Source organism: Stenella coeruleoalba (assembly GCF_951394435.1).
Source record: "Stenella coeruleoalba genome assembly, chromosome: 1".
In the NCBI taxonomy this organism is placed as follows: domain Eukaryota; kingdom Metazoa; phylum Chordata; class Mammalia; order Artiodactyla; family Delphinidae; genus Stenella; species Stenella coeruleoalba.
The window spans coordinates 8394742-8464206 of NC_137169.1; the positions used below are offsets into that span (position 1 = coordinate 8394742).

Below are 69465 nucleotides of genomic sequence, written 5' to 3' on the forward strand. Positions count from 1 at the left end.
CTAATCCAGGATGACCTCATTTTACATTGATTACATCTGCCAAGGCTGTATTTCCAAATAAGGTCCCATTCACAAGTACCGGGGGTTTGTACACATCTTTTGGGGGCACACAAGTCAGCTCACAAAAGCCATCATCTTGCTTTGCCCGCTCAGAGTGAGCGAGATTGCAGCAGAACTTAACCGTCAGGAATCTACCTCTCCATTTCATTCTTAGAATCCGATTAACTCTTTTTTTTTTATTGGAGTATAGTTGATTTACAATGTTGTGTTAGTTTCAGGTATACAGCAAAGTGATTCAGTTATACATACACATATATTCATTCTTTTTCAGATTCTTTTCTCTTATAGGTTATCACAGAGTATTGAGCAGAGTTTCCTGTGCTATATACAGTAGGTCCTTGTTGGTTATCCATCTTACATATAGTAGTGTGTATATGTTCATCCTAAGCTCCTGATTTATCCCTGCCCCCCATGTTTCCCTTCAGTAACCATAAGTTTGTTTTCGATATCTGTAGGAATCCAATTAATTCTGTCAATCTTTTTAAGATTCTTTTTTTTTTAACTGAGCTGGAAGAAAATTATCCCATCTACATAAAAATTAAAAATTTGGGGATCTGGGGATAACAAGACCTTTTCTTTTTCAGTTGGACTCTCTCTTTACACAGCATTTTATTATGATAATTTTCAAACATACAGAGAAGTCGGAAGTGTACAACAAACACTTATGTAACCACCGCAGAGATTCTACTTAGATTGTTGACCTATTGCTCCATCTATTTTGGATTATTTCTTTTTGACTCATCGCTCCGTTGATCAACTTTTCCTTAATCCCACGTTGCTCTGGACTTATCGTGAGCCACCTGAGAAAACATGGGGTTGGACATCAGGACCCAGTGCGGTACCCGAAGGCTGCTTGTCACCAGAGTCTGTTCATGCATGGATGGGAGGCCCTTACAACACCCAGCAGAAGCAAACAAGAGCGGAACACACAGCTGGTTGAACCTTCACAGGGATTCTCTGGAGGCCCTGGACTCTTCAGAAGGCCTCACCCAGGAATGCCAAGGCCAGTGTCCCCGAACACAGCTCATTCATCTCACTCAAGAGAACCTACGAGGACCACCCCCGAGCTCTTGTTTATATCTTTTTTTTAACTGAAGTATGGTTGTTTGTTTTTGGCGGGGGTTTTTTGGCCATGCTGCCTGGCATAGGGGATCTTAGTTCCCCGACCAGGGATTGAACCCGTGCCCCGTGCAGTGGAAGCACGGAGTCCTAACCACTGGACCGCCAGGGAAGTCCCTGTTGAAGTATAATTGATTTACAATGTTTCAGGTGTACAGCAAAGTGATTCAATTCCATATTTTTTTTCCAGATTCTTTTCCATGATAGGTTATTACTAGATATTGAATATAGTTCCCTGTGCTATACAGTGGGTTCTTTTTTATTTTATATATAGTATACAGTAGGTCCATTGTGTATCTATTAATCCCAAATTCCCAATCTATCCCTCCCCCCTTTCCCCTTTGGTAGCCACAAGTTTGTTTTCTATGTCTTTGTTTAAACCTGAAAAAGAGAAGAGGAAACAGTAATTGAAAAGCAAATTTCTTCCCTATTTGACAATCCAAAGTCCATTCCTCGTACACACATACCCCTACACACATAGCTACACACACCCCTATTCAAGTCCTTACACATATGCCCTTCACACACACACACACACACACACACACACACACACACACACACACTGCTCCTGTGTTGGACATTCTTAGAGAAAGCAGTTTCATTGGGATCTTTTCACTCGTGTTCAAATTTCATTTCTCCATTTGGGAAAAATCACATTTTCAAAATTGCTTTTACTCAATAGATTGGATGCCTTGGGAAATGGCCGAATCACAACCCCCGCACAGTTTCACCACAGTTTTATTTATTAACACCCTCCCTCTCTTGCAAATGAGAAATTGTGAAATCCTTTTTAAACGAAGGGCTCTTACACCTACTAAGCCGGCTTTTCAAAAGCAGAAACCACTGACCCACTCACTAGTTTCCTTTGATACTTAGAGGTCAAATGGTAACGAAATATATTAACTCCAATTGCCAAGATTCCAAAACCTTTTAAGTTCGCCCATCTCAGATCTGGCACCATCATTACCACTTTATAAATGAGGAAACCAACATTTAACCAAATGATTACCAGCCTTGTTAAAAAGCTACTGATTAGTCAGTTACAAAACACACAGGGCGCCCTGGGAACCAGGAAGTGAATGGTCAATGACTGTGATAAGGAAACCCAACTTTCTTCTTTGCTCTATTAGAAGCAGCAATTTAATCCATTATCAGGGGGAGTTCCCTCTCCTCCTGGAACCGAATTCAAATCTTTGATTATCCTTCCCTCCAAAAGGGGAGCCAGTTTTTCTGCTGCTAAGAACTGCCATTCATCAAGTGATTCCAGAATTAGGCATGGTTCTAAGACACAGAGCATCTAATTCGGGGACCTTTACCCAGGGTCCACCCCAAGGGTACATGTATAGAATCTGGAGGGCCCTTCAATTTGGGTGAGGGGAAAATATCACATCTTTATTCCCACTAACTTCTAAATGGGATTTAGCATTTGTTTCTGTTATGAAAGTAGGGAACAAGCCTCATCATTACCGTGACCCCGTCCTCAGTGGAAATCCCAGGTGTTTTTGTACACTGTGACAGCTGTTACAGATAGCTCCAGAGATCTTTTACAGGTATCACTACTTTTTTTATGATAGTGAATTGATCTGCTGCCATTTAAATCCTAATAAAGCTGTGCTTATTATGTCATACGTCACACATTAGCTTAGCATTTTGATAACTGAATTTTGATATACTATTTTTGTAAAACACCTTTATTATTTTCATTTGTGGTAAAAACCACGTAGTGTATAAAATTCACCATCTTAACCATTTTTAAGTATACAGTTCCATAGCATTAATTACGTTCACAATATCGTGCAACCATCGTCACCATTCTTCTCCAGAACTCTTTCTGTCTTACGAAACTGAAACTCTACACCCATGAAACAATAACTCCCATTCTCCTCTCCCTCAGCCTCTGGCAATCGCCATTCTACTTTCTGTCTCTATGAATTTGACTACTCTAGGGGACCTCATATAGGTGGGATCATACAGTATCTGTCCTTTTGTTTTTGTTTTGTTTTTGTTTTGGCCATGCTACATGCCACGCGGGATCTTAGTTTCCCAACCAGGGATGGAACCTGCGGCCCCTGCGTTAGAAGCATGGAGTCTTATCTTAACCACTGGCCTGCCAGGGAAGTCCCAAGTACCTGTCCTTTTGGGGATTTTTTAAAATTTATTTATTTATTTTTGGCTGTGTTGGGTCTTTGTTGCTGCGCCCTGGCTTCCTCTAGCTGTGGCGAGTGGGGGCTACTCTTCATTGCGGTGCGTGGGCTTCTCATTGTGGTGGCTTCTCTTTGCTGCAGAGCATGGGCTCTAGGCACGCGGGCTTCAGTAGTTGCAGCACGCGGGCTCAGTAGTTGCGGCTCACGGGCTCTAGAGCGCAGGCTCAGTGGTTGTGGCACATGGGCTTAGTTGCTCCGCTGCATCTGGGATCTTCCTGGACCAGAGCTCGAACCTGTGTCCCCTGCACTGGCAGCGGATTCTTAACCACTGTGCCACCAGGGAAGCCCTAAGTCCCTGTCCTTTTGTGATTGGCTTATTTCACTTAGCATAACATCCTAAGCATAACATCACGTTGTAGCATGTGTCAGAATTCCCGTCTTTTTTAAGGCTGAATATTCCACTGTATGTATGTACCACATTTTGCTCACTCATTCATCCATCGATGGACACTTGTGTTGGACATAATTATTTCGTTGTTATACCATATATTGTATTACATGCACTTAAAAACGTTATTTTGAGGAGTCCATTGCCTTCACCAACCATCCAAGGGATCCGTGTGTAATACACAAAAGGTGAAGAAGCTCAGTGAGACAGACATTAGGAAATGGGCTCAGAGAAGTTAAAACATTTGCCCAAGGTCACCCAGCAGGGAGTCCAGCCCAGCTCAGTCAGAATCCAAAGCCCACCTGTACGGTATGACTTCCCTTTCACTGCGAATGACTTAGACTCTGGTTTCAATGGACATTTGGTGTTTTTCCAGAGAGACCCTCCAGGAGCACCGTGAAGGGAACGGAGACAGTTTACATCCCAGCACTGAAGTTCAGGGCATGGCTCACCGTTTGTAGGAGGAAAGTCCAGCACTTTCTCCACTCCCTTTTCTCAGGCAGTGCCCCCTGTGTCTGGGTCTTCACTCAACTCTGTCCGACTCCCTAGTGAGGACCCCAGGACATCTGAGACACAAAGGGACCCCTGGACGTCACCTAAGTTACCTAAACCCTGAGATCTGGGACAGTGGGGAGTGCGCACCCCATTATACCCCCAAGTCTGTGAGCAGACAACTAGAATACCCTCATCCTCACCTAATAGCTGGAAGAGGGCAGTGATTCCCGAACCTTCTCTGAAGTCATATTGACAAACAATCACATGCTTTAACTCCCGATATAAAATTTGGGCCTTGTAATTGCTCTAGTCTAGCAAAATTTCCCCCTGAGAAAACTAAGAACTGAGATTATTCACACTGGTGTCATGGGAGACCCTCTGGAAAATGCTAAACTCTCCGACATCACCACATAACGATTCTTTTTCCCTTTCTTATGAGCACTGATGGGGTTAGTATTAGGAGCTAATAGCAGAGGTGAAGCGGAGGGAGGGATAAACTGGGAGATTGGGATTGACATATATATACTACTATATATAAAATAGATAACTAATAAAAGGGAACTCTACTCAATTTCCTGTAATGACCTACATAGGAAAAGAATTTTTAAAAGAGTAGATATATGTATATGTATAACTGATTCACTTTGCTGTACAGCAGAAACTAACACAACATTGTAAATCACCTATACTCCAATAAAAATTAATTAAAAAAATAAATGACAGTACCTAATACTTATTGGCACCTTCTTTGCACCAAACATGTTAATTCTCCAGGAATCATATGCAGCAGGGGCTACTACTGCCCCTCATTTTACAGAAGAGGAAACAGGCCCAGAGTGGTTAGTAATTTGCAAGAAGTCACACAGCTGGTGAGTAGCTTGAACTCTGACCCCAGGTGGTCTGCATGGAGGACATCATGGCCAAGTTCTGTGAGTCCTCTTTCTAGGACACAAGCCTCAAGTTGCAACAAGGGAGGAAGGCCCGTAAATGTCTGTGAATTTCCTTGTGAAAACTTTTTCTTCACCTTGTGTAGAAGATAAACTAGTTTGCTTTCGAGAAGCAAATTAACCATTAGGAGCCCAGATTCTAGAAACATTCAAATTCACTAGACGTCAGAGAAGTGTAAATTAAAACAACATTATGAGAGAGGATTTACACTCATCAGAATAGCAAAAATCAGGGAGGTGGAAATGAGAGAGGAGGGGTGTCTGCAGAACCATGCAGAGAGGCAGGAGGACATAGAGCTAAGAGCCCGGGTGCCACAACCAGTCTGGGGGGGAGTCACACCCACCCAGGCACCTCTGCGCTGATTTCCTTATCTGGAAATGGAGGTGATTTTATCTATTTCATAGAATTGTTGCAAGGATTCCAACAGCTAATGACACCAAGGGCTGGCAAGGGCACCTGTGCCCGTAAGGGCTCCGTGAAAACAGCACAGGCAAGCCTGAGCTCCCGGAAGACAAGGCCTTTTCTCTGTTCGTTGGCTGTATCTCCAGTGCCTAGAATAAGTGGGAACTTAGTAAGTGAAGTGCTCAATCAATATTTGTTGAATAAATGAATGCATTTACGAATGATGTGGGGAGAAGGCGATATCTCAACACCACTTGATGGAACGTCAAATAGTGAAAAATTAAAAATCTTGGAAATTGGGACAATACGGAAAGAAGGAAAATCAAGTAGTTTGTCCAGTCCTTGAGCCAGCCGTCTCACTTCGATGTATCTCAGAGACTTCCTCCTCTGGTTCATGATGGGTAACAAACCAGGGGACAATCCAGGGACATTCACAGGGAGCAAGCGAGTCGATGTGGGAGAGCCACACGACAGAACACGCTGCAATAGTTAGAAGTGATCATCCAGAGCAGGGCTTGGCAAACCTTCCTGTAAAAGGCCAGATAATAAACACTGTAGGCTTTTCAGACCGTAGGGTCTCGGACGCAGCCTTAGATGGTCTGTGAATGAATGGGCGTGGCTGTCCTAACAGAACCATTTATGGACACTCAAATGTGAATTTCATATAATTCCTACGTGTCCCAAAATATTCTTCTTCTTTTGGGTATTTTCCCCCCAGCCATTTAAAAATCCTAGCTTGTTGGGCTTCCCTGGTGACACAGTGGTTAAGAATCCGCCTGCCAATGCAGGGGACATGGGTTCGAGCCCTGGTCCGGGAAGATCACACATGCTGCGGAGCAACTAAGCCTGAGAGCTGCAACTACTGAGCCTGTGCTCTAGAGCCTGTGGGCCACAACTACTGAGCCCATGTGCCACAACTACTGAAGCCTGCACGCCTAGAGCCCACACTCTGCAACAAGAGAAGTCACCGTGATGAGAAGCCCATGCACCGCAACGAAGACCCAACACAGCCATAAATATAATTAATTAATTAACTAAAAAATTAATTAAAAAATAAATAAATAAAAATCTTAGCTTGCAGGCTGCACAAAAAACTTCAGGGGCCCAGATTTCACTCGGGGGCCATAATTTGCTGTTCTACGTGTATGTCGGCAACATGGATGAATTCCAAAAACACAATCAACAAACCTGGTGATCTTGGGCAGGGTAAGGGTTAAAGAAAAATGACCATACATCCTAATTTTCCAGGGACAGACTAGTTTACCCCACATTGTCCCGGTAATTAATAGCCTGTCTTTCACTCTGAAAAATCCCGGACTGGATGATGAATTACATGTCACCTTCCCCAGTTAAACCATCATCCTAGTTATATAAATTACAAACATACGTTCATTTGTGTATCCCCCAACGTGTAGAGCAGGGGTCGGCAATTTTTTCCCCATAAAGGACCGGAAAGTAGATATTTTAGGCCTTGTGCCATGTGATCTGTTGATGCAGCATGAAAACAGTCGGAGATAACACAGCAATGAAGGAGTGAGACTGGGTACCACTAAAACTCACTGATGAACACTGAAATTTGAAGGTCATGTAATTTTCACATATCACAAAATATTATCCTTCTTTGGATTTTTTCCAACCATTTAAATATGTAAAAAGAGTTTCAGCTTGCGGGTCATATAAAATCTGGCAATGGGCTAGATTTGGCCCAGAGGCTGTAGTTTGTTGACTGCTAGTCTGGAATAACACCTAGCCCCGTGGTAGGTGCTGCAGAAATGTCTGGTTTTTGCTGAGTACACTCACTGTGAAAAACCGTGCCTGTTTTACAAGGACACATGCAGATTTAAGGACAGATAAACACCTGAGTGAGGGTCTAGGAGGGGGATGGGAGGAAATAGGGACTGGGAATAAATAGGGAAAATAATGAAATAAGGGAAACTTCGTCCAGACTGAGGAGGATGGTGGATCATGAACTGAAGAGGGTAATAAACGCTACTCCACTTCTGAGGCCCAAAAAGAAAAAGAAAAAACAAAGTGAGGGCTCTGGAGCCAGAGAGCCCTACATTTGAAATTCTGAAGCTGCCCACCCTATCTGGTGACCTTGAGCAAGTCTAACCTCTCAAAGGTTCTTTGGAAAATAGAACTAAGTATAGTACCTACTTCCTAGGACTGCTGTGAGGATTGAATGAATCCATACAGGTAAGGGCTTGGCACCGTGTCTGGTCAATGAATGTTATACTGTAGTGGTCGTTTTCCATAAAGAATAGAGAGAAAACTTGTGCCCCAGGGGTCCAAATAAGGTGATTGACTAGAGGTGATTAAGAGGACAGGCTCAGGAGCCAAGAACCCCAGCTTTGCCGTTACTGGCTGTGTGACCTTGGCCAAGTCTTGTGTCCTTCCTGTGCCTCAATTTCCTCAGCTGGGCAACGCTAATAATAGTAGTACTTGCCTCGTAGGATTAATGTAAAAATTAAATTACTCAAAACATAGCCTAGGGACCTCCTTAGTGGCACATTCATTAAGAATCCGCCTGCCAATGCAGGGGACATGGGTTTGAGCCCTGGTCCGGGAGGATCCCACGTGCCGCAGCGCAACTAAGCCCGTGAGCCACAACTACTAAGCCTGCGCTCTAGAGCCCACGAGCCACAACTACTGAGCCCACGTGCTGCAACTACTGAAACCCGGGTGCCTAGAGCCTGTGCTCTGCAACAAAGAGAAGCCACCGCAATGAGAAGCCCGTGCACCACAATGAAGAGTAGCCCCCAACTGCCGCAACTAGAGAAGACCCACGCGCAGCAACGAAGACCCAACATAGCCAAAAATAAATAAATAAATAAAATTAAAAAAAAAAAAAAGAACCCCAGGTCAGTTGACGTCCCTCCTCCGTCACGATTTTTCTCACCTGGGCTGGTTTATTCATAAAGTCTCCACTCATCCTCTCAGACTCCCTCCAAGCTTCGCCGGCTGGTGCAACTGTTCTCAGCTGCACTTGAACTCTGCTGGGGTGGGGGTGGGACCCCTGGGTAGGTTTCTGGGAAGTCGGGTCAAGAGAACGTGGCTGTTCCTCAGGTTAAACTTGACTTCTCAGCTTCTTTCCTTCACTTGGCCTGGAGAGAGCTGACAGGTTCAGGACACGTTACGCCAAATATGGCATGTTGGTGTATTGGACATTTTAAGCTGAAGGAGCTGGAGAAAAACAGCAGAAGCAGAAGGACTCTGTGACTCTCCTTGGAAGCAGGCCATATACCCTCAGGTGAGAGGTGCCCTCCCTGTACCCAGAGGAAGAGAGCATCCTTTTCTCTAAGACGGAGCAACACTGAGAGGAATCTCAGCGAACAGGCCTTGCTTTGTCTCCCCCAGTTGACTACACTCACCTCACACCCTTTGTCCTTGCTTTCCACGACTTCTCACTCTTCCTCAAACCTAGCATAGAAACATTCAGTTTGGACCATTTCTTAGGGTCTTCATTTTCTTATGAAGGCTCCCGTGTCCGGTAAAATTTATGTGAAATAGGGACTACCCTGGTGGTGCAGGGGTTAAGAATCCTTCTGCCAATGCAGGGGACATGGGTTCGAGCCCTGGTTGGGGAAGATCCCACATTGCCACGGAGCAACTAAGCCCGCGCGCCACAACTACTGAGCCTGTGCTCCTAGACCCCGTGCTCCACAAGAGCAGCCACCGCAATGAAGAGTAGCCCCCGCTCTCCACAACTAGAGAAAGCCCGCATGCAACAACGAAGACCCAACACAGCCAAAAATAAATAAATAAATTTATTTTTTAAAAAAACACACATAGCCTAGCAAATCTGACATATGCTGCAACATGGATGAACCTTGAGAACATTATGCTAAATGGAATAAGCCAGTCATAAAAAGACAAATACCCATGATTCCACTTACACGAGGTATTTAGAGTAGCCAAAATCATACAGACAGAAAGCAGAATGGGGGTTGCTGGGGTGATAGGGAGGGGAGAATGGGAAGTTATTGTTTATAGAGTTTCAGTTTTACAAGATGAAAAAGTTATGGGGCTGGATGGTGGTGATGGCTGCCCATAATGTGAATGAATATATGTAATACCAATCAAGTGTGCACTTAAAAATGGCTAAGATAGTAAACTTTATGTTATGTGTATTTAACACCATAAAAAACATTTGCTTACAAAAAACAATGAAACAAACACACCATAGCCTAGCATATAAGTGCTCAAATATTATACATTAGTATGTTGTCACTCTGGACCCACAATTTCTGCCCCAGGGGAAATTTAAAAAGGAATCAGAACAACAATCCCCTGTGAAATACTCCAAAAGATCCAAGGAGTTGGGCTGTGGGCTTTGAGGAAAGATTGCGTTGAGGAAACATCTAACATGAAAGACAAGATCAAAACAAACAAACAGACAATAATTATTCTGATGAAACAGACATAATGTTGTGCACAAGAAAACATCAAAGAAACTAACATTAATATCCTCAGAGAATTAAATTAAAAATATTACCTCCATGAAACAAGAACAGTTGCTATAATCAAGGAAAAAATCGGAGAATAGGAAAGATCTTTTGGAAAATAAAAACATAGATGCCAAAATAAAAAAAAAAATACAATAGAAAGACTGAAGGTAATGTCGGTGGATAAATTTCACAGAAAGTAGAAAAAAATTTGCAAAACAGAAGAAAAAATATTTTTTAAATGGTGAGTCATTGCAGGAGATTCAGTAGCTAACTAAAGACTTTTAGAAAGTGGGGGAGAACTTGTCATAGTAATAATACAACAAACTTTTCCAGAATTAAAGGAGAAGAATATTCAGAATGAAAAGATCACCATATGCCCAGAACAATGAATGAAAAAAAATCTCCAGGAAGACAAAGTAAGACATCATCTTCAATTTCAGAATACAAGTGGTACGAAGATTATGCAAGACTGTAGAGAAAACGCAGATTACGTGAATGACCAAGAATACAATGGACTTCTCAAAAACAAGAGAAGCCAGAGGGCAGTGGAAAAATATCTCCCAAGGGCTGAGAAAAAAATAACTTTCAACCTGAAATTCTGTCTACAACCAGACTATCAGTCAACTGTGAAAGTGGAATAAAGCCATTTTCAGACATGTAAGGACGTCCCAGGATGACAGCTGATACAAGTCCCAGAAAGCAACCAGGAAAGGGGGTCTGAAACCTCCAAGAAATTTAAAAATGGAAATGATAATTTTCTGATAGATTTGACTATAAGGAAAAACTTAAGAGCTTTCTATACCTTTTGGAGGGTATAGGGAGATGTAGCTGTTCAAAGAGAACAGAACAAATGAAAAAACAAGGGGGGAGGGAAATAAAAAAATACAAAGGAATTAATAACTCCAAGAAAAACAAAAAGTTGCACAAGAAGAGATACACCTTGGTTCAGCATTGAATAAAATTTATGTAGTCATAATAATGAAAACATTGAATGTGTATTTAACCAAAATTTGTGATATAAGTATATTAAGAGGATGGAGGAAATGATAATGGAGTGTGTGAGTTAAAAATCCTCACTGATCATAGAGGAAATCAACAGATAATTTCTAAAACAGGTGAATCAAAATATTGCAGAATAGCTTTATTATTTAAAAAATACGTAAGTAAATCCATAAGAAGCAACTAAAAGAATGGTTGGTTACCTCTGAAAGGGATAGGAGGGTTTTGGGGAGAGCATGGGATGGCAGTCTTTTGCTATTGGTGTTTTTACACTGATTGGATTTTTACAAAAATAATTTTAAAAATCTAAGACCTAGGCTAAATAGGGGAGGCAGATCTTAATTCTGGAATGTTCTAAGACACTTCAATGAAAAGGAAAGTAAGTCATGATGAAATAAAAATGGCTTGCCTTGGTATTATATTATTTTACCTTTCAAAAATGCTTCTGACAACCAAGGCAGCAATGAGTACACCTAATGACCAGATTCTAGTTTCTAAATGTCTTTCCTGACTAAAATGACCCAGGGCTCTTTAGAGGAATGGCTGATTCCAGGGCTGGCACAGGGAAAGTATACGGTGAGACTGGAACACTTTCTTGCGCCAGAAAGCAAGAACGTACTCAAAGACTGAAGGGAACACATCAAAAGAACACAAAGCCAGTTTAAAGGGTTTCCCCAGGCCATAATTAGGACAATTTGATCATTAAAAACACTAATGACTGTAATTATTGCAAAACATTGAATAAATAAATTCCAAGAGTTCATAGTGACTAAAAAAAAACAGGAAAAAATTAAAATTAATTTGTTACCATTTGAGATGACTATTAGGTCAACCTACTCTGAAACTTGATAAAAAGTTAAGCATTTAGGGGGAACTGCAGTTCATCTCCAGTTAATGAAGGAAAATTCTTCTTTACAAAGGAATGTCGAAGAAATGATGTATTTAAAATTTTGTCTTTTTGCAACCCCCAGTGAAGTAACTGAAACAGGCAGGGATCGTTAGTGGATGCTAAAACCATTAAGTAAAAGGTTGTAGGGAAATGGCATATTTCCTTGTGCCCAAGTATCCAGAGATTACTTGCAAACTGCAAAGAGGGAAAATATACTTTTTCTGTGGAGGGATCCAGTGGTCACAATATTAACCGAAAGACCAGATTTAGCATTGCTGAAAGTGAGACAACCAGTCATTGTGTTCCCGATGGAGTGCAATGGGATGTACACGTCTTTACCCACAAAGTGTTCTGGCCATTGTCTAACCTGAATGTGACCATGGGTTTAGACCTAACTTCCACTGTGCAGGAAAATAGAGGAGAGAGGAATGAGCTAAATAATGCCATGAGGAGCCAGTCAGATGAATCCAGAATGTAGAGTTGACCCTTGAACAACACAGGGGTTGGGAGTGCCGACCCTCCAGAAAGTCGAAAATCCGAGTATAATTTATAATCTGTACCCGTGGTTCCTCTGTATTCGTGGTTCCCCTGTATCTGTGGTTCCCCAGCCTCGGATTCAACCAACCAAGGATCATGTAGAAGTGTAATATTTATTACTGAAAAAAAATCCATGTATAAGTGGACCCATGCAGTTCAAACCTGTGTTGTTCAAGGGTCAGCTGTACACATCCCACAAACTATCTGGCCAGATCTCTTTAAAAAGTCAGTGCCTTAGGTGGGGAGATTATTTTAGATTTAAAAAGACTAAAGGATATAATAACCAAATGTAATGTGTTCATTGGATCCTGGCTCAATAAACCAAATGTAAAAGACACTGTGTTGTGAAAATTTTGAATATGGACTAGATATCAGATAATATCATGAAATAACTGTTAATTTTCTCTGGTGTAAAAGTGGAATTATGGTTATGTATGAGAATGTCTTTGTTCTTTTTTTATCTTTTACTATTTATTTATTTATTTAGGCTGCACCGGGTCTTAGTTGCGACATGTAGACTCTTAGTTGTGGCGTGTGGACTTCTTAGTTGCAAACTCTTAGTTACATCATGCATGTGGGATCTAGTTTCCCTACCAGGGATCGAACTCAGGTCCCCTGCATTGGGAGTGTGGAGTCTTACCCACTGGACCACCAGGGAAGTCCCAAGGATGACCTTGTTCTTGGGAGATACAGGTTGAAGTATTTCCTGACTGCAGCTTAGTTTGAAATGGTCCAGCAAAAGTAGAGAGTTAGCCATATACACAGATAGATGAAGCAAATAGGGCAAAAGAGTCACAGTTGTTGCATCTAAGTTGTGGCCATGCTGTTGTTCTTGAATTGGACTGTCGCTTCAATTTTTCCATACTTTGACATTTTTCAGAATAAAAAGTTTAAAAACTGTTGAAGAAATAATGGGGGGAAAAAAAGAAATAATGGAGCTAGAATATCATAATTTTGCAACCATTTGAGTGGTAACTAATTAGGCAAGAGTCATCGATGGATCCTAAAGCCAGTAGGTGAAAATTTGAAAACAAACAGGACATTTGGGGTCATCTCAGTGTATCTACCCATAGGTTTGGTTTTTTTTCCACACGGCTTGCAGGATCTTAGTTCCCCAACCAGAGACTGAACCTGGGCCCTCAGCAGTGAAAGCGCAGAGTCCTAACCGCTGGACCACCAGGGAATTCCCTCCCATAGATTTATTAGTTCCAAAAGGGGGAAAATGGTATTTTTACAGTGGAGAATAGCAGTACAAGAAGGGCACAACGCTGCTTCTGTGGTATTCTTGCCAAAATTTTATATAATATTAATGTTAAAATTCCTGAATTTGATAATAGCACAGTACTGGGTTATACATATTATTATTATTTTATATATCTCTAGAGAGAGAGGGAGTGATAAAGCAAATGAGACAAAATTTTATCAGTTGGTGAATCTGGACAAAGGGTACACAGGAGTTCTGTCTACTATTCTTGCAACTCTGTCATGTTTTAAATTATTTCAGAGTAAAAAATTTTTAGGAAGGGCTTCCCTGGTGGCGCAGTGGTTGGGAGTCCACCTGCCGATGCAGGGGACACGGGTTCGTGCCCCGGTCCGGGAAGATTCCACATAACGCAGAGCGGCTAGGCCCGTGAGTCATGGCCGCTGAGCCTGCGCGTCCGCAGCCAGTGCTCCACAACGGGAGAGGCCACAACAGTGAGACGTCCGTGTACCACAAAAAAAAAAAAAAAAAAAAAAAAATTTTAGGAAAACCTAAGTTAGACCTAGACTAGTTGGGGAGGCAGCTCCTAAAAATGTAGGGGTTAACAGAAAATTAAAATCTTTTTTTTAACTTTTTTTTTTTTTTTTGGTTGTGCCGGGTCTTAGTTGCAGCCTGCGGGCTCCTTAGTTGAGGCACATGAACTCTTAGTAGAGGCGTGCATGTGGGATTGAACCCAGGCCCCCTGCATTGGGAGCTCAGAGTCTTAACCATTGCACCACCAGGGAAGTCCCAAAAATTTAAATCTTGATAAAATAAAATTACTTTTATTTAAATACCTTTATTACCTTGGCATTTCTTTTCGCTTTCAGGAATACTTGACTTCATGGAGCTGGCAGAACTGGGACTCCAAGGGAGGGGGTGGAATGTGAGAAGGCATGCATGCCCAAGTGACTGGGTTGCAAACTGAAGTCTGTTCCCACTCTGGTTCTCTGGCCAGTAGCCTTTCTTTCCAGTTGAGACTCCTCATTCTTATATGGAAGCCAGTTCCCCAAAGAGCTGTTGGGGAACCCATCAGACCCTCAGCATCTGCCCAGCACTGGCACCCACATGCTTTATATCTCTTGGGATTGTTTTCCAATTATTCTGTCACCACCCTCACCTGGATTAGACCACTCCGTCCAGGCCACGACTGGCTCCCAGTTTGCTTGCGTGTCTTTACAGTATGGTTTTAACACAGCGCTGAATAAGGCATAAAAGCTCAATATATCATTTCTGATCCATTATTTTCAGAAAGCAATTAATAAGCAGATACTTTTTGGCCTTCTAACAATCTTTGGGCTTAATGTGTAAGGGATATGAACAAACAAGCAAACAAACCAAGATAATTTATAAAGCAGATTTCAAACAAGTAGAAGTTTTGTGTTTTTTTTGAAGTATAGTCGATTTACAATGTTGTGTTAGTCTCAGGTGTAAACAAGTACAAGTTTTGACGACCAGTACTATCAAGCTGAAACCCAGAGATGAATTCCACCAGGAGTGGGAGAACTCCAGGGTCCAGCCTCCCTCTGGCCTTATCAATACTCTTCCTGAAGGAGTTATTTACCTTCTTCAAGACTGTGTTTGCTGGTCTTCCCAAGTGGCCTGAAAACTTCTGGGAGAAGGGACAGACTTTGTGGTTTTGTCCCTGTGTGACCTCTCTCCAGTTTCTGCACACTCAGCTCTGCCCACTTGCTGCAGGCATCCCAGGCCCCACGGAGTCGCCCACACTAAATGCCTCAGCCTCAATCTTGTCAGAGAGAATGGTCCAGGGAGGTGGACAGAGCACAGCTTCAGGATCTGACAAACCTTGGACAGTAATTTATGGACAGTGTGACATGCTCAGGCAATTTACACAGCCTCTGAGCCTCAGTTCCTTCTTCTGCAAAATGGGGGTAGTGGGAATTCCCTGGCAGTCCAGTGGTTAGGACTCCATGCTTCCACTGCAGGGGGCACGGGTTCAATCCCTGCTCTGGGAGTAGTAAAACTGACTTCTCCCCCAAAATGAATGGGTAGACTGTGATGACAGGCCTCTGTACTTCATCCAGTGTTTAGAAACCTTAGTGACTGTCAGGGGCCATCTGTCCAGCTTCATCCCCTGTGTGTTGAGCTACCCCTGGGGGTGGGTAGGGGTAGCTCATTCTGACTGCCTCCACTCCCTCCTTTCTATCTCCCCAAGTTGGTTCAGGTATAATCTGCTCAATATGAACAGCAGGTATCAGAGATGGATGTGCAGGACTCAATATTTATTCCCTAGGAGGCTATAAGAAGCAGGAGGCACCAACTCCAGAGCCAGACTGCCTGGGTTCAAATCCCAGCTCCACCATCTACAGCCCTGTGAGCTTGGGCAAGGTTACTTAACCTCTGTGCCTCAGTTTCCTCATCTATAAAACAGGAATGATAACAATGACACCTACCCTATAGGGTTCTTCTGAGGATTAAATGAGTTAATGCATAAGTATAGAGTGCTTTGCTAGTACTGCATTTCATTGAATCTGATACCCTGGTACACTAGGAAATTAAGATTGTTGCCAATTAAACTAGGACATATCATCAGTGGAACTGGAACTGAAATCACATATTGATTTCAGAAATGTGAAACATAACATGTGTCAAAATAGATGACGTACACTATTATTATTAGCATACTTAGCTGGAATACATTAGCATTAGAGTTAGGGGTCAAATCCCAGATTCACCATTTACTACCTGGGTGACCTTATTTATGCAAGATCCTGAGCCTCTCTGTGCCTCAGTTTCCTCCTCACCTGTATGTGCGGATAACATCAATAGCACCTACCATACATGACTGTTGGGGTAATTAAATATGTGAGGACTTAGGAAGTACCTGGTACACAGTAGGCACTATGATTGGTATTATTTAGAACAACGTTATTCTCTCCAGGTGTGGAGGTTGGCTGGGGAGAGAAGGGAGGACGAACCTGACTGGCTTTTTAGATAAAAAGGTCTTGGCCTCCGTTGCCCTCCCCAGTCTCAAAACGGTCAGGAGGGCCCAGGTGCCCCGCCCCAACCCGGCGCCCCGCCCCCGCCTCGCCCCGCCCGGCCCGGCCCCTGAGCTAGTCTCGCGCACTTTAAAAGTGCGCGAGCTCCGGCCGAGACCCAGGGCCGGCGGTTGGTCGGGCGAAGCCATCTATTATGCTACGTGGGGGGAGCTAAAAGCCTAAGCCTCCACATTTTTTTCCATTTTTAGCTTTTCAGGCCCAGGTTCGGTCCCCTTTAGCCTTCAAGCCCGCCCCGTATACTCAGACTACGAGAAGGGCGTTCTGACTCTCTGGGGAAAGGGTCGTTGTGTCTCTGTGCGGCGGCCTCCCCCTCTGGACGGGGAACCGGTGGGAGAGGACGACGGCCGGAGGGGGGAGGAGGCGGCCCTAGCGCCATTTTGTGGGAGCGAAGTGGTCGCTGGGCTGCTGTTGGATTCGTCGCTGCTTCAGTTTCTCTGTCGGGCTTCCTAGCAGCGGCCTAGCGGGTGAGTCGCGGACGCTTCTCACTGAGGACGCCCTGTGTGCTTCGGCTCCCGCAGTGGGGCGGCCCCCGCCCCGGGAAAGGAGCCGTGGGGCCGGGCCTGCTTCATTCTGCCCGAGCGGGCTCGCGTGGGAGCGACGTTAGGGCCAGGCGCGGGGTGGCAGCCGGCGCCGAAGCAGGGACGCCGGGCCCGCGGAACCGTGCAGCCCGAGGCAGAGGTTTGGCCTGGCTTCCGAGCCCGGGCACTGCTTTGTGCCTTCGTACTTTGCGCCAGGACAGCGTTTAGGCCTGGTGCCCCAGCGGTCCCCCCCCGGCCGCGCTTAAAAACTCCTCCCACGGTTGTCACGCACTGGCTTCTGGGAGGTGGCGGTCCGCGTCGCGAAGGACCTGTCGCCGCTGTCATTGCGGCTCAAGTTTGGAGAGTCCCCACATTTGGAACAGGGAGGCACTTTTCCCTTGTTCTCTTCATCTCGTTCACTGCTTCTATTTAGTTCTCAGAAGACTTAGTTTCTGCATCGCTTACTTAGGGAAATCCACTTTGACGTTCCCCTCACACACATCTCAACCAGTTTAGTTTCTTCCCAGTCCCCAAGACTACTTTCCAGTAGCATAATCACGATTGTAATAAAATAATTACTTGTTTGCTTTCTTTCTCCTGCTTATCTCCCCCTTTGCAACCAGCATGCCAGCTGGGACTGTGGTTTCACCCAGTGAATAGTTGCAGCACCTGATGGATAGTAGGCACTCATCAAATAATGAATGAATGAACTAGCAAGGCATTGCATTTTAATAGGAATAGCTGTCCTTGCCTGTACCTCCTCATTTTTCAGGGATAACCAACACCTATAAAAATCCAAACACCGAGAATTTTTCTGGCAGTCAGAACAATGACATGGTAGTGGTGGTATTAGTCAGCTGGGATAATTACTTTGACACAATTACTTTGACACAAGTGTTGGTCATTCGTATCTCTTTTCCATTTAAGCAAGACAAGCAAAGATGTCCGAATATATTCGGGTAACCGAAGATGAGAATGACGAGCCCATTGAAATACCATCAGAAGACGATGGGACAGTGCTGCTGTCCACAGTTACAGCCCAGTTTCCAGGGGCATGTGGGCTTCGCTACAGGAATCCAGTGTCTCAATGTATGAGAGGTGTCCGTCTGGTAGAAGGAATTCTGCACGCCCCTGATGCTGGCTGGGGGAACCTGGTGTATGTTGTCAACTATCCCAAAGGTTTGTTGTCATTTGGTTTTGCAGTGATGCTAAAGTATAAAGTATAGGTTTGTGTCTCGTTCTAAGTCATAGGTCATGGTCTCTTCATGGTGAACCGTCTCCTGTAGCCCAAGTATTTCTTTAAACGTTACCGTCAGACAAGTTTGAAAGACCACTAGTTTACATTAGTGAAAATTGGAAATTACAGGACATTTTTTAAAGACTGTGTGTTTAAACAATTATCTGGACTAACGTTGCTGAGCTAATGTGAAATTTAAGGAATTAAGAATGCTTTGCAGTTGCACCAGTCTGTTGTAAACAGATTTTTCTGAAGTGCCTCAGTATTTTGGTTTGGTCTTTGTCCTTGCAGGCTTACATCACTCATCCAGCTAATCTTTTTTTTTTCCTCCTTAAATGAACATCAGTCGCAGTAGCCCAAATCTTGAATTAGTGCAGTCGTAATTATAATTTTGGGTTCTGGTTTTATTCTCACTGCCCCTTATCAATGATGTTTTTAATCTAAAAGGAAGCATGAAGATGTAGAAGTGAGCGAAGGAAATGAGTACGTTTTAGCAGTAGGAGTGTGCTAGTTGGTAGATCTGTTACTTTTTTTTTTTTTTTTTTTTTTGCGGTACGCGGGCCTCTCACTGCTGTGGCCTCCCCCGTTGCGGAGCACAGGCCCAGCCGCCATGACTCATGGGCCCAGCCACTCCGCGGCATGTGGGATCTTCTGGGACCGGGGCACAAGCTCGTGTCCCCTGCATCGGCAGGCGGACTCTCAACCACTGCGCCACCAGGGAAGCCCGTGTCTGTTACTTTTATTGTAACGTAATATTGCAACAAAGTCATATTATTTGGTCAGTATTTAAGACGTTGCATCAAGATATTTTTTTATATATCAAGAAAATTCTTAATAGCATCAACTTGATTTTTTTTTTTTAGTATGTAGTTTCTTGATCCATTGGCTGTAGATTAATATTTACCCAAACTTAAAATGTCATTTATATAGTAATGTGTCGATGTAGGTTCATGCTTGTGACAAACATACCACCCTGGTGGGGGATATTGATGCTGGGAGGACTCTGCAGGTGTGGGGAGCGGGGGTATATGGGAAGTTTCTACCTTCCTCAGTTTTGCTGTGAACCTGACAGTACTCCAAAAAATGGTCTGTATGTCTGAATGTCATTTAGTTCCTCTTCCAAATAATGATTTTTTAAAATAACCTTAGGTTTCCTTTTTTTTTTTTAATATTTATTTATTTTTGGCTGCATTGGGTCTTCGTTGCTGCGCGCGAGCTTTCTCTGGTTATGGTGAGCGGGGGCTACTCTTCGTTGCGGTGCGCGGACTTCTCATTGTGTTGGCTTCTCGTGGAGCACGGGCTGGAGGCGCATGGGCTTTAGTAGTTGTGGCTCGCAGGCTCTAGAGCACAGGCTCAGTAGTTGTGGTGCATGGGCTTAGTTGCTCTACGGCATGTGGGATCTTCCTGGACCAGGGCTTGAACCCATGTCCCCTGCATTGGCAGGCAGATTCTTAACCACTGTGCCACCAGGGAAGTCCAGGTTTCTTTTTTATTACAAAAGTAACGTGAATTAACGTGAAGTAACGTTCATTGCTGAAAGTTTAGAAACGAAACAGAAAGAAAATTGAAATCACCCTTAGATCCACAGCTGGAGATAAAAGTTGCTAATTTTTTAGTAGTCTTCAAGTTATAGGCCTTAAAATAATCACACAGATATATTTAATAGGCACAAAGATAGTATCACAGTTATTCAACCTGTTTTTTTTCCTTCCTTAATGTATTTTAAAGTGAAAGTGAAGTAACTTGTTTTGATATACCTTTTTAGAGGGGAGAACATAACAATTGTAATCTTGAGACATTATGGAACCAGAGGTTGGAATCCCTAGATTGGCTCCAGAAAAGCACCTTAGCCACTTATTCAATTCTTATTCTGTCTGTGAGAGCTAACATCACTCTTTGGCAAAAGTTTCCAGCGTCTTAACTGTTCTGAGAATGTTTTTGCTTCTCATTTCTAGAAGAAGAGGGTGTGTGTTTTACGAAGTGTTTAATGAAAGTTCTGAAAGGTTTCTGCTCATTTTGTTTAGATAACAAAAGGAAAATGGATGAAACAGATGCTTCATCAGCAGTGAAAGTGAAAAGAGCAGTCCAGAAAACATCTGATTTAATAGTGTTGGGCCTCCCATGGAAAACAACTGAACAGGATCTAAAAGAGTATTTTAGTACCTTTGGAGAAGTTCTTATGGTTCAGGTAAACTTTGATTTCATTCAACAGTTTTTCAGTGAATGAGCACCCAGAATTCTTGTTGTTTTAGTGACGCTGCCTTTCATGTTCAACAGATGATATATTTTTTTTATAAGTTTTCTTTCTTTTTTTTTCTCCAAAGAAATTTATTTATTTTTGGCTGCATTGGGTCTTCTTTGCTGCATGTGGGCTTTCTCTAGTTGCGGCGAGCAGGGCCTACTCTTCGTTGCGGGGCGCAGGCTTCTCACTGCGGTAGCTTCTCTTGTTGCGGAGCATGGGCTCTGGGCGCACTGGCTTCAGTAGTTGTGGCACATGGGCTCAGTAGTTGTGGCTCACGGGCTCTAGAATGCAGGCTCAGTAGTTGTGGCACACGGGCTTAGTTGCTCTGCGGCATGTGGGATGTTCCTGGAGCAGGTCTCGAACCCATGTCCCCTGCATTGGCAGGCAGATTCTTAACCACTGCGCCACCAGGGAAGTCCCGATGATACTTTTAACATTTGTTATGTGTATACGTAAGGGGCGCTGAAAAGAAATATGGTTTATACTATTTCCCTTCACGTATGTACTCTGAGTTGGTTATGTGTGTGTGTGGTTTTAGTAAATTTAAATGATTTTTTTCTAGGTCAAGAAAGATATTAAAACTGGTCATTCAAAAGGGTTTGGCTTTGTTCGTTTTACGGAATATGAAACCCAGGTGAAAGTAATGTCACAGCGACATATGATAGATGGACGATGGTGTGACTGTAAACTTCCAAATTCTAAGGTACTTTGCTCATTTTTTTTCTCTGCTTTGGCCATTTTTGCTGACAGACTTACTTAGAAGACACTGTAAAATAAAACGTTACAGTTGGAAAATGTAGTGGCAGGGTGTGTTCTTGAAATCTTTTGCCTTGTTAAAGTCTCAGGACCTTAATGCATGCTGAATATTTTATATGTTTGTTTGAAATATTTAGTTCATTGCTCCTCCAAACTAAAACGTTTTTCGTTTTGTTCTTCCTTTTCTCTTGTTATTTTTAGTGATTTAACAATTTCTTACATAGTTACATGTTAATACAGACAATTAGAATATGTTAATCTTTTTAAAAAGCCTAACTTATTCCAAGCAAGCAAGACTTGCTTATTTGGAACATTATCATCTTTGCCAAGACATTTCTTAATCATCAACTTTCCTTAATCCAAATATACTTTCATCAAAGTATAAGACACTGATGAAAGAAATTAAAGATGATACACACAGATGGAGAGATATACCATGTTCTTGGATTGGAACAGTCAACACTGTGAAAATGACTATACTACCCAAGGCAATCTACAGATTCAATGCAATCCCTATCAAACTGCCAGTGGCATGTTTCACAGAACTAGAACAAAAAAGTTTACAATTTGAATGGAAATACAAAAGACCCCAAATAACCAAAGCAATCCTGAGAAAGAAAAACGGAGCTGGAGGAGTCAGGCTCCCGGACTTCAGACTATACTACAAAGCTACAGTAATCAAGACAGTGTGGTACTGGCACAAAAACAGAAATATAGATCAGTGGAACAGGATAGAAGGCCCAGAGTTAAACCCACGCACCTGTGGTCACCTTATCTTTGACAAAGGAGGCAAGAATATACAGTGGAGAAAAGACAGCCTCTTCAGTGAGTGGTGCTGGGAAAACTGGACAGCTACATGTAAAAGAACTAAATTAGAACACTCCCTAATACCATACACAAAAATAAACTCAGAATGGATTAAAGACCTAAATGTAAGGCAAGAAACTATAAAACTCTTAGAGGAAAACATAGGGAGAACGCTCTGTGACATAAATCACAGCAAGATCCTTTTTGACCCACCTCCTAGAGAAATGGAAATAAAAACAAAAATGAACAAATGGGACCTAATGAAACTTAAAAGCTTTTGCACAGCAAAGGAAACCATAAACAAGATGAAAAGACAACCCTCAGATGGGAGAAAATATTTTCAAATGAAGCAACTGACAAAGGATTAATCTCCAAAATTTACAAGCAGCTCATGCAGCTCAATATCAAAAAAACAACCCAATCCAAAAATGGGCAGAAGACCTAAATAGACACATCTCCGAAGAAGATGTACAGATTGCCAACAAACACACGAAAGGATGCTCAACATCCCTAATTGTTAGAGAAATGCAAATCAAAACTACAATGAGGTATCATCACCTCACATCAGTCAGAGTGGCCATCATCAAAAAATCTACAAACAATAAATGCTGGAGAGGGTGTGTAGAAAAGGGAACCCTCTTGCACTGTTGGTGGGAATGTAAATTGATACAGCCACTGTGGAGAACAGTATAGAGGTTCCTTAAAAAACTAAAAATAAAACTACCATACCACCCAGCAATCCCACTACTGGGCATATACCCTGAGAAAACCATAATTCAAAAAGAGTCATGTACCACAATGTTCATCGCATTTACAATAGCCAGGACATGGAAGCAACCTAAGTGTCCATCAACAGATGAATGGATAAAGAAGATGTGGCACATATATACATTGGAATATTACTCAGCCATAAAAAGAAACGAAATTGAGTTATTTGTAGTGAGGTGGATGGACCTAGAGTCTGTCATACAGAGAGAAGTAAGTCAGAAAGAGAAAAACAAATAACCGTATGCTAACACATATATATGGAATCTAAAAAAGGTTCTGAAGAACCCAGGGGCAGGACAAGAATAAAGACGTAGACGTAGAGGATGGACTTGAGGACATGGGGAGGAGGAAGGGTAAGCTGGGACGAAGTGAGAGAGTGGCATGGACGTATATAAGGTAAAATAGATAGCTAGTGGGAAGCAGCCGCATAGCACAGGGAGATCAGCTTGGTGCTTTGTGACTACCTAGAGGAGGGGGATAGGGAGAGTGGGAGGGAGATGCAAGAGGGAGGAGATATGGGGATATATGTATATGTATAGCTGATTCACTTTGTTATAAAGCGGAAACTAACACATCATTGTAAAGCAATTATAGTCCAGTAAAGGTGATAAAACATATATATATACTTTCATCAACTTTAAAACTTTATTCTTCATTGAAGTCTTACAAGAAGTGCTAATGCAAAAAATAAGAATGTACCTACTTTTTAATGACTCATCTAATATAAAAGGCAGATAGGTTGTATTACATCTTCTACCATAATGCTGTTTTCATTGCTCATAAAATATTTCTGATGGTTTTCTTCCTTTCAATTTGACCAGCAAAGCCCAGATGAGCCTTTGAGAAGCAGAAAGGTGTTTGTTGGGCGTTGTACGGAAGACATGACTGCTGATGAGTTGCGGCAGTTTTTTTGCCAGTACGGAGAAGTGGTAGATGTCTTCATTCCCAAACCGTTCAGGGCTTTTGCCTTTGTTACGTTTGCAGATGATCAGGTATTTTCTCTCAATAATTTTGTCCCAGCTAATTAGGTAATTTCTGTGGAACTTTGCCCTTCCAGCTAATTGCCACCCTTAGCTAAGCTCTCTGACCTTGTACGCTGTGGGGTATATGGGCCTAAACATTTGTGATAAACCCCTTAGATATTTTTTTAGTATGTGAGGTTTAAGTGGGGATGTTACGTGTCCTTTGAAAAAGAACTAAAAAATCCCTGCTGCCATTACTAAAGCTAAAGGCTATTTTATGGTTTTAAATGAAATAAGTGTTCATTGCTTATTTTTTCTCCAGTTTAGATGATGGCTTGAAATCTAAGTTTTATTGCTACTTTGATGTGTGAGTCAGTGGTTTAATCTCCTTTATTTGCATCCCTTATTTTTTTGTAGGTTGCCCAGTCTCTTTGTGGAGAGGACTTGATCATTAAAGGAATCAGCGTACATATATCCAATGCTGAACCTAAACACAATAGCAATAGACAGTTAGAAAGAAGTGGAAGATTTGGTGGTAATCCAGGTGGCTTTGGGAATCAGGGTGGATTTGGTAACAGTAGAGGGGGTGGAGCTGGTTTGGGAAACAATCAAGGTAGTAATATGGGCGGAGGGATGAACTTTGGTGCTTTTAGCATTAATCCAGCAATGATGGCTGCAGCCCAGGCAGCTCTGCAGAGCAGCTGGGGTATGATGGGCATGTTAGCCAGTCAGCAGAACCAGTCAGGCCCATCAGGTAATAACCAAAGCCAAGGCAACATGCAGAGGGAGCCAAATCAGGCTTTTGGTTCTGGAAATAACTCTTATAGTGGTTCTAATTCAGGTGCAGCAATTGGTTGGGGATCAGCATCAAATGCAGGGTCAGGCAGTGGTTTTAATGGAGGCTTTGGCTCAAGCATGGATTCTAAATCTTCTGGCTGGGGAATGTAGACATTGGGTTATCGTTAGTTGGTATAAACTGGTGGGAATTCAGATTTTTCTAAACTCATGGTAAGTATATTGTAAAATACGTATGTACTAAGAATTTTCAAAATTGGTTTGTTCAGTGTGGAGTATATTCAGCAGTATTTTTGACATTTTTCTTTAGAAAAAGAGGAAGAGCTAAAGGAATTTTATAAGTTTTGTTACATAAAGGGTTGAAATATTGAGTGTTTGAAAGTGAACTGCTGTTTGCCTGATTGGTAAACCAACACACTACAATTGATATCAAAAGGTTTCTCCTGTAATATTTTATCCCTGGACTTGTCAAGTGAATTCTTTGCATGTTCAAAATGGAAACCATTGGTTAGAACTACATTCTTTTCTCCTTGTTTTAATTTGAACCCCACCATATGGATTTTTTCCTTAGGAAAATCTCCTTTTTGGAGATCATGGTGTCACAGTGTTTGGTTCTTTTGTTTTTTGTTTTTGTTTTTTAACACTTGTCTCCCTTCATATACAAAAGTACAATATGAAGCCTTCATTTAATCTCTGCAGTTCATCTCATTTCAAATGTTTATGGAAGAAGCACTTCATTGAAAGTAGTGCTGTAAATATTCTGCCATAGGAATACTTCCGTCTTCATGCTTTCTCATTCAAGAATTCGTCACGCTGCACAGGCTGTGTCTTTGACGGTGGGTGTCCCATTTTTATCCGCTACTCTTTATTTCATGGAGTCGTATCAACGCTATGAACGCAAGGCTGTGATATGGAACCAGAAGGCTGTTTGAACTTTTGAAACCTTGTGTGGGATTGATGGTGGTGCCGAGGCATGAAAGGCTAGTATGAGCGAGAAAAGGAGAGAGCGCGTGCAGAGACTTGGTGGTGCATAATGGATATTTTTTAACTTGGAGAGATGTGTCTCTCAATCCCTGTGGCTTTGGTGAGAGAGTGTGCAGAGAGCAATGATAGCAAATAACGTACGAATGTTTTTTGCATTCAAAGGACATCCACATCTGTTGGAAGACTTTAAGTGAGTTTTGTTCTTAGATAACCCACGTTAGCTGAATGTGTTAAGTGAAACGATACTTGTATTTCCCCTACCCCTTTGTCAACTGCTGTGAATGCTGTATGGTGTGTGTTCTCTTCTGTTATTGATCTGTAAGTGTGGTAATGTGAACTGAAGCTGATGGGTTGAGAACATGGACTGAGCTTGTGGTGTGCTTTGCAGGAGTACTTGGAAGCAGAGTTCACCAGTGAGCTCGGGGTGTCTCAAAATAGGGTGGAAGTTCTAATGTCTGTTAGCTACCCATAAGAATGCTGTTTGCTGCAGTTCTGTGTCCTGTGCTTGGATGCTTTTTATAAGAGTTGTCAATGTTGGAAATTCTTAAATAAAACTGATTTAAATAATATGTGTCTTTGTTTTGCAGCCCTGAATGCAAAGAATTCATAGCAGTTAATTCCCCTTTTTTGACCCTTTTGAGATGGAACTTTCATAAAGTTTCTTGGCAGTAGCTTATTTTGCTTCAAATAAACTTATTTGAAAAGTTGTCTCAAGTCAAATGGATTCATCACCTGTCATGCATTGACACCTGATACCCAGACTTAATTGCTATTTGTTCTTGCATTGTCCAAAGTGAAAAGTTTTTTTTTTCTTTTTAAATCTAGTTTTTAATAAGTCTGGGTGACCGCACCTAAAATGGTAAGCAGTACCCTCCAGCTTTTTCTTAGTGCCTCTGTGCATTTGGGTGATGTTCTATTTACATGGCCTGTTACAAATCTCCATTGGGAAATCATGCCTTCTAAAAATACTCTTATTTGGCGGAGTGGGCAAAACAATGGTCATTATTTTAAAATGCTTTGTAGCAAAGCCTATCAATTGAAGGGACTGTCAGCACCTTTCTAGTTGGGGATTTGAAAAGTGGAATTAATTGCAATAGGGATAAAGTAGAAGAAACCACAAATTATCTTGTGCCTGAAATCCATTAAGAAGCCTGACAGCTTTAAGCACTAGCAGGGTGGTTGTCTGTCTGTGGAAGTGTTAAGTGAGATGGGCTTTGTCTTCCAAAGGTGGGGAAATAGAGTAATGTTGAATAAAATCGCTTATAAAACTCAGATTAGACTCTCACGATGCATTGTTAAGTATGTAAAAGCAATAATATATTCTCCGTTGTACTTAAAATGTAACTAACTTCTATGAGAGTTGAGCTCCTTTTCTAATGGAAGAATGTAAGTTTTTGTGCTGATAATTTACTTGATGCCCTTATCTAATTAGATTATGATAAATAGGTTTGTCATTTTGCAAGTTACATGTTTTAAACTTAAAAATGAAGTCGTCCTTTAGACTTACGGTCGCCACATTGTTTTATTCAGTTTCATCTGTAAAAGGATCTTGCGTTGTTTTAATTTTTTTTTTTTCTGCATCTAAATTGCATGATTTCCAAATCCTGTACCATCTGAATTTTGCATTTTAGCACTTGCACTGTTACTCAGCAGCAGTAACATGGTAACACTTAAAATGGTATTCGGGGACCTCCAAAGACTAAACTGACAAGCCTTCAAGGAGCCCAGGGGTAAGTTATCTTTGTCAATGGCATGGTTTTGATCCCTTATTTACACTTGTGTAAATCTAGTTACCAGTCTTAGAAGGCTTTCATTGTTGACTAGCCTTCTGTTAACATGTTTATGGTACTGCATAGCTATGGGTATTTAATTCTACCCTAAAGAAAAAAAAAATGAAGTTTAGAAGTAAACTATTTGGCAGAGATTTGTTTTTAAAGTCTACTTGATCATCTAAATGCATTCATTCTAAAAAATTTCTTGAACCAGTTGAATAAAAATTTTTGTTGCCACCACAGTTTAGTGTCTGGAGTCTTACTGGAAAAACAGTTTCTTTTTTTTTTTAATGTGACAAAGATGCTGGAAAGTTACCTTTAAAAAGTGAGTCTCAAGAAGTTGCACTTCATATGCACAGGAGAAGTTAGTCAAAACTCACAATGAATTTCTACATATAATGGTAACTGTTTGGCTAGAATGAAAAAGTTTGTTAAATGTTAAGTATTAAAGCTTTTTAGGGAAGAATGGCCAACTAAATGAAATGAGATTTTTAAGGTTAAGTCAGAGCTTAAATGCTGTCCTTAGGAAAAAGATGTTGAGTACTTAGTAATTCAGAAGATGTATGTGATAATTAGAATAATTTTTTGTTGTTGAATACTAGGAGAGAAACTCTTAACTGTGTATTTAAGTTCTGTACTTAGCTGTTGTACGATCTGTAATCTATTTTTAAATGTGCCCAAGTATTCCACATTCGTGGTAAGAAGGAAAAAACTACAGATTGATTTATCAATAATACCGCCACTTATTTTTAATGTTGTATTTCATCTTATGGAAATGCCACATTTGATTCAACTGTCTTCTGAATTTGAAAATAAAATATTTAGGTTACTTCCAAGTGCTAGGAACATCCTCACAGCTAAATTAAAATCTTAGCATTGGAATTACCAGGTCAAAGACTATGCATGCTTTTAAGACTTGTGAAATAGATTTGCCAAATTGTCCTTCAGAAAATTCATCGCCTTCGACAGTGTGAACTGGTGCCGTTCCATGCTCTTCTTTTCTGCCAGTTTGAGAAGTGAAAAATTATAGCATCGCTTTTAACATGGAAATCAGTCTATACCTAGGCCAAAGTATTGATATTTCCAATTTATCTACCCAAGAAAAACATGATTCAAAGTAATTCCTGAACCAATACTGCTATAATATGTAACGCTCTCAGAGAACAATAAGAACAAGTACAAAAACTGGAGAAAAACAGTTAAAGAACATGAACAGGCAATTTCCAGAAATGCAAATGGCCAGTGCAAAAAGACACTGGACTTTTGTAAGTAAGTCCAGATTTAACCAGTGAGTTTCTGTTGGATGGGCAACGGTGAATATCACTACAATGGTTTATGTCCCCTTCAATCAGAGAGTAAGTGGTGGAAAAGTGGCAAGTGGAGAAGTGCCTGAAAGGCACATCTCACCTGTAGTTTGGTTTGGTTTTGAGGTGGAACAGCAACTGTCGTGTTAATGTTTCTCAGGTCAGTTTGCTGCTGAGGTCTTTTACAGGTATTTTTTAGAACAAAGAATCATGTACTCACTGGAGACACACAAGTTAAAAACTATTAATTATGTTCTTGATCCAGGGAATATAGTTAATGACTTTTGTGTAGACCCCATACTGATCTGCTTCCCCACAATTGATGGAACCCCAGGACACTATTCCTCCCACAAACCATTTCTGTGTCTCATTATGTAGAAACACTAATGCCCCCCCACTGTCGCCTTTACAGCTGTCCTTGCCCCCACTTTCTAAACCAGCACAAAGCATGTTGTCAGTTACCCTTCCCCCCGGATAGGACTTCTTTGCATATGCCGCAGTACAGTTTTGATGGTCAACAACTGGTATGTCAACAAACATTAGATTTCTGGCAAGAAAACCCCTTTGGGTTAATCCCCATCCAGATGCAGTTCCAATATCATTGGTTCTCATGAAGCATTCGGCTTCTTTTCTTGGCAAACAAATAGGCATGATGTTTCTATTTAATACAACTTTGTTCTTCAATTTAATCAATGCTATGTCATTATCGTAACCAGCATTATGAGTGTAACGTTCATGTATAAAAATGGCCTCGGCCCAGGCTTGTGTATAATGAGGTGACAGTCTCTTCAGGGCACCCATTCTAATGTCTAGGGAGGAGGCGTCTCCTCTTTGCTCATATACAGCATGAGCAGCTGTTAGGATCCAGTTGTCATATAGAAGTGCACCTGCTGCTACAGTTTTACCTAATAACAGGGCTTGCCAAGGAAAATCGCCAAGCTTTGCATTTTGTCCTCCATATATACGACCTTCTGTGGTACGGGTGGATATTCCACAAACTGGGGGAAAAAAGATGTATAGAGCCTTTATAGAAACCCGATGGTGTTTTTTCTCCAATTATTACCACTTTGGAGTTGTGTATATGTAATGTCAACCAAAAATTGTATCACATAATTTGGTGGGTGTCCACCTATACAGGCAAGTGAGACTGCTTAAAACACTGTTCAAAGACCTGATAAAACCATTTGGTATTTTTTAGCTCTGCAGAAAATGAGGTGAGTGAAAATTAACTTTTAGAAACTGATTTGTTTTGGTAAAATAATTTGGTCTTGCAATTGGGAAAATATTTAATAGGGCGAACAGGAATTGTCTGAGCTGACGTGCGTAGGAAGTGAAAAATAACCTTTTCATTGCTTCTGTTTTCCTACTTGTAAAATGGGGTATTTACCATGTAGTTCTGGGAAAGCAGAAACTAAGGTCACTATCATAGGATTTGCAGAATTACTTTCACCTTTGTACATTAAAATGTTTTTAAAAAATTAGAATGTTGCAGTTGTAGCCAGGAACCTTCAGGTTCAGAAATTATTTTGGGTCTAGTTGTTTCTTCCAAACACTAAACTTTATTATGTATTGCTAACTAAATATGCTCATAAATGTAGCAAATATGTTTCCTGTTGTGGCAGAATACTCTTATTAAAGCTTACAAACATTGTTGTCAGCTAAGATGCAGGTTTTTAAAAAAGACTAATTTAAGCCAAATAGCACAGGGGTGATGAGTATATTATTACCTTTCTGATTTTTTTTTTTAAGCACTCAACTATATCTTCAGAGCAGATTCTGGTAAAGCATTTTTTTAAGTACCGTTAAAAGGCAAATTGCATTAATGTTTAAAAACTAGATGTCATTGAAAACAATTGCTTAGGGAAATAATGAGGTTATTAGCTTTGGGTTTTAATAGCATTTTTAAAGAGAAGAAATCATGTTTATAAATGTATAAATGGTTCAAGATAATTTTAAAAATCATTTAATTTTTTATGCTTGCCTAGTTGTAAGGTCAAAAATAATCAAATGACTGATACAGTCAGCACCAACAACCTCTCCATATGGAAGGGGTAATGAGAACATACTATTTGGAAATAATAAGCTGGTCTAAGAGCCAAGTGCTGAAGTTACATTTCTGCCTACACAGCTGAAGCACTACTTACTGTCTGCTACCCAGTTCTACTTTCCATCAGTTATGAATCTCGTGTATAAATGTATCCATTACCAGGCTCACAGACGGGGGGTGATTTTTCTCCTTTGGAGCTCGTCCAGAATCCATCAGCCTCACACACATATTTACCTGCAAATCATTGAAAGAGCAAAAATGTTTAACTGCATGTGCAAAGGTGGTTGTCATTTGCTTGAATACCCCCTCGAAAATGCAGATTCCTGAGCATCAGTGGGAAACAGAGGCGTCTGAATAACCATTTTACATGATTTCATAAATAGGAGGTCTCTGCATTACCATGTATGCTTGCAAAGTGGAAACCTTTTAGATGTGTAACTTGAATATGTATCAAGATCTTAAGTGCTTAATGATAAGGTTTTGACTTGTTAAATTAAACCATTTGGAATATATTGTGTGTTTGTAGTAGTCATTTACTAGATAAGATCTGTTTTCAGATTCTTGCAAATTGACATTAAAGTCACTTCAGCTATAATATTTCACTTCGCAGGTGGAAGAAGTGCCTTTTAATCTTTTGTCTAGCCTTAGCCAGAAATGTTGGCTAAGTCTGTTTTCAGATCATGAGGGCTTAGGTTCCAAATATCACCCACCCCCAACTTTGAACAATTTGCTTACCATCATCTGTTCTCATTGTGTAGAACTCATTACAGCGATATTTAACCACAGCTTTGTATATGGTCACCTCGGCACCCGTTATATAGTCCACTTGGCCACTGGGTAGGTCATCAGGAGGGCCACAGTCAACAACTAATAAACATGGGAGAGGGAAAGTCAGTTTGTACTTTGAATCCTAACATTAAAACGATGTGGAGACTGATAGTGGTTGTGCTGTGTGTTGTTATAACTTGAAGTCATATTCAAGATGGACATCATTTCATCTCTGAAAATGGAGAGAATCGCCTTAGTGTGATTTGAAAGCATCACTCTCATCTCTGTTCCTAACTAAATGGCTAGGTTGAAGTGAAGGCCCTAGGCAAGGAGTTGTATGATGCCTTCCCTAAAGGAAGGGAATTTGAAACTACTTGGACTTCTTAGCACTCACGAAAGAAAACAGCACAGGCTGCATGTGCCTATACAGTCTGGTTTGATGTTAAATGGTACAATTTGGTTAGCCTAAAAAATAGAACAAAGAAGACCGAAGAACTTGTTCTTATGATCCTTTCCCTAAGTTGACCTTTTTAGAAGACCTGGAAGTCATAATACCTTGAGTTTGGGTTAGAATTCACAACTGTTAGGACATTACTAATGTGACATAACCAATTTGTGAAACAAAGTGATACCAGTCTAAAAGTCATAGTTTTGTACACAGACATCTAAAAATTGTTGATGTACTTCTGTGGATTTTAAAAGGTAAATCGTTTTTAGCAACTTAATAGCAGTGTGTCTGGCTTTGTGTCAAGAGCGTTGTCTACGTTGCCTTAATTCTCCACAGATGAGATGCCCGTAACTACCCAGTGAAAAGTGGCAGAATCAGGGCTCTAACCCATACCTTAGTCCAACAGTCCTTCGGTGCCAGCTCTTTACTGGTTTTTAAACTAAAAGAATTGGTAGTAAAGAATTGGTAGTCTCACGGGAATATAAATTTTGAAATAAAAATATTCCCCTAGGAATTTCGTAGAAACCCTTGCAAAAAAATATGTGAAAGTAGGGACTTCCCTGCTGGTGCAGTGGTTAGGAGTCCACCTGCCAATGCAGGGGACGCGGGTTCGAGCCCTGGTCCGGGAGGATCCCACATGCCACGGAGCAAGTAGGCCCGTGTGGCACAACTACTGGGCCTGCGCTCTGGAGAACGCGAGCCACAACTACTGAGGCCTGCACGCCTGGAGCCTGTGCTTTGCAACGGGAGAGGCCACTGCAGTGAGGGGACAGCGTGCCGTGGCGGAGAGTAGCCCCCGCTCAGTGCAACTAGAGGAAGCCTGTGCACAACAACGAAGACCCAATGCAGCCAAAAACTAAATAAATTTATTTTTAAAAAATATGTGAAAGTATACGTACAGAGGTGTTAACTATGGCAGCGTATGTAATAGTAAACTGGAAACAATAGAAATCACATGAAACAAAAAGCATAGGTCCTCTGATGGAATACTATGCAGTCATTAAAAAGAAGGAGCAGCCCTATGAGTGCTTGGATTGTTGTGGAACGATAACCCAACAATGTTGGGGGGAAGAGTACATTGCAGTCAGATTTAGTTCAAAAGTAAGTGAGATATGTTAGTATAAATAGTATAGGAAATAAAGAGTAAGAAGGAATGGATCCCAGTGTCTTACAGGTAGTTTGAGGATTTGGGCAAGAGAGGCTTTCACTGTATATTTTTGTGAATTTATATGGTTTTTCCATTTAACACGTATCATAATTTTAAAAATATTAAAAATAAGGTACGTGATTCTTAGTTCACAAAATGGTAGTGAACACCATTATCCCAGTTTGATGCGTATATGCCCCTACAAACAGTAGCCTGTACATGTTTACATGTGTGATATATGTAATTGGAGGGCTATGCACCAAAATAACGAGAGTGACTATACTCTGATACGGCGGGATTATGAGTATTATAATGTTGGTAATTTTCTCTATTTCCCATCTTTTATGAGTATTTTATACTTAGAAAAATATTTTTAAATACCATACTTTTCTGAAGCAAATACTTTTTCTAGTAGCTTGGTCCTGTTTTAACCTCTTAAAAGTGCTCTGAGAGACTGAGGATGAGAAGCAAATTTGGAATTCAGGCCCTGATAAATCATTCTTTAAAAATACCAGAAGCAGCAATAGTAGCAGAAGCAGCTACAGGCGTTGTGGTCACACATACGTACTGCTGCACTCCGGCATCGGTTGGTCCCAAGATCCATCTGTCTGACAGACTGCAACAAATGATTTCAGGGGCCAATAACCCTAAAGAGGAATTGAGAAAATATTAATTTCCTTGTTTATATCAGGAAACCACTCCCCAAATCTCTGCTCCCACGATAGTTCTTCTTCGAGTGTTTCAAGAGATGCTCCCAAGGGGGTGATGCACCCACATGACTGGACACGCAGCCCAACTGCCTTGATACATGTGTGTACTTGTTGGTGATGTCACCTATGTGTGTGTATCAGTTTTAAAGATGTTGACCTCTGCAGCAGTTTATATTTTCCGCTTTCCACTTAATCCAAGAATACGTCAGATTTCTCACAAGTTCCTGCTGGTGTTCCACCATTTCTTTATGTAAAGTGCCAAAGGGTGACAGTCAAAAGTTTGGGGAAGATCAGCCTGATCAGACGTGGATGTGTCTGGATTTTTCTAGCCTGCGGCTATTAACTGGAGGAAAGTTATTTAAAATATCAATATTTCCAGAAGCTTCGCATGTGTGTCCTCAATCACTTTCCATTGCTAATATTTAGCGGGACATTTTTGACTTATTTAAATATTTTTCTAAAATCAGACTTTAAAATGAAAGCAGGTGGCTTTGACTGAAGCTTTATGCTTCGAAGGAGAGCAGGATGACTTCTTTTTTCCTCAGAAACTGAACAGGCTTGGGTCCAAGTTGCTGTGGAAAGAGCCCGCCGAGAAGTTTACAAGCTGAGCAAAGTGTCTCACTTTTTTGAGGGTCGGGGGCGGTTGTCCCTCCACAGGACTGGTTGCATAACCAGCTATCTTTTCAGTGTTATTGCTTTTTACCACTGGGATTCAGTGACATTTTGAAGAACATAAAGAGGGCATGTGAATCTCTAACCTGTGCCCCTAAAGAAACACACTAAGCATTTTTTGAAATTATCCTCCTTCTCCCTTAACAGTGGTCACTGTTTATAACTTTGCAGAATATACTGTTTCCAAGGGCCATTTAATTTTTTTGTGGGCCCAGGAGTTGTTTCATGTAAAGGTCATTTGACCAGGAGGAGCTTGATTTAATGCAAGGTGATAACACAGAGCACATGACAAACATTTCAGCTGCTTTACCAAGAGCTGCTGTAATGTGTGTGAACAGAGAAAAGGTGTTCATTTTAATCGCCAGCTTTCAAAAAAAAAAAAGAGAAAGAAAAAGCTTTTTTAAAAAGCAGAGTTATGGGTTTCCCTGGTGGCGCAGTGGTTGAGAATCTGCCTGCCAGTGCAGGGGACACGGGTTCGAGCCCTGGTCCGGGAAGATCCCACATGCCGCGGAGCAACTGGGCCCGTGGGCCACAGCTACTGAGCCTGTGCTCCAGGGCCCACGAGCCATAACTACTGAATCCCGCGCACCTGGTGCCCGTGCTGTACAGCAAGAGAAGCCACCGAAACAACAAAGAGTAGCGCCCCCCTCGCCACAACTAGAGAAAACCCATGCACAGCAACAAAGACCCAACGCAGCCAAAAATAATAAATTTAAAAAAAATTTTAAAAAGCGGAGTTCCTAAGAATAGAAAATTCTCTGTAGCCGTTTCTCTTAGCAAATGTATCATTTCTTTGAATTTTATTGTTTAATCATAGGCAAAGTAAACCACCATGCTGACAACAGCTGTTTCCCCATTTTCCTTTTACATATTTGCTGATATAAATATGTATTCATTCAAAAACCGTCATGATTGTGGTGCACTTAAACAGCTTTGTATTAACTTACTTGCAGAAGTTCGTAGCCCGACTCGCAGAAGACAAAGAAGCGGTCTTTCATGATGTATGTGGCCTGCACAGGGGAGATGTGGCCGTTAGGTGGTGCCGTCGGGTCAGGGCAGGGCTGAGCTGCGCAAGGAAACCAGATGTCGGGGGTTTAGCTGGCTCTATAGCAGCAAGTCTGAATTTAGCAATTAGAAGTTCTTGGTTTATAAATGAAACAACGTGTAAAGAGAGCTTGCCACAGTGGGGTGGAGTTCTTAAGATTTAAAACCAAAGGCAAGATTAAACTCTTCGCTGCTTATCGTACAAATTAGGATTTGTCTCCTGGCCTGGGCTTCAGCCAAAGTGATGAAAAGAAAGCCGGGAACGTGGTAAGGGAGCATGGTCACGGCAAAGGGAGCATCTGCTCCACGCCAGGGGCCTCACACACACTGCTGAAAACCGGGGGAGTGTAACTTGGGGGGGAAAGAGCTGGACAGCATGGGTTAAAATCACAGGAAATCCTCAGTTTCCTCATCTGTAAGCTGAGAGTGATAAGAACGTTTGCTCAGCTTCTAAGGCTGTTGCGAGGACCAAATGTGAAGCACAGAGGAAATCGCTTTGCTAATAAGGGCTGGGCAACAGGGGGTTGCAGCCAGCGAACCCTCACAGCAGCCCCTGTGGCTCAGAGAGGCACCGGGGCTCAGGGCCAGACTGGCACTCAGGAAGCCTCATACATCCCTCGTGAGCACGTGCCCACAGGGCTCACGGCTGGCTTCCACTTTGGCCCCCAAACCCTGGCCTGTTGTCACCCCAAGCCTTCAGCCAGTGCCCCATGGCTGCCCATCACCCAAGGCCACCCCTCAGCCCATGCAGGTCATTTGCCCAGTCCCCTGCTTCCTCCAGCAGCTGACCCCTGTGTCCTGCAGCGACTCTCAGTCCCAGGCAGGCCCCAGAGTCTCCCCTCTTGGAACCAATCTCCAGGGATGTTCCAGGTGGCCCTCTCGGGGCCAGGGCTTCCCGAGGCCACCTCATACCCAGGCCAGGGCCCTGCTGGCATTTCCCTTCACACACACCTCCAGGCTCTGTCCTGGCCCCTTCTCACCCACCAGCCTGGCAAACCTGACTCTTCCCTCTGACTCACTCTGAAACCAGTGCTTCAGTTTTAGAAGTTTTATTACTTCGACCCACAGGAAAACAAAAGGCTTTTAAAATATGAACAAGAAGCAAATGAAATGTTCCCAAAGTGCTGGTCTCTCCCCTACTGACCCGTCTCCCACCCTTTCCCACAGAGCTGGCCCAAAGGTTAATATCTTTCCTAATTCAATCTCATTTTTAAAATTACTCAACACCTCCTCCATGCTCACTCGGTGTCTTCTGCGTTAGCCCACTAATCCCCACCTTTCCAAGGAGCTTTGTCCTTCATTGGATAATTGCGACATTAAGTCTCAGAAAAGTTATGTTAAGAGGTTCAATGTCACATGGCCAGGAAACAGGATGCGTTACAGCCGGGACGCCAACCCGGGCAGTCTGACACCCAGCCTGCGCTCTGAGCACGGGCTTGGGGCCTTGGGTGTTTTGCTTTGGCGCTTCTCCAGCTCAGCTACTCTGTCTTTCCAAAAACATCCTGAAAGACCTGTTGGCTGAGAGTGGTGAGAGGGACAGACAGGTCCAGAGGTCAGTGCCCGAAGGTGGGGGGCTTGGACTCGTGCCTCAGGAGGTGGCACCACGAACTACCGTCTACGTCTGAGGGTCTGTCACGAGGAAGAGGTGGTGGAGGAGGGTCTGAGAGGCAGAGTGCAGACTCCCTGTCCAAACCCTCCATGTCAGGCGGGAGTCCCCATCTCTGCCTACCCCATCACACCCTCTTACAGCTCACACCAGGAAAGTCGGAGCCTCTGGGCTTTTGCACATACACTTCCCTTGCACTTGGAACACCCTTCCACCTTCCTCCAATACCTACTTGTCCTTTCAATCCAATCTCGTATGTTTCGTGTCCCAGGCCCCTTTTGTTAGCACCCGGCCCCTGCCTGGGCCAGGTCCCTCCTCTGGACTCTCACTGTGTCTGGTGCTCGGCTGTGCTTGTCACAGGGCTGTGGTCATGGTGCTGTGACTAGACTGGACTGACAGCAGAGGTATTACGTATTCCCCACACAGGGCCCAGTGCACATCCATAAGATGGATGGATGGATGGAAGGAGGGAAGGATGGACAGATGGATGTGCGTGAGGGGTGGCATGAACATGACTTGGCATAAGGATTATAGCTGTCCCGCGATGTCTGCGGGGCATTGGTTCCAGGAGCCCCGTGGATACCAAAATCTGCGGTTGCTCAAGTCCCTTATACAAAATGGCAGAGGGAACGCCCTGGCGGTCCAGTGGTTAGGACTCAGCGCTTTCACTGCCGAGGGCATGGGTTCAATCCCTGGTCGGAAAACTAACATCATCCCACAAGCTTCTCGGCCAAAAGAAAAAACAAGGCAGCGCGTCAGCCATCTGTATCCATGGGCTCTACATCCACCGGTGTGGGAAGCCAACTGTATTTTGAGCTGATTATCTTATGAAACAGCAGACACAGGAGAGACTCTGAAAACAGAGTAGAAAGCACCCTTTTCTAAGGGAAATTTACGTTTACAGAGGAAATCTCCTTTTGTAAGAGTGTCTCAGAACTCTGTACCAGGAGTAGGAGGACTAAATCACTAGAAACTCTTAAAGGAAAAGACAGAAATTTTTTTTTTTACTAAAATTAAATTTCAAAAGCAATAAAAAGAAGACAGTCTTTAATCTCCATAACGAATCTTACTCTTGCTTACCATGCTTTTCCTGGTCACCTCCTCACAACTGGACTCCCCTGTACCCTTTCTCTCTTTTGTCTTTAGCTGAAGATGTTTAAGCCTGAATTCTAAGCCACCTCTGAGACTCATTTTCCCCTGTGTTATCTCCCACGTATGCACGAGATCTACATGTTCATAAACTTGTGTCTTTTTCTCTCGTTAATGTCTCTTGTTCCCAGCCAAGAATTTGGAAGGGCAGAGGGAAAATTATTATTTCCTCCCCTACAGATGGAAGGAAGGATGGTTGGATGGAGGGGTGAATGGAAGAGGGGAGGGTGAGAGGTAGGGAAGGAGAGGAGGATGGCTGTTTGGATGGGTAAATGGGTAGAAGGAGGGATGGTTGGATGGAGGGGTGAGTGGAAGAGGGGAGGGTGAGAGGTAGGGAAGGAGAGGAGGATGGCTGTTTGGATGGGTAAATGGGTAGAAGGAGGGATGGTTGGATGGAGGGGTGAGTGGAAGAGGGGAGGGGGAGAGGTAGGGCAGGAGAGGAGGATGGCTGTTTGGATGGGTAGATGGGTAGAAGGAGGGATGGTTGGATGGAGGGGTGAGTGGAAGAGGGGAGGGGGAGAGGTAGGGCAGGAGAGGAGGATGGCTGTTTGGATGGGTAGATGGGTAGAAGGAGGGATGGTTGGATGGAGGGGTGGGTGGGTGGGTGGATGAATGGGGGGGCGACACTTCCCATAGGGGACCCCTGCCTCGCAGACGACCCCACTCAAACCTGGCCTGTCTTCTGATGGAGTTCAGGACACACTACCTCAAAATGCGGCACCTTGGCATGTTGACGATTTTAAGCTGGGAGTTTGAGAAAATGGCAGAAGCAGGAAGGTCACTCTGATTCCCCGCCCTTCGCCCTTCTTCCCTGAAGCAGGTCATAAGACCCTCAGGTGAGAGGTGTCTGCCCTACACCCAGAGGGAAGCCTTATCACCAAAGACAAAAGGATGCCAAGAACAATCCTAACAGGCCTAAGTTCCCCCACCCCGTTTTCCACCCTTGCTTCATATTCCTCAGCCTATCATACACCTCAGCAAACCTAGCCCAAAAGTGCACAGGTCCAGCTGTCTCTCTGAGTCTTTATTTCCTTACAAAGTCTCCTGTGCCACATAAAATTTACATGACATAAACATGTATGCTTTTTTTTCCTGTTAACCTGTCAGGTTGCTTTTCAGACCCAGCCAGGAACACTAAGAGGGTTAAGGAAAACTTTTCCCTCCCCCACCTTCCCAGGCCTGGCCAGGAAGCGTTCCATCCTGTGTGGCTCCTTGATGTTTCTGGAAGAGCTCCCTGCCGAATTGGAGCCCCACCTGCGCTCACCTGTGCTGTTGTAGTGGATCTTCCAGCCCGTGTGGTCCCCCGACTCATCGGTGGCAAAGGTGATGGTCACAGTGTTGCTCTTAGTTTCAATCCTGCGGGGCAACGTCTTCCCACAAAATGGGCCATATTCCTCCTTGTCTGTTTGAATCTGAAAGTGGAGAGGCCCCTGTCATCTCAGGACCTGCCGGGCCAGGGGGAGGCAGCGGCCAGGGGAACCAGACCTTCAGGGAGTCGTAGGGGCACTGGGTCTCAGGGTGCATCTCCACGTCAAAGGACTCCATGAAGTCCAGGGTGACACGGAACCCCTCCTCCAGGCGGATGCTGTAGGTGCAGCTGGAGAGTTTGGGGTACGGCTGAGGGTATCCAGGGCTGCTGAGCACCCCAGACCGGGCGGTGAAGACCTGGCCTGAGCACAGGGCTGGGGAGAGGGGAGAGGACAGGCGGGGTGAGCCAGGCGCAGGCGGCGTGGCTCAGGCCACCTGTCCACTGTCACATGCCAGCCCCAGAGGCATCTCCTGAGACTGAACGCCCCACCCAGTGGCTGAAGGGACAATTTAGGGAGGGGTCTCTCTGGCTTCCAGGATTTAGCTGAAACAAGTGACCCTTGGAGGTACATTCTCCAGGGGCCCCACTCACAACCCCAGGGAGGATGGAGGCCCTAAGCTGAGGCTCCTGGTGTGGGGAACCCTGGGCCAGAGTCACAGTTCCAGGGGTGCGGGGAGTGAGCCATGTCAGGGTCTGCCTGGGGGAAAGGGGCACCAGAAGTGAAGGGGACTTTCCTGTTCACAGGAATTTGGTGTGGGGAGGTGGCAGGAGAGGAGTCTCCCCTGGGCCCCCTCCAGGAACACTCAGGAAGGCCTCCCCTTGCCCACCTTCCCTGGGTCTAGGCTCTGCCCTGGGGGGCAATTGAGGGCAGTTCAAGTCCACACTGATCATAAGTGAGTCTGGTACCCACTTTCCCCAATGAAACAGCTGATTCTGCCTTTGCAAAGAGAATGTCTGTTGGCATCACTCGTAGGAGGGTTCTACCCCCCCATCCCCCAGGTGGCAGAGGTGGGGACACAGGCATTCCAGGAAGTGAGGAGTCCCAGCACTGCCTTTCTTCTTCCACGTGGCTGCTCCCCATGGGACAGAGGGAGTCACCCCCGGATGTGGGGGACCAACCAGACTGCCCATCAGTGAATCGATACCTCCTTGGGCCTCTCTGCTCGGGGTCAGACTCCCCCTCCCCAGCACACCCAGGATCTGAGGTATCCTCTGAACAGGAGGTGGACCCCAGGATGCTTTGAGCTCAGTCCTTGGATTCCTGGTGGGGGAGTAGCTAGAGCTCGGTTCCCCTGTGTGAGCCCCCTGCCCCTCTCTGGGCCTCGGTGCCCCATCATCAAAATGAGGGTGAGGACAGAGCAAGCCCCTCTGGCAAAGGAGCCTGTGGCCCCATAGAGGCGGCTCCCACCAACTAGGGCCCGTCGGGCTGAGGTGAGGGTGGGAAGGAAGGGGGTCCAGAGTGCACACTGCTGCCCTCCCCTCACCCTTCCCCCCCAGAGACACGCAGCAGGTGGAGGTGGAGCCGAGTTTATTGTTAGGTCCGTGGGCGGGGTCAATGGGGGCTGCAGGCTGCAGCGGTCTTGCCCGAGCCAGACCGGAGCCGGAGGGCAGGCTAGAGGCTCTGCTCTGGAAGAGAGAACAGAGACGGGGAGAGACACGGGGGAGGGCACTGAGCAGGGGAGCGGGCTCAGCACCAAGGGTGGGGGCTGCTCGCTCCCAGAGCGCCAGCTGGTTTTCTGTCCAGGCCCCCGTCAGGGGCGCAGAGGGGAGTCCGGGCCGTGGAGGCCAAAGGGGTTGGCCTGCTGGGGGCTGAACCGGCAGCTTTGAGCTGAAGTTTCATGGAGGGAAGCTTGTGTGAGGCAGGCCTAGGGCCCCCACTCCTTCATCCTGAAGCCCCCCAAGGAGGATGAGTCCTGATTGGCCAGGTACACAGTGAGGGCCGACCACATGCTCACCAAGTGAATGAGCTGAGGAGGAGTGAGAGTGAGCCAAGGACAGGGTGGAGGCAGGTGAGGAGCTGGAGAACGTGGATGGATGAGTGCTTAGGTGGGGGGATGGGTGGATGGATGGGTGGGGGGATGGGTGGGGGGATGGGTGGATGGGGATGGGTGGGTGGGTGGATGGGTGGGTGGATGGATGGATGGATGGGTGGGTAGTGGGTGGGTGGATGGTGGGGTGGGTGGATGGGTGAGAGGGTGGGTGGGTGGATGGGTAGGGGGATGGGTGGGGGGATGGGTGGGGGGATGGGGATGGGGGGATGGGTGGGTGGGGGGATGGATGGGGGTATGGGTGGGTGGATGGATGGGTGGATGGATGGGGATGGGTGGGTGGATGGATGGGTGGATGGATGGGGATGGGTGGGTGGATGGATGGGGGTATGGGTGGGTGGATGGATGGGTGGATGGGTGGGTGGGTGGATGGATGGATGGGTGGGAGGGTGGGTGGGTGGATGGGTGGGAGGGTGGGTGGGTGGATGGGTGGGAGGGTGGGTGGGTGGGTGGATGGATGGGTAGATGGATGGATGGGTAGATGGATGGATGGTGAGAGGGGACAGAAGATCTGAAAAGGAGCCGTCACCCAGGAGAAGTGTCTAGTGGACCAAGGCCAGTGGGCCCTCCAGTCGCCTGGGCAGAGCAGCTATGGCCTTGAGAAGCCAGCTGTGTCTTGGGGCAGGGTGGGGGCAGGCTGGGCACAGGGTCCCCCTCCAGCTGCAGCTCACCTGAGCAGGTGTGCTTGTTCCTGTGGAGAACATAGCCCATACGGCAGGAGCAGTAGAAGCCACCCAGGTGATTGTGGCAGTGGTGCTCGCAGGTGGGGGCCTCTCCTGGGGGCACCTGGCACTCGTCGATGTCTGGGGGAGGGGCCGGCAGGCAGTCAGCGGGGAAGGAGAGGGGACATCGCTGAGGCCTAGGCTCGGGTTTAGGGCCCCTCCAGTAACATGGCCTGACCTGAGAGGAGCCTCCTCTTGTCTGCAGGTGTCTCATGCCCAGCTGAGCGCTAGAGGCCCAGGGTCACTGCGACCTCGCTGCAGCACTTGGAGGGAGACCTAAATACCATCTTTTTTAAACCAATGACGGTTTAATGGTCCTGCTCGTGGTGACTAAGCTAGTGAAAGGAGCGACCGGCACGGGAACCCAGTGGGTGGGCCTCTATATGGGTTTCACCAAATTCTTGCAGCAGTCTCAGGATGAGCACAGAGAGGTTGAGCCACTTGCCCGAGGCCAACAGCAAGTCCCTGCAGGAGCCAGAATCTGAAAGCAAGTGCCAGACTCGAAGCCCAGAGGCAGACACCGCGCTCAGCCCAGTGGCACCCGTCCCACCTGTGAACGGGCTCACTTGGTCCTTGCATCACGGGGCCCACGAGGACGTCCTGGCTCAGCACCTGGCACTGAATGGGGCTCAGCCTAGAGCAGAGGTCCTGGCTGTTGCTGATATTTGCACTGCGGTGATGATGTCAGACCAGGTGGGGACGCCCTCCTGCTGGTCTGGCAGGAGTCCAGCCTCAGGGAGGCGGGCGGAAGGGAGGGCTGGTCTGGCCCAAGACAGTCCCCCCGCACCAACCGGCCTTCTCTCAGCTCACCCTCTGCTGAGTAGAAGGCCTCGAAGCCCGCGAACGGCTTCTCGTTGGAGTAGTCGGAGCGGAAGGTGACGTCGAGGCTGGAGCCCGGCGAGTAGAAGGTGGTGTTGCCGGGCGCCCGCTCCGTGTCCGTGCTCTCTGACCCGCACAGCGTGGCCAGCACCGTGGTCCCGGCGCTCAGCTGTGGGGTTGCGGGTCACGGGGGGAAGGCGAGACCCCGGGCCTGCCGGCCCTCCCGCCCGCGCTCCGAGGCCAGCCCCCGCCCCCGGGGGTCCCCGTGCCCCAGCCCGTCCTGCCGGCACCTTGACGAAGTCGTACTCGCAGAGGTAGGAGGGCTCCAGCTGGAAGTGAGTGAAGTAGAGGCGCAGGCGGTAGCCGGGGGGCGCCGTCAGGGCCCAGCGCTGCTCATGGTTGTTGGCATACGTGCCTGGGAAGCCAGGAGATGCCAGGCGCCCGAACACGGGCTTGGGCCACTGCGGGCCCGAGGACGTGGTGGCTGCCGAGCCCCACAGCAGACCCAGGGTGACCAGCAGCCTGAAGACAGCGCAGGGGAGGGGCGGTGAGGCCCAGTCTCACCCCTCACCCCCGCTGGGGAGACCCTGGGGGCTTCCACCCACCTCATGGTGCACTCGGCCAGGCCCGGTCTGGAGCCCCGGGGCGCCTCACCTTTGATCTGTTTGTCCAACGCCGGCCCTGCCCCCAGCCGCCCTGCCCCTGGCATTCTGGGAACAGACCCCATGACTCCTGCCTGCCCAGACTTCCGGGCAGGCAGGACAGGATGCTCCAGGAGCCAGGGGGCTGAACCTGGATGACAGCCAGCTCCGCGGACAAATCCTGGCTCTGTCCCTCACCCTGAACCTCTGTGGTTCCCCCGCCGTGTGTGACTTCCGAGGTCGCCCAGGGTCTCTGTGACAATGACCTCGGCAGCGACGGCTTCTAGGCGGAGATGGGGGAGGCACACACACACACCTACCTTTGCCTCCTGAAACGCTACGATAAGAGAGAAGAGAAAAGTCTTAAAAACACGAGCCCACGACGATGGGGAATGTGGGAGAGGAGGCGGCATCAACATTTAGGAAGCTGGGGAAACAGATGGACAGGTGGAAACAGCTCTCCAGGAAGCAACTCTAAGTTGGCGGTGGAATCAGGAATTGGCGGCACCAGGTCCTTCTGGACGCATGTAAGAATCTTGCCAATCCCTATTTCCCATCCCCCGACCTCAGCAGAAACATGGAGACTTATTCTTGGAGGGAGTATATGGAGAGTCCCAGGCCCAGCTGAGCATGGGAGGGGCAGACAGAAAACAGGGGCACTAAGCAGACAGACCAGCCTTCCTCTGACTCAACTCCTAGAACCTGGCAGCCACCAGGCTTCTCTCTTTTTCCTGGGAAGTGTTGACGAGTTCAGGAGGAAAGACCTAAAGACACGGACTTAAGGTTCTACACGCAAATGGCTCAGCCGCCTCACCCACAGTGAAAGTCAGCTGACGAGCCCCCATCATGCGCTCAGAGCTTCCAATTAGCTTTTTAGTCCCCAGTCTTACACATGAGCAGAACATTCAAGGGTTACTGAGGAAAACCTCACACGTGAGGGAGAAAGACCAAAAAAATCAACCAACCAACAACAAAACAGTAAGAAGCAGTGAGAAGAAAATGTCCAAAACTAAAATGAAGCAATAATTAATATCTTCAAAGCAAAAAGAGAGGCCAGAACAAGAAGCAAGAACCGTATGCTATTTAACAAGAGCATTCAGAGAACAAAAAACAGCTTGGGGAAATAAAAATATGACAGAAACAAAAAACTCAACAAGATGTTTGGAAGATAAGATTGAAGAAATCTTCCAGAAAAATAGAGTCAAAAAGAAATGAAAAAGCAGTAAAGTCCTATACAGTATGTCAAAGACTAAATAACAGGAATTCTAGGAAAAGACAACAAAGAAAACAGAGGAAAGGAAATTGTAAACAAAATAATGCAAGGAAATTTCCCAGAACTGAAAAGAAGGCGAGTTTACCGATTGAAAATGTCCTCCAAGTGCCCAGAACGACAGATGAAAATAGAATTTTACACCTGATATTTGCAAAACATCAGAGAGAAAAATTATGTTCTACAAACTTTGAGAGACAGAGAGAGAGGGGAGGAGAGCGAAAACAGAGCAGATCACTTACAAAGGATCATGAAAAGAATGATTTTGGAGCTATCGAAATAACACTGGAAACTAGAAGCCAGCATCCGGTGAGTCCCATATTGGGGTATTCACGCCCTCATGTGTAGTCCCCTCCCACACTGGGTAGGGCTTATGGATAGGGCATGACTGGAATGACGGTGTGTGATGTGTGGCTAGGCATACAAGACATCGCAGCGTCCACCTGGCTCTCTCTCTGATCACTCGCTCTGGGGGAAGCCAGCCACCATGTGTGAGGACACTCAGTGTCCCTGTGGAGAGGTCCACATGGGGAGGAACTGAGGCCTCCTAACATCTGTCAGCATAATCTGCTAGTCATGTGACTGAGTCATCTTGGAAGCTGACCCTCCAGCTCTAGCGACAGCAACTTCATGAATGACTGTAAACCGAACCAACCAGCTAAGTCACTCCCAAATTCCTGACCCACAGAAAAGACATGTTTATTGTTATTGTTTCAATCTGCTACATTTTGGGCTAATTTTAAACACAGGAATAGATGATAACACTGGAAAACAGCAAATCTCAAAATGTTGAAGGAAGATAATTTCCAACATATTTCTATACTCAACCAAATTCTGTACCCATCAATTAAGCATGAAGATGGAAACAAGAGATTCATGCATGTCAGGTTATTGAAAACTTTCATCCCTTGTCCCCTTTCTCAGAAGGCTCCTCTAGGATATGCTTCACCAAAACGAGGGAGTAAACCAAGAAACAGGAAGATATGGGGTCCAAGAGACAAGAGTCCCGACAGGGTATCCCACTTGGGGTAGTCAGGAGGCTTGGAACAGATTCTTCAGGAAGATGAAAATGATAGGACACCGGTACAGTCCAAAGATCCTCCAAAAAAATTTTTTTCCAGTAATTATTTTTCCTGAATGAAAGTGTTATATACATTATGGTACAACTCATAATAAAGAAATGCACGGTATGTATATTAGTTTCTTATTACTGAACATTCCAATAAATATAATCATGAATTATAATGAGGCTACGTAAAATACTTAGAATCTCACAATAAGGAAAAAAAAAAAACAACTGATTAGCACATTGACCAGAACCTCAGGAAGTGTTTTGAATCCAAACGTCTTAAGAGCTTTAGCGATTTGGTAAAAGTTTGGGGCTAAATTAGTGATACATTTATTGAAAATGAAGCGAATGCAAAAACCCTCCAGGAAAACCAAGCTGTGCCAGAGATAAAAAGTTACCGTTTTCTCCGAGTCTCAGCTGAGAACGGCATTTGCCTAACTTGTAACGGTGCAAACACTGATTGCGGGGCCAACCGAGGTTATCGTTGAATGCTTGAGAGTGTGGTGGGGCAGGGAAGCAAAGAGCTAAATCCTCACGTTCCCCAGTGGAAAATCAACAATTATGACTGAAACTGACAAATCGAGAAGCAGTAATACAAGCATATTGTTCAGAGGCATGAGCAAAATGCTCAGCTGAAAGAGGTAAACGTGGCTGCCTCCAGGGAGAAGAGCAGGTACAGCAGGGCTGCTCTTTCTCTCCTAACAATCCGCATGGGAACTACTTGTATCCTTAAACCGGGGGCGGGCGGGGGGGGGGAAGCAGGGCTAATTTTTTTTTTAACTTTATTTTTTTATACAGCAGGTTCTTATTAGTTATCCATTTCATACCTATTAGTGTATATATGTCAATCCCAATCTCCCAACTCATCCCCCCCCTCCCAGCCACTTTCCCCCCTTGGTGTACATACGTTTGTTCTCTATACCTGTGGGCAGGGCTGATTTTAATAGCTGAATTTCAGAACTCTAGATAGGACTGATTTTACTCTCCGTGCCACAGACTGGGCCTGTTCACGGCCCTCTTCCAGATTTCTGGAACTTTGGAGGACTCAGGTCACACCCCCACCGAACGCCTGCTTTTGCTTCTGCTTCTGCTTCTGTGGATCAGTCTGTGTTCAAATCACATCCACCCAGCTGTGGGGTTCAGTCCTCAACGCCCACCCTTTCCAGGTGGGCACATGCACGCAGATGCCACTAAAAGTTGGGGAAGTGGAGGGACTGACACTGCAGACACCTTCTAGTTCAGGTCAGGCATTCTTGCAGCTACTTCTGCAACCTGGGCCCTCTCTTCTTCCTCTGCCCTGAGAAGAAATCCTGATTTCCACCAGCTCAGTGAGAACGACGTGACACGTGCTCCTTAATGAAGCCCTGTAACAGCTGAGGACCACTGCTCTCATTTTACAGACAGGGTGACCGAGTCAGGAGTTGTACGTAGCTCAAGTCACAGAGTTAGTGTGACCCAGGTCCAGTGACCCCAGCGCTGGGACCGCCCCCCTTCCCTGCCCACCTTCATTCCCTGGGTCATCCTCACGATGGACCTTCCTGGAGCCTGGTCAGTAAGATGAGCCACGGGGAGGAGGGCCACTGAGAGTGGAGGTCCAGGCAGCTGCCCCTGCTGGGAGCCCCAGGGTGCTCCGGCTGAGCTGCAGAGGCCCACGGAGCAGAGTGGCTCCTGGGAGACCAGCTGCCTGGTAAGGCCTCGGGCATGTCACCTCATCTTGTGTGGATTTAACAGTATCTTCCTTCCTGCCTTCCTTGTCAAGCTGGTGACAGGACAGCGCTCCATAGCTGGCCATCACCAGTCCTCCCTTGCCTGGTACTTTCTTGCAGCCCAGCCGAGTCCTGACTCCGCCGGGCCTCCGCGGGAGGGGGAAGACCGGGGGGTTGGAATGGGGAGGTTAGCTTGGGATCAGACTTGCTGACCAGGGATGAACCCCAAAACATGCTCACAGACCAGGGGCTTCGTGAGGGTGGAGCACGGGAAGCCCAGAGGGGGTGGGTGACTGGCCTGAGGCCACTCGAGGAGTTGGTGGCACAGCTGGGCCCCTGTTCCCACCCCTATTATGACTGCAATCTTAGCTCCTGCCGAGTGGGGCCTCCAAGGTGGGTGCCCAGGGTAGGAGCGGGGTTGGGAGTATCCTTGAACCACCGCCAGGGTTCCCACACCCACGCTGGCCCCCAACCTGCCAGCCCCAGTCTCCCAGGTTAACACATTCCCTGACCACGTCCCTGCCGAGGGCAGGTGTGGGGCGGGGGAGGTGATGCCGGCTTTTGCAAGGAGCAGGGGCCAATCCCCCGAGTTAGGAGGGGGCTGGAGGCCCCCTCCCCCAGCCTGCATCCTGTTGTGGTGGCTCCTGTCCCACCACCAGACCCTCAGTCCCCGCAGTCAGCAGGACCGAGGCGCCTGCCGGTTCAGCACCTTGGAGAGGGGACAGTCACATGCCCACAGAGTCCTTGTGTAGCCGCCCACACCTGCTTTCTCAACCTCTCAACACTTGGGGGAAGCTTCTAGGAACTTACCAGAGGGCAGGCTCGCGAGGGGGGCAGGCAGGATCTGAACCCAGGTCTGTAACCTGAGCCGAGTCAAGGCCCCTGACTTGCAGGCCCAGGGAACCGGACCCCAGTCATGCTCCTCAAAGCTGCCTCTGGGGTCACGTCCGCACCCACCCCAGGATGGGACCTGGCCCAGAGTCTTCTGAGGACCCTGCCGGGCAGCCCCAAGACAAAACAAAGCCCTTGACTTTGACAACCCCCAGCCCGGGCCCCATGGGCCTATCACCACCAGCCTTGTGCAGGGCTTGGTGAAGGAATGCCTAAAGCTTCTCGGGACAGACTTGGGTCCAGTTAGATGACTGCCGCATCCCTGGGCACCACGGGGCTCAAGGGGCCGGTCCACGGTTACACAAGGAGGCAGGCCTGCCTACTCCCACGGCAGACAATCGAAGGCCAGACAGCGGGGCCAGCTCAGGGCCTGGCACACGGGGGAACCCATTAATGGCTGATGCAGCCCCTGCCTGGGCCAGTTTGAAGTCCAGGGACACACAATTCAGCATTTTGTTATAAATACACGTGTTTGGTGAGTGAGGGGCGACAGAAGGTGGGCGGTTGCTGTACACAGCTGGTATAGGCTTGGAGGCTGAACTCCACACACAGGAAGACAGACAGTCCGCCCAGCAGGGCCGGCCGGGCAGCGTTCTGGGGCCTGTAACACTCGGTTGGTGGGCGAGCCAGCGGGGGTCTTGTCCAGGGCTGGTGCGGCCCAGGCGCCCCGGAGGCTCCCTGGCCAACGTCCTGGGCAGCGTGGGCAGCGGCACGTGGGCTCAGTGCACATCATTCAGAGCCTGGTGGGACACGAGGCCTAGTCAGGAGGGTGCTGGACTGTGAGGGGGTCAAAGGGGCCCTTCAGGGAGCCCTGGGTCTCCCTGCCCCGCAGGTAGCTCACCTTCCGGGCAAACTCGGGCAGGACGAAGGCTGCCTGGTGCACGTCGGAGTTGTAGTATTTCAGCTGCATCTCTTCCACCTGCTTCTGCGTCAGCTGTTGCACGGGCTCCCGGAAGTTGGTGCTCTGGGGACAAGGGGGGGTCTCAGGGGAGCGCTTTCCGTGCCCACCTGCCCCGCTCCCGCCCCCAGGACAGCCCACAGCTCACTGGGTTTTTGCTGCACAGCATGAAGCCGATCTGGCCACTGGGGTAGGTGGGGATGGTGCAGTAGGCGTAGTCCACCACGGGGAAGAGCGACTTGCAGAAGTGCCGCATCTCCTTGATGAGGTCCAGGTGCAGCCACTGGCACTCGCCTGGGGGCCGGTCAGGCGGCATCAGCACCGGGCAGGCGGGGCCCCCCCCGCCACGCTCCCACCCCAGCCAGCCCCTTCCCACGGGGTGGCCCGCTCACCCTGGCAGCAGAGGATGCCGTCCTCTTTGAGGGCGGTCTTCATGAGCTGGTAGTAGGACTCCTTGAACAGACTCTCAGCAGGGCCTGAGGGGAGCAGGGGATAAGGGACAAGGAACGCTCCGGCTGAGACTGCCTGAGCCTGGCTCTGGAGGCGGCAAGGACCGCTGTCACCTGACCACACAGACCCTCACAGCTGCCCAGGGGCAGAGCTGAGAACTGAAGCCAGGTCTGTGGAGTTCAGAAACCAACTACGAAGAGGGTGCTTTTGAGAGGGGCAGGGATCCAGTACCCCAGCATGAGGGGGCTCCACATTTTAGTCCCATTCCTGGGGGGATGCTCATAGGCATCGCATCAGGGGAATCTCCACCCTGAGCCTTGGTTTAAGGCTAGATACCCGCACAGCCTGATGCTGGCCTGTCGAGCAGAGAGGAGGCTGAAGAGGAAACTGGGGCCTCAGTGGCCCAAGCCCAAAGCCCCACTCTCTTCCAGGTCCTCAACCAACTTGTGAACTTTGTGCAGTCGCCCAGTCCCCCTATTCTGCTGAGCCATGTTTGAGTGGGGAGGTGACAACTCAGAAGGGAAAAGAGCTGCACTAATTCTGGGGCCCCCTGTGTCCTCTACTCCGCAACTCAGACTTGGGACACAGAGCGGGAGGCTGGCCTTCCCTCTGGTGCCTGCCAGAGGCCCCAGGCCATCCATTGCTTACCCATGGGGTCTGAGGAGTCAGTGATGATGACGTCGAAGGCGTCCTGGTTCTGTTTCATGAACTCAAAACCGTCACCCACGTGTAGGGTCAGCTTTGAGCTAGAGTAGCCAATGGCCATGCCCGGCAGGAACTTCTTAGAGACTTGAATGACATCCTGGGGAGGAGACAGGACGGAACAGGTTGGGCCACGGGGGTTGGGGGCCCTGGAGGCAGACAGAGTTGAGTGGGACCCCCTCTCAGAGCCCGGTCACCTTGGACGAGCCACTCCCTTTGTGGAACCCCAGTTTCCACATCTGTAAAACAGAGAGCAGTCTGGTACCTCCCCATAACTTCTCGGAGGGCTAGCTCCCGCCTGCAGCTCGGCCCACACCTCCACCACCCCTACTCCCTCTCCCCAGACACAGCCACTGCAACTGAGTGGCTATCTTGCTATTTCAGAGGGTTAGAATTCCAGCCTCCACCGGGAGAGCCTTTCCCTGTCTCCACGTGGCCAGCTGCTTCTCATTCAGACCTCAGCATCAACCCACACCCTAGGGACCCACCTCACATTCCTTTATCAGATAACCCTTTGATACCGCCTCCTAACTAGAATATCAGCTCCAAGGAGGCAGGGACTGAACCCGGAACCTAGATGCTCACTGAAGCACTCTGCTGTAAAGGGCAGATGCGCTAGTGGTTGGAGTCCCCTGGGACTTCTATGACGCATCAGCTCTTAGGCTTACTAAGAACTAGCATCAGTGGCACACCTACTCTGTGCCAGGTGCTTTACTATCTGCTTTTCCTACTGAATCCTCCAATGTGTTCTTGAGACCAAGAAACAAGGCCGAGAAAGGTTAAGCCACTTGCCCAAGGGTAAACAGCCAATTCAGGGAGCACTGGGACTTGAATCCAAACCCCGCCCGGCTCTGCGCACTCACCTCGTCAATCTCGCACTGGACCACCGACTCCACGGAGGAATGCTTGACCACCTCCCGCAGGACACCCCCATCCCCGCCCCCGATGATCAGCACCTGCCAGGGGAAGAGTCAGCCAGGAGCGGGGCCCTGGGCACCAGCCCCACCAAACAGGCTCCAGCAGGACTCAGTGGCTGGCCTCCCTGCCCCCCAAACTGCACTGAGCAGACAGAACCACCTGGAACAATTTCTCCGCTCCTCTGTTCCACAAGCCTCATTACTTCACTTTCTACTCCTAGAAAAGCTCTCCTGCCCTAGGAACCTGGCACGATGTGTCCCCCATTCCTGGAAACTCCCTCCAGCACGGCTCCTTCTCAAGCTCCAGGCCTCAGCAGGCTGTCAGCCCCCAGTCCTTGTAAAATGGGTGGCTCTCCCCATGAGCCCCCTCGTCCTTGCTAGCACTTTCTCTGACAGCTGTTTGGGAAGCACCTGAGCTGAGCACTGAGCGCAGCTGGGGCCCCCAGCACTGTTCTGTGGGACCTATCACTGGCCTCAGGGCTGGATGTGGGTGGGATGGGAGTACCTTGCGTGGGTTGGGGTGGCTGTAGAGAGGCAGGTTGGCGATCATCTCCTGGTAGGAGAACTCGTCCCTCTCTGTGCACTGGATAACACCGTCCAACACCAGCACGTTACCGTAGCTCTTACTGCGGGTGGGAGTGACAGTCAGGAATCTGGGTTCCCCAGGAAAGGGGCAACGTGCCCCGACTCGCCCTGGGTGAGAAGAATCTCCCCCAACCTGCAGAGGGGCTCCAGGGGTGAGTCCTAAGGGGTGACACGTGGCGAGGATCGGCGGGCAGGCCCGCTAGGTGGAGGCTGGACTCGGGGTCCCGGCTCTGACGTGTCCGGGACTGACACGTGGAGCTCGGCGCGTCGGGTCGGCGCAGACTCCGGCTCCCTCCCCGCCGAAGAGGACCGCCCGCAACGCCGGCCCCCCAGCCCAGCGAGACGGGATGCAGGGTGGGGAGGGGACTGAGGGAAGAGACGGGCCTAGTTACGAGAACTTCTGACAGTTCTGCAGGGACAGGAGCGGGCAGAGACGGCCGGGGGCATCCGGAGGTAAAGGGCGCAAGATAGGGGTCCGGCAGGAAGAGAGGCGGGCTGGGCCGAGACCGGGGCAGGAGTCCCGGCGGGCTGCGTGGGGTTGGGCAGCTGGCAGCCGGCGGTCTGGGCTGAGAGCCGTCGCCGGGGCTCCGGGGAGCGGGGCCGGGCGGGCGGGGGTACCTGCGAAAGACGAGGATATCCTGGTACTGCGAGCGTCGATGGTGTAGCAGCTGCTCCACCTGCAGAGACAGGGCCTGGCCGGGCCACAGGCTGCACGTCTCGCGGAACCAGCCCTCACGGATGGCAGCGGGGCCGGAGGCAGCGGGGCCGTCAAGGCCGGGCTCCATGGCGGCGGGCGGGCGGGCGGCGCGGGGCGCGGGCCCGGGACTGCAGGCCGCGCGGAGCCGCAGCACAACGGGACCAACTCCTCCCCGCCGCCCGCGCCGCAACCTAACCCTGCCGGCGGGGCGGGGCCTGTTGCCAGGGGCGGGCCCCAAGCCCTCCAGTGGCGGCGCGAGCGCTCGGCGGCCCGGCGGTCCCGCCCCGCCGGCACTCCGAGCGCGCTCATTGGCTGCCTCGCTGGAGCGCGGCGCCCGGTGGCTGCGGCCGGCTGTCAGTCGGCGGCAGCAGGGTAGTGCGGCCTGCTTCCCGGGGCCACGTGGGGCCGGGGTTGGGGAGGCACCGACGGGCGCGGAGAGGGAGCGAGGGGTACCCGACTCCGGATGGGAAACCTGAGCTGACATCTCGGGCTCGGCGCGGAGTGTCCGAGCGCCGGGACGTGCGGACCGCCGGCTTGAACCCTCGGGCTGGAGACTCCGGAGTGGGCGGCTACATTGTCCGGCGAAGAGTTACGTTGTTGGCGCTGGAGCGACGGAGTAGAATGTATCTCTCACCGCGTCCCTGAATTTGACTCCCTGTTGGACTTCAACAGTGTGTGTGGTTTGTCGGGGGCACAACGAGGGTTTTATTTACTTGAGAAGGACCATCACAGCCCCACGACTTAAGCTCGATTTAGCCATTTCCCCTTAGATTCCGTGAGCCATGAGCGTATGGCTGCTGAATGAGAAAGAGTTCTTAACGAGTTTCTAAATTTACCAGCAGTGTCCCGAAAGAGGCCAACATATGCATATTCAGCACCAGAAAAGACTGGCCCACAGTTTTTTGTTTTGGGTTTTTTTTTTTGCCAAACTAGGCCTCGCTCCTTGAAGGGTGGGTGGGTGGGGAATGTGCTTTCTGTTTTTATGAAAATGTCAAGGAACTTCTCTGAATCACATTAAGCATGCTAATTACCAAATATTAAATGCTAATTGCTCTACATGCGTCGTTCTTCTAATGCCGGGGAAGGGAGATGAAATTGGTGTAAGCTACTGGTGACATTATGACAGGGATGTTTTTTGAGTCATGTTTTGCAACCTCTGCTTGGAGTTGGGAAGCCTGTGTCCTTAACCGCAGGTGAAAAACACACTGGTGTTTATCAGTTAGTGCAAGCCTCAAGCCTTACAGCAATGAGCCTTGGTTGGGTTAAACTCCTTTTAAAGGGGAAGTGAGCCAAGGCAGTAAAAGAATTGCTAGGAGCTGGCTCCCACGGAACTGTTACCCGACCCAGGGTCAGGATCACGCAGCAGATGAGATCATCAGCCAATCCATCAGCTGCTACAGGCTTGATTGGGTTCAGCCGTGTACTTGGCTCATGGTGTTGACATCACAGCCTGCACATCAAGACGTCTATGCCTCTGAGCTGTGACAGCCTGCTCACTTCGGTGTACCCTGAGCCAGACTGTAAGCTCCATGAGACTAGGGACGGTGCCTGTAGCTGGCAGCACTGAGTAACAGGCTGAGTGGACGTGGGAGGCCAGGATGTGGGTCCAGGCACCCAGTGGAGTCAGCTGCCTTGGCTTTCTTCCAGGCACTGCACAGCTGAGCCCAGATGGGGGCCCTGGCATTCCTGGGGCACTGTGTGGGGCGGGGGTGGGGCAGTGGAAGATCAAGTCTATCCCATCCCTCCCCCAAGTTGAACAGAGCTGCTCCAGCATGTGCATCCTGAAGCGAGGACAATAAACGACACCCTCGGCCCCTCCTGTAGAGGAGGTAAAGCTGTGGTCTCGGCTTCAAGCGCCAACAGCAAACAGGACCTCTAGGCTGGTATGTATAGCAGTAGCTCAGACCCTCCAAGTTCAAAGAAAACGGCCCTGAATACATTTCAAGCAAAAAATTCCCCACATGTACAGGACATAGAGCCCAGAAATGTCACCCAACTTCCGATCACAAGGAGGAAGAACTGTGGTTTTGCCATTAGTAGCCATTGTTATACAGCCCAGTTAAATCTACAACTGATAGGGAAAATCAGGATGGAAAAAACCAAGGTATCATATGAAACGTTTCTCCAAATTCAGACCAGTATGCATTTACAATTCAGTTGTAAAGCCTTACTCTCCAGTGGGTCAACTGTCCCAACCTCCTAAAGGGTAGATAGTTTATACGAGGACAAGAGGTGGGTGAACAGCCACCGTCCAAGGCAATGGGGCTGCCACAGAGCAGGAATGCGTTTCTGTCATTGATTAGCACCTGGAGTCATTTTTTTTTAAGCATCGTGTTCAGCCAGCTGTGGTTATGAGTGGGAATTTGGCCAGTACGTGGTGTTACTTGGTTGAAAATGCTTATGGCAAGCTTCCTAAGGACCACAAACAGCAGTGTACCTCCTGGAGCAAAGAGCCCTTCTACTCATAAATTCTCTACCTCCAACCCCACCCGGCCCTGCCAGATCATCTTCCCAGAGCACAGGTCCCGTCACAGCCTCCACGGTTCAGAATCGCTGAGGGTTCAGAATCACTGAGCAGTTCCCGACTGACATGCGCCCCTCTATACACTGGCACATCCTCCCTGGTCCTTGGGGATCCGAACAATCTCCCCATGACTTGATGCTTCAGGGAAACGGAACTACAGCTGTTCTCCAAACCCCCAAGGCTCTTGGCCCTATCCCATGGCTCAGTGGTCCTGGACTCTGGGGTTCCATGGGCCAAATTTCAAACACACATTTGGGCACTGACATCGGTTGCCAAGTTTTTCTTTTGCAAGACGAGACACTTAAAAAAGACCTCTACTCCTACGGTCTATGGTCTCCATCTTATTAAAAAACAAAACCAGAGACAAAACGAGCAAGGATATACAGGACAAGGAATCATTTTACCTCTGTGAGAAACTTAATACATTGTCTCCGTTATTCATTTCACCTCTGACCAGTGGTAAGCCCACTAAACGCGGTCTGGGGCCCACTGCCTTGCTTATAGCACGTGGTCCTCAAACTTAAGCACGCATAAAAGAACCATCTGGAGAGTTCAGACCAGGTGTCCGGGCCCAACCCTCCATCCTGATAGGGCTGGTCTGGGGTGGAGCCTGGGGATCTGCTTTTCTAACCAGCTTCCAGCCGGTCTCTATCAGAGGCCCACTCTGTAGCACTGGCTACAAGGTTCTCTGCACTTCTTCCCTTCGTCTTCCAAGTGCGACCCAGATGTACCTTTCAGGAAGCCTCCTCAGGCTGTCCTGAGTAGAATACAATTTCTTGCTTAAACACATTCCCATCTATCTTTTTTTGGCCGTGACACATGGCTTGTGGGATCTGTTCTCCAGTCAGGGATTGAACCCAGGCCACGGCAGTGAAAGCCCAGAATCCTAACCACTGGGCCACCAGGGAACCGCCCCCCCCCCCCCCGCCCCCGCATCTATTTTTCTTAGCTGAGACTCTGGCATTTTTTGGCAGACAGCTCACTGTGTATCAATGTCCATTCTTTCCAAATTCTGACTATACAATGATAGTAACCAGGATTTTCAGCTGGGCACTGAAATAACGACTTTCCTAGTATCCTTTGCTGTGGTCATGGGGCTAAGTTCTGGCCAATGGGAAGTGGACGTTGGCTGATCTCCCCTCCTTCCAGTTAAACAGAATGAGGAGATAGTGGTGGCACTGGGGCAGTTACCAGGCCCACGAGGTGGCAGCCCTGTGTTTGACTTGAGGACGGTAGAGCAACAAGACAGCAGCCGGAGTCAGGACCAGCAGTCGCCGCACCAGCTCTGGGCTGACTGTTATTTACAGAAAAGACAGAGGAGAAACATCTTTTTGCGCAAGCCACCGATCGTTTGGCTTTTCTGTCGGCTTCAACCGCTCCAGCCCTACCTTGTACAGACCCTGGCTGTCCTGGGGGCACTGCTCTGTGGCACAGCCATGTCTGGCCTGGCAGCCCTGTAGGGCTCACACGCAGTCAGCCCTCTCAGTAACTCGTGGGAAAAACTTCCAAGAAAATAGGTTCCTTGCTTAAATATTTGTAAAATATTTTTTTACAAACCGTTATTTGTAAAAAAAAAAACCCCCAAATAATGGTATCATTCTGTGCTTTCTTTATTTGATAGCCCATCTCAGGATTAAAATCAAATAGAATTCTGAAGAAATAATCAGACTGGGGTCACAAATTTATACAAGAAGTTCAGTGTTGCCTTAAAAATATTACAAAGATAGAAATCTAAATGTTTAATAATTAAAATGTTTAATAATAATTAAAAATGTTTAATAATTCTAAAATGAATTTTAGAATGAGAAAAGTCTCATAATATAAACTTTAAAGGTGAAAAACTATAGGGGCTTCCCTGGTGGCGCAGTGGAGAAGACTCTGTGCTCCCAATGCAGGAGGCCCGGGTTTGATCCCTGGTCAGGGAACTAGATCCCGCATGCATGCCACAGCTAAGGAGCCCTCCTGCTGCAACTAAGACCCGGCACAACCAAATAAATAAATAATAAATAAATAAATATTTTAAAAAAAGGTGAAAGACTATAGAAATATAAAGCCGTTTGTAAGTTACAGATATACATGGTGGACTTCCCTGGTAGCACAGTGGTTAAGAATCCGCCTGCCAATGCAGGGGACACAGGTTCCAGCCCTGGTCCGGGAAGATCCCACATGCCGCGGAGCAGCTAAGCCCGTGCACCACAACTACTGAGCCTGTGCTCTAGAGCCCACACGCCACAACTACTGAGCCCACGCACCACAACTACTGAGCCTGCACGCCACAACTACTGAAGTCTGCGTGCCTAGAGCCCATGATCTGCAACAAGAGAAGCCACCGCAATGAGAAGCCCGTGAACCACAAAGAAGAGTAGCTCCCGCTTGCTGCAGCTAGAGAAAGCCCGCGCACAGCAATGAAGACCCAACACAGCCAAAAGCAAATGCATTTATTAAAGAAGAAAAGATATACATGGTAAAAAGCCTTTCTATCAAAATGTTAAAGGTTATCTCTGTGTGGTAGAATTAAAGATGATTTAATTTTTCTCTTGGCATTTATCTATGTCTTCCTCATTTCCTACAATAAACATGTTATTACTTTTAATTATTATTATTTTTTTGCGGTACGCGGGCCTCTCACTGTTGTGGCCTCTCCCGTTGCAGAGCACAGGCTCCGGACGCGCAGGCTCAGCAGCCATGGCTCACGGGCCCAGCCGCTCCGCAGCACGTGGGATCTTCCCGGACCGGGGCACGAACCCGTGTCCCCTGCATCGGCAGGCGGACTCTCAACCACTGCGCCACCAGGGAAGCCCTGTTATTACTTTTATAATTGGGGAAAAAAGTGTAAAAACAAAAGAGAGAGAGAAAGAAGCAGAGAAGAGACCAGGCCCTCGTGAAGCCCCGCTGGTTCTAGGCACCCACCGGTCCCTCCCGAATGTCCTTTCCACCATTTGGCTTCATTCATGTGATCCGAAGGTGTGTGAACAAGTGAGAACTCTCGGGATGGACAGTCGGGTGAGCGCTGTGCTCCAGGCCTCCCTTTCCTGAGTCACAGGACAGCCTCCTGCATTCCCCCCTGGAGGTAGTTCTGGATTTCTCCAGAAACCACACCCCAAGGGCACACTTACCCGAGGCCACTGACGATGGCGATCTGGACAAGATGAGATCTGCTCTCTCCTGCCAGAGCCGTGGTGGCCGCAAAAGAAAAGTCAGGAACCAGCTTTCTTCCAGTAAGAATTATTTTTAATGGTTTAAAAATGAGTCTGTACAAAACCAGCACCACCATTTGGTGCTTCCAGTCCATGGGAGGGTCCCAAGGGTCTCTTCCAACACTATCTCTTTGGCCAATTGTGCCTGAAACCTCTGTAGAGACAGCACGAAAACAAGAGAGTTACTTCTTCCAGTGTGGCTGAACGTCGGCTCTCAGCCAGTTTATAAAACGTTGTGAACCTTAATCATGCAGAACGGAGGGAAAATGGACTGTCTGGGGGTTGCGAGGACTGAGCAGGGCAGCAATGTGCCCCAAAACTCCAGCAGACAAGAGCGGGGCCGGAACGGCCGAGCTGACCGAGATCTACAGGCAGGTCCCTCGGTTACGGCCACAGCCTGGGGGCGAGTCCTCTGACCTCAGGGTCTGCCTCAAGGATCAGGGTTTCACACCTCTAACTAAAATATTCCTGAACAATGACAACCCACATTTGCTTACGGACTGTTTTTCTCATTCCTCAGAAACAAGCTGATCTAGGCAAACTTCAGACCTATTTGCTCCGAGGTGCCCCTGGGAAACCGTATGGTACCGGGAGAGCACTGAGGGTGACTGGAGCCCGGGGAGGCCGTGGCTGTGACTGGCATCCAGCGATCACCTCTCCTGTCCCAGCTAGTTTTCCAAATGACAAAGGGCGGGATCGGGTTGGGAGAGGCCGTCTGAAAGTCTTTCCACCTAAGGCCTCCGAGCTGCTCACCGGGTTTCCCGGGCCACGCCGGCCATCTGGCACGTACCTGTCTGACTTTCCAGTTGGAAAAGACATGCTTTTGTTTCCCATCGGCTGTTTAATTTTTTTGGCTGCAGTGCATTTCTGAAAAGAAGCCATTGAAGCTGAGTGACAACCATGACTGCAAGACGCACAGGAAAACACCCCTGAGCTCAGATGGCCCATCAAGGACTCCAGCGCCACTGGTGTGACTTTGGTTTTCTTGCAACTGGACATTTCTGGGTGTTTCTGAAGGCGAGGCCATACAGATGAGCTACTGAAGAAACGGGAGGGCTCCACGTGGGCCTCGCCCCGTCCCCCATGCCAGACGTCCAGCCACCCTCTGCTCTGACTGGAAGCAACGCCCACGGTGGGGTTGGGGGACAAAGGCAGGCCTGTGCCAGCAGCCACAGGGAGGCCTGTGGCTGTAATTCCCATGGCAGCAAACAGAGTAACACCCTTCAAAACCACACACCCACTTCTATAGACTCTTTAAAACATTTTTTTCTTGCTAGAATAGTTGACGGGTATTGTCTGTACTTGGGAAGAAATGAGGTGAGGGAAAAGATACGCAAAAAGGATTCCTAGATGGACCTGTCTTCCAAGCAGTGGAAGAGGTCAACAAACACGCACCTGGAGCATGCTGGGGTTCTCAGTCTATTACTTACCTTGCCAGACGGTGGCTGCTTATTTGGGTCAAACTGGGAAGAAAGTGTGGATTTGCTGTCTCCTAAAAGGTAAGAGAAGAGACGCCGGTGATCGTGTGAGTGAGTGAATACACACAACAGACTTACTACCAGGCCGGGGGCACAACATTCAGGCAGTGTGGGCTGTCAGTCCACTACCCCTTTACCGAGAGAAACTTCTGGCTGATGTAACTTCACAGATCATGTTCCCAGTAGCTAACGGCAGCCTGGAGACAAGGCTCATTTCTCACAGGTCTATTCTTAGGTCAGGGGCAGGTGGCTAAAGCACTGGCCACTTTACATCAAGGAAATCTATCTGATTTCTGTGCAGGATGAAGCCACTGTCAGTAAACTGGGACCAGAGGTGACATTCCTGCAGAAAAGACTGCTGTGTTGCCAAGGAGGCTGCTCTGCAGTCAGGAATGCCAGCCTCAGCCCCTTCAAGGTAGACAGGCTCTCACCGGCTCAGGAAGCACAGAGCTTCATCTCCTGGACATCAGGTTTTCTCAACAAACCAAATCGTGTGTGTGTGTGTGTGTGTGTGTGTGTGTGTGAAAACACAAGCTCTTGTGAAGAAGGATGAAGCCACGATTAGAACAGACACCATTGTGCTGAACCACCAGAGCGGCTCCTACAAGTCAGTCCCAGGGGCTGAGGGAGGTGGGTTTCTGTCCGGTCACCACTGTGTCCTTGTCTTGCCCTCACAACTCCTGCTTCGTGCCAGGTGTCAGGCAGAGCTGAAGCTCCGCCGAAGGCCCGCTGTTTCTTTACCCCATGTGACACGGCAGGTAGTCCTTGCAGGGCACCAGTTCTGGCCTCACCAGCAAAAGCCTTGAAATCCGACTTGCTGTAGTCATATGGGGTAAAATCTTTTTCTGGTGGATCTGGGTCTTTTAGCTTCTTGGAAATTTTGAGTCGTTTCTTGTCTTGTTTCTGTTCTGTCGTCCCCGGGTCACTTGTTGTTCGTTCCCTCTTCTTGGCAGCGTTCTCTAGCTGTGGATTGAACAGACCCGTAAGAGAGCAGCACGCCCCGCGTGCCCTGCAGAGAGCACAGCGCGAGGGACCCGCCGCCTCCTGGGCTGTAACGACTGATTCGGTGATGGGGAGAGGAGCGCCGGCGGGCAGTCTGGGCAGGACTACCGCCAGGTGGACCGAGACGAGCTCCCAGAGGGAGAATGACATCGGGCCACTTCGAAAGGCCGGGGCTGAGCATTCCAGAATGTTTGGGTGCCGGGGAGTGACACAGCTCCCAGGAGGAGTGGGACACAGCGCAGGCTTGAAGCCCTGTCTACTTCTACAGGCGAGGGGCACGTTTATCCCAAATGCGGAGGGAGGAACGTCGAAGAGGGATGACAGCGTCAACTTTCTCAAGGGGCACGAGGCAGCACCACTTGACAAGCCAGCATGAACTGGGAAGAGCAAGCATTCAATCCAAGCTGAGGGCAAGCCCTCCTGATGCTTGAGAACAATCCTGACCAGAACCAGAAAACGCAGAAAAGCCAGCACGTACGGCGGCCTGCTGGCGGACGGACACGGCCTGCTCCGCTGCGGCTCCGCACTCCTCCTTGGCCTGGTCCCGGGCAGCTGCAAGAGAGAGAACCGTCTCTGTGCAGCCTCCGCCCTCCTCTGCCCACAGCGGTCGCCCCAGCTGCGCGCGCCCTCCCTGCCCCTCAGCCCCCTTTGCTGGTCCCACCCCACCTCCCCAAATCCCCACAGGGTGGCTGCCGTGGGGCTCGGGCCCAGATGCTCTTCTCATCACCCGCCGTCTCAGTCCACACCCACACCTGCCCCTCATGCACTGGCCTACGGGACACCTCTGAGGGTGCTGCGTCGGGATCTCAACTGTAACACGTGAAGGACCAGAACCAAAACCTCGTCCGCCTCAAACCGGCTCCCTCTTCAGCCTCACTGTCGACGGCAGCCCCACCTCCTCAGGCACTCAGGACGAAACCTCTCGAGTCCACGGACCACCCTTGAGTCCTCACCCCACGCTGTCGGCTTCACTACGGGCCACACCCAGGCTCTGACTTCTCACCACCTGCTCTGTCCCCAGCTCGTCCACGCCAGCGTCCCCTTGCACCTGCATTCCGGCCCTGCCTACTGACCGGACTCCCTGCCCTGCCCTCTGCGCGGCTTCCAGGGGGAGGCCTCCACAGCCTAATTCAGCGCATGTCCCTCTTCTGCTCAGAACCCTGCAAGGCTCCCAACTCACTTGGAATTGAAGTCCTGACAACGGATTCCTGCTCTCTGCCCTCCCCTCCTTCCCGCCTTCGTCATGCCCGGGGCCTCCTGCCCACGCTGAGCAGCACGGCGAGCTGTGGCCTTGGCCTCGCTGGGCCTCCGGTCCGGTACCCTCCCCCCGATCGCTGCAGGTCTCTGCTCAATGCCACGTTCACTGACTGCCGTAGGGAAGAAGCCCGGCGCCCCCTCAGGCCCATCCCCCAGCACCTCCTACCTCGCTCTCTGAGCAAGTACCCGCTGCCCTGACAGCTCACACATCTACCGGCTGACCGTCCGCCATCCCTCAGCAGGGCGGAGGCTGCTTTGCTGTATCTGGCACGTCGCTGAACGATTAAATCGACAGAACGACGTGCAAGGGCTGTTCTCTAACGAATGCGCTGAGTCTCTGAGGAAGCAGACGCTGCGCTACCTGTGTGCTCAGCTGCCTTCTTCTTGGCGGTTTCTTTACATTCTTTTTGTACCTGTACCTGGCTTGCCAGCTTCCAACGGTTGCTGATCTATAATGAAAACAAACAAAACAAAAAAACTCCAGAACTCGGCCACCTAGGAATGCTTTATTTTTTTAATGAGGTGATGCAGAGCATGCTAACCTAGCAGCTATATACATTCTAGGTTATAAGTTCCATATCTAATGACACACAAAATAAAACCTCAGGCTGGCTTTATTTATACGCTACTTATTAAGAAGGACAAAGTACAGCTGTACCCCAGGCACGGGGCGGGATGCTCACATACCCACCCTCTCATTCAGTCCCTTCTGCGATCCCGGGACAGCGGCATTAACATCACCCCTGCGTTACGGACAGGAAGCAGTCTCGGAGAAGCTACAATAACTTGGCCAAGGGGCGTGGTTAATAAATGGCGGAGATGGGATTCAAGGCGGGACTCCTGCAAGTCTGACGTGCTTCTTTATGACACCACCTGTGCCTGCGGCCTTAGAACGCATCTAGGTGGCAGGAAGCAGCAAGCACGGTGAGGGACGGATGGCTGCTGAGTGTGCCACAGCCAGTGGGGGAAACCCTGCCTGACCCCCCGTCCAACAGCAGCAGGCTAACCAGCAGTGACAGGGTGGAGGCCCATCAGGGTGTCGGCCTGATTCTCTTGCCTAAAGAGTGGTGCTGGGAGCAGAGGGAGGCAGGCCACCTATCTGACCAGAGCGCTACTTTCTGCAGGGAGGAAGAGGGCTTTTAACAGACAATTCACATGCGGGCTCCCAGGAACATCTCACGGGGACCCAGGGAAGATGTGCTCTCATTCTTACTCATGATGCTGCTGAAGACAAACCACACGATACACGACAGAGTGCTTTAAAATGCAAGCCGCCACCTTTACGGACCTCATAATATTCATATATCAAAACGCATCCAGCTGTACATTTCATATCTCTGTACTTTACACCAAGTAAATTAAACTTCAATTTAAAAAAACAAAAACCAAAGATCTGTTTCTTAAAAAGTCCCCCAGTGCTTTCGAAAATCTGATTAAAGTCTGGCTGCTCTCTCTGGAAACAATGCTTATATATGAAGTGCTTCTTGCATTCACTTTCAGGGAGGTTCACAGATGGGCTTGTTTAAAACAGAAACCTGGTTTAAGAAATTAAGAAGTCCCCTTTTCTTAGAAAGTCACTCTTAGAAAGGGTGACAAATCCACTTACTTCATAGATTTTCGAAGATGGATCGAACTTTGCTGTCTGAGAGACGTGAGCCCGGGATTCTAGCGAAGGCAGAAACTGGAGAGATGGAGACGCAGTCACGTTAGCCGCTGAGAAACGGAATCCGGACCCAGAGGTCGGTGGCGCTGAGATGGGAGTTTTCTTGCTGGTTCCATCTTAGGAGGCCTCAGTGCAAAGCATCAGCCTGGCCGCGGCTGCCTGGCCCTCAAGTGGGGTCTTCTTTTTGGCTTTGTCTCAAAAGACCTGACCCCAGGTCTCAACCCACCGCCGGGGACGACTTCACAGTTTTGAGGCTTCCAGTCTCTGAACACTCTCAGCTTCTTTTCCAGGCAAAAGGCACCTACAGCTACAGAAAGCTCTGCCTCTTCTGTCAGCCCTTAACATACACAACCATTACTTACCATCCGAAATGGATTTTCAAAGGACTCCATTATGTTCTGGGCTTTTTTCTGTGCAACTGTTAATGGACCCTTTCCATTTTCTTCAGCACTAGGTTCCTGCAGGGACAGAAAATGATCACTCATGTAATCATTCTGTGACATTAAGATACAAGCAAGAGGAATAACAGTAACAGTAATGATACTAACAGTTGACATTCACTCATTCATTCACGCCATGCCGCATACGGGGATTTTAGTTCCCCAATGAGGGATCAAACCCGTGGCCCCTGCAGTGGAAGCACGGAGCCCTAACTACTGGACCACCAGGGAATAACTTAAATTTATTTTTTTATTTAAAACTTTTTTGGGACTTCCCTGGCAGTCCAGTGGTTAGGACTTGGTGCTTTCACTGCAGTGGCCCAGGTTCAATTCCTGGTTGGGGAACTAAGAGTAAGCTGCAAAAAAAACAAAAACAAAAACAAAAACAAAACAAAGCAAAAAAAATAAAAACAGACAAAAAACAGAAACAACCCCCCAACCCAAAGAAAAACCCCCAAAACAATTTTAATTTAAATTTTTAAAATTTAAGTATAGTTGATTGACAATATTAACGAGTATTTTTTTTAAAGTCTCCCCTATGCATAAGGCACTGTAATAACCTGTAATAGCACACAGGAGGGTGTTTAATACATATCTATTGAATCAATGAATTCTCACCATGTCCTTACAACCTATGAGCTATGTGGCATTATTCTCACCATCTTACAGATGAGGAAAGTGAGGCTGGGAGAAGTTAAGAAAGTCTTCCAGAGCCTTGCAGCTAATAGGTGCAGAACAAGGATTTAAACCCAGGTCTGGCTGGCTCTAAAATGTGGGGTTGTAACCTGAAATTACCTGAAATTTAAAATCATACACCTTTATAGGTAACCAATGAAATTATGCAACAGAATGTTGCTTCCACCTGGGTTCATCAGCATGTGCTATCCTTTGGCTTTTTCTGTAGTTAGGCTCCCTGCCACACAGGGCACGAGGGGCTCCAGCATCCTTTAGACCAGGCACAGCACTTACACGTCCACATAGCCGCAAGTTCACGCTCACATCTTTAGTTGCCTAATCACTTTGTGGCTCAATGAATTCTGCGGTCAACTAAAGCTCCTAGACTTCTTTTCACATGAAGCAAGACTAAATGTATGTAATTAAGTGAAAAGGAAAGTTTACTCCCGGGTGGTACATCTTGCAGGCGGTACTTCACCTCCCTGGCTTTGGCCCAGCATCCGAGTGTGGTGGAATAGCTGTGAACGGTGATCCCGTAACCTACTGGATCACCAGCTTCTTAACCATCTGAACATCTGCTAAGCTTGACACTTGTCTTTTTCCATATAGACAGTATTCTTGCTTCTCTTTCTCAGTTCCTTCTTTCTAGAAATTATGGTTTTTCCTTTCTACCACATCTATTGCTTGCTGTATTCAGAATTTTATCTGTGCATTTTCCTTTTGTCCCTGGTCATTTCAGTATCTGTCCATCCTGACCAACAAATGCACCTTGGTCTTCCTTGTGCAAAGAACCTGCAGCTCAAGTCACTGGCGGAAAGGAGAAGCGTGCTGGGTGGGATAGACCGGGATAAGCTCTGTCGCATCCCAGCCCGATTCCAGGAACACGGCTGGGCTCAGGCGGGCCACACTGGGACTCCACACTGGATGGAGTCACTACCTACCAGGACTCAGCCTCTCTCTGGGATGGGGAACAAGCTCCTACCCACTTCCTGGTGCCTGATTTCCTGCAGCTCACTTCCTCTAACGAGCCAGACTGGAGAAATGCTCTCTAAATCTTCTCTTTTTCATCCAGAGCACATATAGGTGGTGCTGGCAGCTGTCAGGAAGGTATACACAGCACACACTCTTCATCGGAGACATCACTCCACCCCTTCTGGGAATCAGGGTGAACTGTCCCTTGACCGTGGATGTTCGGGAAAAGTCCCTGCTTATGCGCCCCTGGAGCCCACACCACTTCCCTGGGGGGCCATCGGTGAGTATCAAGATGTCAACCCTCCCTTGAGGATCTCCTCACACAGAGCGCACAGAGAATCCTCTGCCACCTCCCACAGACCTCCTCGTCAGGGCAGCAAACACTATCTGGCTGATGGCCTCCATGCCCACTCCCACCACTGCTGGCTTCTACTTCTGGTGTTCGGCTCAGAGGTGGCCACGACACTCCAGGCAGACGGCCTGTGTGATAAACCCAGTACGTCCCCCCGGCCTGTCTCCCCTCCCCGAAGATGTTACTCACGTTAAATAACGTGATGACAGCGGTAGCGATAAGGCATCCGGAGCCCGGCAGGGCCTCCTCTTCTTCTCGGGCAGTGGGGAGGCCCTCCTGCTTCTGCACCGGCACAGGCCCTACAGGGAGGGAAGTCAGCACGGTCGAAGCCTGTGGGATGGCACACCAGGCAGCCCCAGCTGTCCAGGATATTCCAGAGGGCTTTTCATTACCATTGGTTGCAATGAGAGGACAGCCGTCTGACGGGGCGTGGGAGCAGTCGTGGGGGCCGAAGAGAGCATTCTCCAATCTCTGCAACAAAAAGAAAGCACCAGGCTGACACGAACAACCTGCAAGCGGGGGCAGCCTTCTGCCCGAGGTGTCAGGCCCTGGTGTCTGTCAGGGAGGTTGGGTCCGCGCTGGCTTTGACTGATGTCTCCCCCAAAGAAGCAACAATAAACACATCCCGGTACCTCAGGGTTGGGTGGTGGCCCGTCCTTCCTCACTCCAGCTGCAACTTCAGACTGAAAAGTAAAAACAAAGAGAATTTGAGAAAAGTTCCCTGAATTTGATGATACACACATTTTTTCCCCCTCAGCGCAGAAGGGTCCGTTCACTAGACGGTGTTTTTCTCAAGAGCCCAGAGATTTTCTCTCATCCCTTCATCCCTTCCAGTGCCTGGCACTATAATTACTTAGTGCTCAATAATTATTTGTTGGATGAAAGAATAAAACCTTTTATCGTAACAAGGCACAATGTGGAAGGACTCCAAAGAGCTTGATAAAGATTCTTCTCTTGTCACCAGCGTTTCTCTCTTTACTTGGAAAAAGTATAGAGCCAAGAAAGAAATTTTAACATGAAGACAGTAAATATGTTTATCCTCAGATTCTCTTCTTTTTCACCTTTTCAAAGGGGCTGATTTTAAGTCTTCTGGAATCAATAATCTTTCAAAAGATTGTAAACATGATTTACCACATGCTGACACTACTTAGACAAAACATGAAAAACTGTCCCAATAAAACACAAATCAAAACATGCAGGGCTTCCTTGGTGGCGCAGTGGTTAAGAGTCCGCCTGCTGATGCAGGGGACGAGGGTTCGTGCCCCGGTCCGGGAAGATCCCACATGCTGCGGAGTGGCTGGGCCCGTGAGCCATGCCACTGAGCCTGCACGTCCAGAGCCTGTGCTCCGCAACGGGAGAGGCCACAGCAGTGAGAGGCACGTGTACCGCAAAAACAAAAAAACAAAAACAAAAACAAACAAAAAAACCATGCAAATTTACCTGACATCTTGTATTATCTACACAAAAGCAGAGGCGTGCTGGTGTGTGCGTGCCCATGCGTCGCACATAGACGTAGATGTATGGATCTGGATTATGGGCCGGGGACCCTGCTTTCATCTAAATTTTCCTAAACTTTAGCATCTCCTTCACAGTTAGCTCTTTCTGAATTCCCCTCTTCTATCCAAGGTTCTCATGTTTCCCATCACCTTGGCTTTATATGTGGAGTGAACTGTCCTTGACTCCACCTCCGTTATTTTCAAATCCACTTGCCAGTCGGGGAATACCTCTAAAGCACTTAGCATCGTGCTCCAAAAGAAATGGCAGGGAAGGGCCTCCCTGGTGGCACAGTGGTTGAGAGTCCGCCTGCCAATGCAGGGGACACGGGTTCGTGCCCCGGTCTGGGAAGATCCCACATGCCGCGGAGTGGCTAGGCCCGTGAGCCATGGCCGCTGAGCCTGTGTGTCCATAGCCTGTGCTCCGCAACAGGACAGGCCACAACAGTGAGAGGCCCGTGTACCGCAAAAAAAAAAAAAAAAAAAAAGAAATGGCAGGGAATTCCCTGGCGGTCCCGTGGTTAGGACTCGGCGCTCTTACTGCTGAGGGCCCAGGTTTGATCCCCGGTCTGGGAGCTAAGATCCCACAAGCCACACGGTACAGCCAAAAAAATGAAAAAAAGAGATGGCAGCTGTTGTCTCCATCTGTTATTAAGTCCCATCGATCTTTTCTTCTGAAGATACTTCTTGTACCCGTCCTTTGCTTTCCATTTCTGTGACCAACACACTCATCAGGGCACTATCACTTCACTCTGGACCACTGCCCGTTTTCCAAAACGAGCTCCCTGTGCTGAGATCCCCACTCCATTTTATCCCGCCGGGTTAACTGCCTCTGAACAACAGCTAACCAGCCCATTAGACATCATTAGACATCACTGACTCGCTGGCTGATCAAAGATAAGGTCATGGAAAAAAGGATGAGTTTTAGCTTTTGATTATCATAAAGATACACCCACTGGATTTCCTAAACCCTATTATGTCTTCAGGATTTTTTTAGAATGGAGACCAGCTCACGTCCATAGGACACCATAAGGAGTAAGACACTGGCAGACAGGGTTGAGAACCTGCTGAGTTGGGAACGTTTAGCAGAAAAGCTTTCTTACCTTGAGCAGGGGCATCTCTCGCGCCTGCTGAATTAAAAGATGCATTTCATTGATCTGCTGCCGTACAAGAGGTGGCACAGGGTTACAGCAGGCTATG

The 69465-nt window shown here is 47.6% G+C and overlaps 4 protein-coding genes across 10 annotated transcripts in view; 1 reads left to right on the forward strand and 3 right to left on the reverse strand.

Moving 5' to 3' along the window:
- Positions 1-16972: 16972 nt before the first annotated feature.
- TARDBP (TAR DNA binding protein) lies at positions 16973-29047 on the forward strand. 5 transcript variants are annotated; one of them, XR_013830072.1, is made up of 7 exons: positions 16975-17216; positions 18198-18449; positions 20532-20695; positions 21312-21452; positions 23902-24072; positions 24460-25673; positions 26409-29044. XR_013830072.1 is itself a non-coding variant. In XM_079933365.1 (7 exons), exons 2-7 carry the CDS (start codon positions 18212-18214, stop codon positions 25590-25592), a joined length of 915 nt encoding a protein of 304 aa, XP_079789491.1. In that variant the 5' UTR covers positions 16979-17216; positions 18198-18211; the 3' UTR covers positions 25593-29035. The 5 variants fall into 5 exon arrangements, 3 of the variants coding, with proteins under 3 accessions (XP_079789490.1, XP_079789489.1, XP_079789491.1); XR_013830073.1 differs by having other exon boundaries at positions 27453-29044; XM_079933365.1 differs by having other exon boundaries at positions 16979-17216; positions 24460-24604; positions 25537-29035.
- Positions 29048-29131: 84 nt separating this feature from the next.
- MASP2 (MBL associated serine protease 2) lies at positions 29132-44033 on the reverse strand (the record flags this gene model as incomplete). Of its 2 annotated transcripts, XM_079933398.1 has the most annotated exons (11): positions 43992-44033; positions 43677-43908; positions 43378-43555; positions 42517-42648; positions 39974-40170; positions 39753-39900; positions 35637-35755; positions 33876-33954; positions 31680-31811; positions 31104-31178; positions 29132-29895 (listed from the first exon to the last, which is right to left on the reverse strand). In XM_079933398.1, the coding sequence occupies exons 1-11, from the start codon at positions 43994-43996 to the stop codon at positions 29132-29134; spliced, it is 2061 nt and encodes a 686-aa protein (XP_079789524.1). In that variant the 5' UTR covers positions 43997-44033. The 2 variants fall into 2 exon arrangements, with proteins under 2 accessions (XP_079789524.1, XP_079789523.1); XM_079933397.1 differs by lacking the exons at positions 29132-29895; positions 31104-31178; positions 31680-31811; ... (2 more) ...; positions 39753-39900; positions 39974-40170 and adding an exon at positions 41266-41423.
- A 4794-nt stretch (positions 44034-48827) lies between these two features.
- SRM (spermidine synthase) lies at positions 48828-53542 on the reverse strand. Of its 2 annotated transcripts, XM_079936158.1 has the most exons (8): positions 53134-53542; positions 52436-52556; positions 51877-51969; positions 50960-51113; positions 50254-50337; positions 50010-50155; positions 49805-49927; positions 48828-49703 (listed from the first exon to the last, which is right to left on the reverse strand). In XM_079936158.1, the coding sequence occupies exons 1-8, from the start codon at positions 53298-53300 to the stop codon at positions 49683-49685; spliced, it is 909 nt and encodes a 302-aa protein (XP_079792284.1). In that variant the 5' UTR covers positions 53301-53542; the 3' UTR covers positions 48828-49682. The 2 variants fall into 2 exon arrangements, with proteins under 2 accessions (XP_079792284.1, XP_079792285.1); XM_079936159.1 differs by lacking the exon at positions 51877-51969.
- Positions 53543-58954: 5412 nt separating this feature from the next.
- The window catches only part of EXOSC10 (exosome component 10), a 20818-nt gene continuing 10307 nt past the window's right edge, over positions 58955-69465 (reverse strand). The window contains exons 14-25 of the mRNA XM_079903447.1: positions 69369-69465; positions 67405-67455; positions 67165-67243; positions 66962-67071; positions 64696-64791; positions 64277-64351; positions 63032-63119; positions 61892-61965; positions 61203-61374; positions 60364-60425; positions 59724-59800; positions 58955-59087 (exon numbers count right to left, since the gene is read on the reverse strand). The exon at positions 69369-69465 is cut by the window's right edge and continues 15 nt beyond it. Coding sequence (XP_079759573.1) covers positions 59057-59087; positions 59724-59800; positions 60364-60425; positions 61203-61374; positions 61892-61965; positions 63032-63119; positions 64277-64351; positions 64696-64791; positions 66962-67071; positions 67165-67243; positions 67405-67455; positions 69369-69465 — 1012 coding nt within the window. The 3' untranslated portion in view covers positions 58955-59056. The remainder of the gene's footprint in view (positions 59088-59723; positions 59801-60363; positions 60426-61202; positions 61375-61891; positions 61966-63031; positions 63120-64276; positions 64352-64695; positions 64792-66961; positions 67072-67164; positions 67244-67404; positions 67456-69368) is intronic.

Excerpts from the sequence above, each read along its gene's own strand:
- TARDBP (XM_079933364.1), top strand. The coding sequence starts at position 18,212 with ATGTCCGAATATATTCGGGTAACCGAAGATGAGAATGACGAGCCCATT. Across the intron at positions 20,696-21,311 it reads GAGAAGTTCTTATGGTTCAG|GTCAAGAAAGATATTAAAAC; the intron begins GTAAACTTTGAT and ends ATTTTTTTCTAG. Across the intron at positions 21,453-23,901 it reads GTAAACTTCCAAATTCTAAG|CAAAGCCCAGATGAGCCTTT; the intron begins GTACTTTGCTCA and ends CAATTTGACCAG.
- SRM (XM_079936158.1), bottom strand. The coding sequence starts at position 53,300 with ATGGAGCCCGGCCTTGACGGCCCCGCTGCCTCCGGCCCCGCTGCCATC. Across the intron at positions 50,338-50,959 it reads TGACTCCTCAGACCCCATGG|GCCCTGCTGAGAGTCTGTTC; the intron begins GTAAGCAATGGA and ends TGCTCCCCTCAG. Across the intron at positions 50,156-50,253 it reads CGGCATCCTCTGCTGCCAGG|GCGAGTGCCAGTGGCTGCAC; the intron begins GTGAGCGGGCCA and ends ACCGGCCCCCAG.